Below are 60,673 nucleotides of genomic sequence, written 5' to 3' on the forward strand. Positions count from 1 at the left end.
ACATGGATGAAAAAAAAGTCACTTCTTAATGATGTTGTGTGTAACATAAATTTCTAGACCGTGCAGGTGCACGGGTTGATGACTAGTAGTGTATAGTTGGTACTGGCCGTCTTGATCGGTCTTTTGTCCTTCAACCCACCATTTCTACATCTAGTTCAATGGTGTGAGAAGTGTTTCTGCATGCTATAGCGGCAATGCTCCCCTTTATAAGGGCTAGTCATGCGCATATCTTGGAAGATTGGTGATAAAATTAGATATCATGCAATTAATTCGAACTAACATCTAATAGAAAAGAAATCTAAACATTAAGGTGGTTCAGTTTATAGTCTTTGTCTTATAATCAATACAGAAAATATGTTTTCTTATAGTGTCCACCCATGCCTTACCTTGGCAGGACCACACATTTTAAGCCACATCCTGACTCAACTGTCAACAACAAAAATGATTTCCTGCATCCAACTTAGTAGGATTGTTCTATGAATTTCCATCTACCTGCTTTGTAGTTCAAGTATGCAAAAAGCAATACTAGTACTAAAAATTCCAGATCAGGAATGGAATGTGTCCAACAAAAATGCTTAAGTTTGTTCACAAGAAAGTAGGATCCTTCTTGCAAATTCTTGAGGACAAATTGTCCAATACACGCTAAACCAAAAAAAATGCGAAGATCTGCAACATCACGGCAGGCAGATGCATCTTTTGAACTACAAATGAAACATTAGGGTGCTTTTATTAATGGTATGTGAATCTAATAAATATAAAAGGAGGTAGAATCAAACATTTGTAGCCCATATAATATATGTTCATTAAAAATGGATGTTACTGCGTGAGGTTGCCCCCCTCCTGTTGGGTAACGCAGTAATTTCAAAAAAATTCCTATGCACACGCAAGATCATGGTGATGCATAGCAACGAGAGGGGAGAGTGTTGTCTACGTACCCACGCAGACCGACTGCGGAAGCGTTGACACAACGTAGAGGAAGTAGTCGTACGTCTTCCCGATCCGACCGATCCAAGCACCGTTACTCCGGCACCTCCGAGTTCTTAGCACACGTACAGCTCGATGACGATCCCCGGGCTCCGATCCAGCAAAGCGTCGGGGAGGAGTTCCGTCAGCACGACGGCGTGGTAACGATCTTGATGTACTACCGACGCAGGGCTTTGCCTAAGCACTACAACGATATGATCGAGGTGGAATATAGTGGCAGGGGGCACCGCACACGGCTAAGGAACGACCACGTGGATCAACTTGTGTGTCTAGAGGTGCCCCCCTGCCCCTGTATATAAAGGATCCAAGGGAGGGGGTGCGGCCGGCCCTATGGTGGCGCGCAGGAGTCCTACTCCTACCGGGAGTAGGACTCCCCCCCCCCCAAACCTTGTCCAACTAGGAGAGGTGGAGGGAGAATAGGAAAGGGGGGCCGCCGCCCCTCCCTCCTTGTCCAATTCGGACTAGGGGGAGAGGGGGTGCGCGGCCTTCCCTGGCAGCCCCTTCCTCTTCTCCACATTAGGCCCATGAGGCCCATTAACCCCCCGGGGGGTTCCAGTAACCCCCCGGTGCTCCGGTTTTATCCGATACTTCTCCGGAACCCTTCCAGTGTCCGAATATAGCCATCCAATATATCAATCTTTATGTCTCGACCATTTCGAGACTCCTCGTCATGTCCGTGATCACATCTGGGACTCCGAACTAACTTCGGTACATCAAAATGCATAAACTCATAATAACTGTCATCGTAACGTTAAGCATGCGGACCCTACGGTTCGAGAACAATGTAGACATGACTGAGACAAATCTCTGGTCAATAACCAATAGCGGGACCTGGATGCCCATATTGGCTCCTACATATTCTAGGAAGATCTTTATCGGTCAGACCGCATAACAACATACGTTGTTCCCTTTGTCATCGGTATGTTACTTGCCCAAGATTCGATCGTCGGTATCCAATACCTAGTTCAATCTCGTTACCGGCAAGTCTCTTTACTTGTTCTGTAATACATCATCCCGCAACTAACTCATTAGTTGCAATGCTTGCAAGGCTTATGTGATGTGCATTACCGAGAGGGCCCAGAGATACCTCTCCGACAATCGGAGTGACAAATCCTAATCTTGAAATATGCCAACCCAACATCTACCTTTGGAGACACCTATAGAGCTCCTTTATAATCACCCAGTTACGTTGTGACGTTTGGTAGCACACAAAGTGTTCCTCCGGTAAACGGGAGTTGCATAATCTCATAGTCATAGGAACATGTATAAGTCATGAAGAAAGCAATAGCAACATACTAAACGATCGGGTGCTAAGCTAATGGAATGGGTCATGTCAATCAGATCATTCAACTAATGATGTGACCTCGTTAATCAAATAACAACACTTTGTTCATGGTTAGGAAACATAACCATCTTTGATTAACGAGCTAGTCAAGTAGAGGCATACTAGTGACACTAAGTTTGTCTATGTATTCACACATGTATTATGTTTCTGGTTAATACAATTCTAGCATGAATAATAAACATTTATCATGATATAAGGAAATAAATAATAACTTTATTATTGCCTCTAGGGCATATTTCCTTCAGTCTCCCACTTGCACTAGAGTCAATAATCTAGATTACACAGTAATGATTCTAACACCCATGGAGTCTTGGTGCTGATCATGTTTTGCTCGTGGAAGAGGCTTAGTCAACGGGTCTGCAACATTCAGATCCGTATGTATCTTGCAAATCTCTATGTCTCCCACCTGGACTAGATCCCAGATGGAATTGAAGCGTCTCTTGATGTGCTTGGTCCTCTTGTGAAATCTGGATTCCTTTGCCAAGGCAATTGCACCAGTATTGTCACAAAAGATTTTCATTGGACCCGATGCACTAGGTATGACACCTAGATCGGATATGAACTCCTTCATCCAGACTCCTTCATTCGCTGCTTCCGAAGCAGCTATGTACTCCGCTTCACATGTAGATCCCGCTACGACGCTTTGTTTAGAACTGCACCAACTGACAGCTCCACCGTTTAATGTAAACACGTATCCGGTTTGCGATTTAGAATCGTCCGGATCAGTGTCAAAGCTTGCATCAACGTAACCTTTTACGGTGAGCTCTTTGTCACCTCCATATACGAGAAACATATCCTTAGTCCTTTTCAGGTATTTCAGGATGTTCTTGACCGCTGTCTAGTGATCCACTCCTGGATTACTTTGGTACCTCCCTGCTAAGCTTATAGCAAGGCACACATCAGGTCTGGTACACAGCATTGCATACATGATAGAGCCTATGGCTGAAGCATAGGGAACATCTTTCATTTTCTCTCTATCTTCTGCAGTGGTCGGGCATTGAGTCTGACTCAACTTCACACCTTGTAACACAGGCAAGAACCCTTTCTTTGCTTGATCCATTTTGAACTTCTTCAAAATCTTGTCAAGGTATGTGCTTTGTGAAAGTCCAATTAGGCGTCTTGATCTATCTCTATAGATCTTTATGCCTAATATGTAAGCAGCTTCACCGAGGTCTTTCATTGAAAAACTCTTATTCAAGTATCCCTTTATGCTATCCAGAAATTCTATATCATTTCCAATCAGTAATATGTCATCCACATATAATATCAGAAATGCTACATAGCTCCCACTCACTTTCTTGTAAATACAGGCTTCTCCGAAAGTCTGTATAAAACCAAATGCTTTGATCACACTATCAAAGCGTTTATTCCAACTCCGAGAGGCTTGCACCAGTCCATAAATGGATCGCTGGAGCTTGCACACTTTGTTAGCCCCCTTTGGATCGACAAAACCTTCCGGTTGCATCATATACAACTCTTCTTCCAGAAATCCATTCAGGAATGCAGTTTTGACATCCATCTGCGAAATTTCATAATCATAAAATGCGGCAATTGCTAACATGATTTTGACAGACTTAAGCATCGCTACGGGTGAGAAGGTCTCATCGTAGTCAACCCCTTGAACTTGTCGAAAACCTTTTGCGACAAGTCGAGCTTTGTAGACAGTAATATTACCGTCAGCGTCAGTCTTCTTCTTAAAAATCTATTTATTCTCAATTGCTTGCCGATCATCGGGCAAGTCAACCAAAGTCCATACTTTGTTCTCATACATGGATCCCATCTCAGATTTCATGGCTTCAAGCCATTTTGCGGAATCTGGGCTCATCATCGCTTCTTCATAGTTCGTAGCTTCATCATGATCTAGTAGCATGATTTCCAGAACTGGATTACCGTACCACTCTGGCACGTATCTCACTCTGGTTGATCTACGAGGTTCGGTAGTATCTTGTTCCGAAGTTTCATGATCATTATCATTAACTTCCTCACTTATTGGTGTAGGTGTCGCAGAAACAGTTTTCTGTAATGTGCTACTTTCCAACAAGGGAGCAGGTACAGTTACCTCGTCAAGTTCTACTTTCCTCCCACTCACTTCTTTCGAGAGAAACTCCTTCTCCAGAAAGTTTCCGAATTTAGCAACAAAAGTCTTGCCTTTGGATTTGTGATAGAAGGTGTATTCAATAGTTTCCTTTGGATATCCTATGAAGACACATTTCTCTGATTTGGGTTCGAGCTTATCAGATTGAAGTTTTTTCACATAAGCATCGCAGCCCCAAACTTTCAGAAACGACAACTTTGGTTTCTTGCCAAACCACAGTTCATAAGGCGTCGTCTTAACGGATTTTGATGGTGCCCTATTTAACGTGAATGCGGCCGTCTCTAGAGCGTATCCCCAAAATGATAGCGGTAAATTAGTAAGAGACATCATAGATCGCAACATATCTAGTAAAGTACGATTACGACGTTCGGACACACCATTACGTTGTGGTGTTCCGGGTGGCGTGAGTTGCGAAACTATTCCACAATTTTTCAAATGTACACCAAACTCGTAACTCAAATATTCTCCTCCACGATCAGATCGTAGAAACTTTATTTTCTTGTTACGATGATTTTCAACTTCACTCTAAAATTCTTTGAACTTTTCAAATGTTTCAGACTTATGTTTCATTAAGTGGATATACCCATATCTGCTTAAGTCATCTATGAAAGTGAGAAAATAACGATATCCGCCTCGAGCCTCAATATTCATCGGACCACATACATCTGTATGTATGATTTCCAAAAAATCTGTTGCTCTCTCCATAGTACCGGAGAACGGTGTTTTAGTCATCTTACCCATGAGGCACGGTTCGTAAGTACCAAGTGATTCATAATCAAGTGGTTCCAAAAGTCCATCAGTATGGAGTTTCTTCATGCGCTTTACACCGATATGACCTAAACGGCAGTGCCACAAATAAGTTGCACTATCATTATCAACTCTGCATCTTTTGGCTTTTACATTATGAATATGTGTATCACTACTATCGAGATTCAACAAGAATAGACCACTCTTCAAGGGTGCACGACCATAAAAGATATTACTCATATAAATAGAACAACCATTATTCTCTGATTTAAATGAATAACCGTCTCGCATTAAACAAGATCCAGATATAATGTTCATGCTCAACGCTGGCACCAAATAACAATTATTTAGGTCTAATACTAATCCTGAAGGTAGATGTAGAGGTCGCGTGCCAACTGTGATCACATCGACTTTGGAACCGTTTCCCACGCGCATCGTCACCTCGTCCTTAGCCAATCTTCGCTTAATCCGTAGCCCCTATTTCGAGTTGCAAATATTAGCAACAGAACCAGTATCAAATACCCAGGTGCTACTGCGAGCATTAGTAAGGTACACATCAATAACATGTATATCACATATACCTTTGTTCACCTTGGCATCCTTCTTATCCGCCAAATCCTTGGGGCAGTTTCACTTCCAGTAATCACCAGCTTTGCTCTGCCAGACGTTCATAACATCCGGTGTTGCTCTAGCAGCAGGCCTGGCACCTAGCGGTGCTTCCAGGACGTAATTCTTCTGAGCAGCAATGAGGATAATCCTCAAGTTACGGACCCAGTCCGTGTAATTGCTACCATCATCTTTTAACTTTTCTTTCTCAAGGAACACATTAAAATTCAACGGAACAACAGCACGAGCCATCTATCTACAATCAAACATAAACAAGCAAGATACTATCAGGTACTAAGTTCATGATAAGTTTAAGTTCAATTAATCAAATTACTTAAGAACTCCCACTTAGATAGACATCCCTCTAATCCTCTAAGTGATCACGTGATCCAAATCAACTAAACCATGTCCGATCATCACGTGAGATGGAGTAGTTTCATTGGTGAACATCACTATGTTGATCATATCTACTATATGATTCACGCTCGACCTTTCGGTCTCTATGTTCCGAGGCCATATCTGTATATGCTAGGCTCGTCAAGTATAACCTGAGTATTCCGCGTGTGCAACTGTTTTGCACCCATTGTATTTGAACGTAGAGCCTATCACACCCGATCATCACGTGGTGTCTCAGCACGAAGAACTTTCGCAAGGTGCATACTCAGGGAGAACACTTCTTGATAATTTAGTGAGAGATCATCTTATAATGCTACCGTCAATCAAAGCAAGATAAGATGCATAAAAGATAAACATCACATGCAATCAATATAAGTGATATGATATGGCCATCATCATCTTGTGCTTGTGATCTCCATCTCCGAAGCACCGTCATGATCACCATCGTCACCGGCGCGACACCTTGATCTCCATCGTAGCATCGTTGTCGTCTCGCCAATCTTATGCTTCCACGACTATCGCTACCGCTTAGTGATAAAGTAAAGCATTACATCGCGATTGCATTGCATACAATAAAGCGACAACCATATGGCTCCTGCCAGTTGCCGATAACTCGGTTACAAAACATGATCATCTCATACAATAAAATTTAGTATCATGTCTTGGCCATATCACATCACAACATGCCCTGCAAAAACAAGTTAGACGTCCTCTACTTTGTTGTTGCAAGTTTTACGTGGCTGCTACGGGCTTAAGCAAGAACCAATCTCACCTACGTATCAAAACCACAACGATAGTTTGTCAAATAGACTCCGTTTTAACCTTCGCAAGGACCGGGCGTAGCCACACTTGGTTCAACTAAAGTTGGAGAAACAGTCACCCGCAAGCCACCTTTGTGCAAAGCACGTCGGGAGAACCGGTCTCGCGTAAGCGTATGCGTAATGTCGGTCCACGCCGCTTCATCCAACAATACCGCCGAACCAAAGTATGACATGCTGGTAGGCAGTATGACTTATATCGCCCACAACTCACTTGTGTTCTACTCGTGCATATAACATCAAACCATAAAACCTAGGCTCGGATGCCACTGTTGGGTAACGCAGTAATTTCAAAAAATTTCCTACGCACACGCAAGATCATGGTGATGCATAGCAACGAGAGGGGAGAGTGTTGTCTACGTACCCACGCAGACCGACTGCGGAAGCGTTGACACAACGTAGAGGAAGTAGTCGTACGTCTTCCCGATCCGACCGATCCAAGCACCGTTACTCCGGCACCTCCGAGTTCTTAGCACACGTACAGCTCGATGACGATCCCCGGACTCCGATCCAGCAAAGCGTCGGGGAGGAGTTCCGTCAGCACGACGGCGTGGTGACGATCTTGATGTACCATCGACGCAGGGCTTTGCCTAAGCACTACAACGATATGATCGAGGTGGAATATAGTGGCAGGGGGCACCGCACACGGCTAAGGAACGATCACGTGGATCAACTTGTGTGTCTAGAGGGGCGCCCCTGCCCCTGTATATAAAGGATCCAAGGGAGGGGCTGCGGCCGGCCCTATGGTGGCGCGCAGGAGGAGTCCTACTCCCTTTGTCATCGGTATGTTACTTGCCCGAGATTCGATCGTCGGTATCCAATACCTAGTTCAATCTCGTTACCGGCAAGTCTCTTTACTCGTTCTGTAATACATCATCCCGCAACTAACTCATTAGTTGCAATGCTTGCAAGGCTTATGTGATGTGCATTACCGAGAGGGCCCAGATACCTCTCCGACAATCGGAGTGACAAATCCTAATCTTGAAATACGCCAACCCAACATCTACCTTTGGAGACACCTGTAGAGCTCCTTTATAATCACCCAGTTACGTTGTGACGTTTGGTAGCACACAAAGTGTTCCTCCAGTAAACGGGAGTTGCATAATCTCATAGTCATAGGAACATGTATAAGTCATGAAGAAAGCAATAGCAACATACTAAACGATCGGGTGCTAAGCTAATGGAATGGGTCATGTCAATCAGATCATTCAACTAATGATGTGACCTCGTTAATCAAATAACAACACTTTGTTCATGGTTAGGAAACATAACCATCTTTGATTAACGAGCTAGTCAAGTAGAGGCATACTAGTGACACTAAGTTTGTCTATGTATTCACACATGTATTATGTTTCCGGTTAATACAATTCTAGCATGAATAATAAACATTTATCATGATATAAGGAAATAAATAATAACTTTATTATTGCCTCTAGGGCATATTTCCTTCACCTCCCCATTCGCATCCCATTTGCCCCATTTTCAAGCGCATAGAGTGAAACTCCCTTCCCCTTCCCCTCCCGGGTTGCACGCGCGGGGACCTCAGGGGGACGAAACCCTAACCAGCGAGCCACCTACCCCAGATCCACCCGGCCGCTGCCGCCGCCGGTCCTGGCGGCCCCCTGGCTGCCGAAGGCGGCGGGGAGGAGAGCGCGAAGGAGGGCTTCATCGGGCGGTGCACGGCGGTGGTGCTGAGAGGCGGCGGGCGGCGAGAGAAGGGTTGTGGCGGAGCTGCGTGAAGGCTGGCGGAGGACCCACAGCTCGGAGGGGTGCGCGGCCTTGGAAGCGGCGGCGCGGGCCTGGAGGCGGCGACGCAGAGGCTGCGGCGCGAGATCTACGTCCATGCGGCTTCCTCGGGCCATGGAGGCGGAGCTAGCAGCGTCGTGGCCGTCGGTGGTGCTTCCTGGAGGCGGCGAAAATCACAGTGGAGCATTCGCCGGTGGCCATGGAGAGGGTGCTGCGGGCTGGATCTGGGCCTGGCGAGGGCCCGATCTGGGTTGGGGGCCGGTCTGTACGACAGCTGTCAGGAGCGTGACAGCAGCGTGCGGCAGTTCCTCGACCAGATAGGAGGTGCTCGACGTGGGGGCTGCGGGTGCTCGGCCAGATCGGAGCTGGCAGAGAGGTGGGCTCTCGTCGTGCGGGTTCCGTGAAGCATGGGCCACGACATTGATTTCCTGCGGCGGCAGTGGTGTGAACAACGTGGACGGCTGCCCCATTCCGGTGGGCAAGGAGGATGGTGTGCGACGTCACCGACAAAAGTGTTTGTCCGTCTTCGGTCGGGCCGGCGACGATGGCGCCCGTGGGTGTTGTTTTCCTCCTTGGAGGTGTTGCCGAAGTATGCAACACCGTACTCGCTTCATTCCGGTTTGGTTGATGTCTCCGGGCGAAATCCTAGGTTCGGAGTTGGACCGGCACGATAGCGGCGTCCTCGACGCCGTCCCTCTCTTGGGAGTATCGTGTTTGGAGACACGGCTTGTAGGTCCTAGGCTGCTTTCCTTCGACGCTCGCTGCTATCCAAGATTGTTCTGTAGGGGCACTATGCACTTCATTGCTAGCGTGTCCAAGATGACGCCTTTCTCGGGACGGACCAAATTCCGCCATCCACCATCTTTAGGATGACGCGTCAACGAGGAATGTCAAGATGGAGATGTTCTTTTTGGAGGCGGCGGCATTGGTTGAGAGGCGGCCTTGCTGCTCAGTTTAGGATAGGCTTTTCTTGTTGTTGTTGTTGTTGTTGTTGTCATGTGTAGGGGTTGTCTTCGGACTAGCCGGTGTGGAGTGTTGTGACAGATTGTGCGCAACGGACTGTCATTTTCTTGTATTCAAACCTCTACCTTCTATGAAGCTAAGGTACGCAATTTGCGTACTCTCGAGAAAAAAAAATTGCGTGAGGTTAAGACAATATGCTACACCTTATTTTTGTTCATTGTGCACCCAAAGAGAAGAAAAAGAAAAGGTGTTGAATAATTTGGTTTGAACTTTGGCGACTTAATTAAATGGTAATTATGTCCTTTTTTGGGGGAAGGTAATTATGTACTCCCTCCAACTCAAAATGTACGACGTTTACATATCGGGACGGAGGGAGTGTGTTATAACAGAGGGGGTCAAGAAACTAGGAGGATGACCGGTCGAGCCAAAATTCCTCGGCCCCCTCAACAAAACCAAAGCGAGCAAGCTCATGAGCGGCTAAATATTGTTGAAAGACTTATTTTCCAGCAATCGTCAGTAACAACCGCTCTTGAGGCCTGATATTCAGATGGATTCTAGGACTATTTCCAGAAAACCACTCTCCCACTTACGATGGAATAACTGGACTGATGTTATGTGCTCTCCCACTTTACAAGACCGCCGGAAACATGCACAAGTCCATAAGGTTGGAGCCTCACGTTGTAGCTCATCATCATTATGTAACGCAGCATATATATTACATTAAAATATGGCAAAACGCAGGATGAAACTTACTCAAAATCGAAGTGAATCCATAGCGTCCTATGAACGCGACACCCGTGCGTCCAACGCACGCGCCACCTCTCCCTACAAAATCCAGAACCTCACGCCGCGACCCACACCACCATGTTACGGACCTCGATCTAGGATTGCAGGTAGCAGAGGAGGAAGAGGGAGGAAGGGGATCTGGTTAGGGGGAGAATGAAGAGCAGCTTCGTTTCGGTTTGCTATTACAATAATACTCGATGCCTTTTTCTTCCTTTCCTCTCACCTCTCTTAACCTCTCACGGCCGCAGGCCACACACGCGTGCGCTCGCCTGGATACTGGTCCCTCTGGCCAGCTGTTACACGTCTTCCTTGGCCGCCAAGGCTTCGCCTTCTCGCCCACGGTCGGTCTTGCCTTCGCTGACTGATGGGGCCCTCTGGCCAGCCGTGACATCTCCCCCGTCTTGCGTTTCGCCTTGTCCCCAAGGCGGAGAGGTAGGGAAGCGCCGTTGCAGCTGTTGTGGCTCTTCCCAGGTGGCCATGCATGGCGGCAGCCCGCTCCACTTGATGCGTAGGCGTAAGGCCGGCTCGCCGCCCACACGAATCATTTTGCTCTCCAGCACCGTTTCGGGTATATGTTCTGCCTGCAAGACAGAGTGGTCAGGTGGTAAAGTAGGACTCACTGGCACCACCGCCCCTTGAGCTTTCTTGAGCTGCGACACATGGACGACTGGGTGAATCTTGCTTGTAGGGGGAAGATCCAACGTGTAGGCCACTGCGCCAATCCGCGCCACCACTCTGTAGGGACCGAAGTAGCGAAACGTAAGCTTCTGATGCGGCCGTTGCGCGACTGACGACTGAACGGATGGTTGGAGCTTGAGCAGGACCGCATCGCCCACGGCGAACTCACGATCTGTGCGATGCTTGTCTGCCTGTCGCTTCATGCTGTCTTGGGCTTGTTTTAGTTGTTGCTGCAGCAGATCGATCATGACCTCTCGTTCCTGCAGCCAGGCCGCCAGGTCCGGCACTGTGCACTCATCAACCTGGGTAACTCCAAACTCTCTTGGCAGATGGCCATACACCACTTCAAACGGGGTCCTCCCCAATGCTGAATGAAAGGACATATTGTACCAGTACTCGGCAAGTGGTAGCCACTTTGACCAATTTGCAGGGCATGAATGTACCGCACACCTGAGATAAGTCTCGAGACATTGGTTCACGCGCTCCGTCTGGCCGTCCGTCTGTGGATGGTACGCAGAACTGAGTCGGATCTCTGTACGGCATAGTTTGAACAGTTCCTGCCACACCTAACTTGTGAACACCTTGTCGCGGTCAGAAATGAGAGCTAGCGGCAAGCCATGCAAGCGGAAGATCTCTTTCATGAATAGCTTCGCCACCTGAAGGGCCGTGAATGGATGCACCAAGGGAATGAAATGGGCATACTTGGAAAATTTATCCACAATCACCAAAACTGTATCAAAGCCTCCTGATCTAGGCAATCCTTCGATGAAGTCCAGCGACACGACTGCCCAAGGTTTCTTCGGGATCGGCAGGGGCTGAAGTAGTCCGGCCGGTGAAATCCTTTCTGTTTTTGCCTGTTGGTAGATCATGCAGTTGCGAACGAAGTCTTTTACTTGCTGTTTCATCCCATGACACGCAAAAAGCCTCTTGATCCTGTTGTAAGTGGCGTGGAAGCCGGAGTGGCCTCCTGCTGCACTTGCGTGTAGCGTCTGGACGAGGTGTTGCTGAGTTTCCGTGTCGTTACCAATCCACACACGCCCTTTGTATCTAAGTATTCCTTCCTGCATGGTGAAGTCAGGCTCGCTCTTGGGATCCAAAGCCAACTTGGTCAGACGCTGTCGTGTCGCTGCATCCTGCTGGTAACTGTTCTTGACTACCTCGAGCCAAACTGGCTTGCACACAGAGATTGCAGCGAGCTCTTCTTGATCAAGGTGCGCTCGCCGCGAGAGTGCGTCTGCGGCGCGGTTGGTCAGGCCAGCTTTGTACTGGATAGTGTATTGCAATCCAATCAATTTTGTAAATGCTCGCTGCTGGATGGGCGTGTTGAGTCTCTGGTCTGTCAAATGGAGAAGGCTTTTCTGATCCGTGCGCACGACGAACTCAGCATGTTGCAGATATGGGCGCCAATGGTCAATGGCTAGCAGTAGTGCCAGGCATTCCTTTTCATAAGCTGAAAGGCCAAGATTCCTGGGGGCTAATGCTTTGCTTAGATAAGCCACTGGGTGGTTGTCCTGCATCAGCACCGCTCCTATTCCTGTGGCACTTGCGTCTGTTTCCACCACAAACTGGCGACGAAAGTCAGGGAGTGCAAGCACTGGGGCTGCAATCAAGGCCTTTTTCAGTGCAGAGAAGGCTGCGTCTGCCGTAGGTGTCCATACAAACAGTGTGTTCTTCTTCAACAAATTGGTGAGTGGTTTGCTGATCACCCCAAAGAAGCGGACAAACTTTCTGTAGTAGCCAGCGAGGCCTAAGAACCCCCTCAGTTCCTTGGTATTGGTTGGCACTGGCCACTCCTGCACGGCTTGCACTTTCTTGTTGTCGGTGGCCACTCCTTTTTCACTGATAATGTGACCCAAGTAGCTGATTTTCTATTGCCCAAAGGTGCACTTGTTTCGTTTGGCTTTCAGACCATATTGGTTCAGCAGCTGCAGTACTTGGGTGAGCAACTGCTTGTGTGTGTCCAGATCTTCAGAATTGATCAGGATATCGTCCATGAACACCAAGACTCCTTTACGGTGAACTGGACGCAAGACCACATGCACCACTCCTTGGAATGTAGCTGGCGCATATGCCAATCCATACGGCATCACTCGGAATTGGTAGTGGCCCATGTGTGTTTTAAAGGCTGTTTTGTGCTCGTCTTCTTGGCGCAGCCTGATTTGATGGTATCCTGCTCGAAGATCCAGCTTGGAAAACCAGCGCGATCCTGCTATCTCGTCCAATAACTCGTCAATAACTGGCATTGGGTAGGTAGTCTTCAGCGTGATCGCATTGAGGTGCCTGAAGTCGATGCAGAATCGCCATGTTTGGCCTTTTTTCTTGACCAAGAGCACCGGGAACGAGAACGGACTATTACTTGGTACAATCAGCCCCAGTCTTAGCATTTCCTTCACCTGGGCTTCTATCTCATCTTTCTGTTCTGGTGTATACCGATACGGCCGGATGTTGATGGGGTTGGCCCCAGGTATCAACGGAATGGAGTGGTCCCAACTTCTGTGCTCTGGAAGTTCGGTTGGTTCAGCAAACACTTCAGGGAAGGCATCTACAATTTGTTGTAGTTCTGCTGGCATTGGGTCTTCTCCTTCACTTTGCTCAGCTGAGTACAACACCACAATATGGGCAATGGAGTTGTTGCTCTCCAAGGCTAACAGCTGTGCCATATCTACTTGTTGCACTTGAGACGTTTTTGCTTGTAATCCTTGCAGCACCACTTGACGTCCTTCGTGGTCAAACTGGAGTGTTTTGGCTGTCCAATCCACTAACATTGGCCCACATTGTTCCATCCAATCCATTCCCACAACCATGTCGTAGCATCCCAATGAGAGCACCCTGACATCTGTGACAAATTGTTGGCCTTGAGTCTTCCAGGAGCATCTAGGAATTATGCCCGAGCACTGCAGAATCCCTCCATTGGCAATCTTGACTGCTATAGATGGTATGGGCTGAATTCTGTCTTGCATGCGCGTCGCCACCGCTTCACTGATGAAACTATGGGAGCTCCCAGAATCCACCAGGATAAGCACTTCGATACCATCGAGCATCCCAAGCAACCGGACTGTACGCGGTGTTGTTTCTCCTGTGGTGGCCATCTTGGAGATGCACATCACCTGCTCTTCATCCGAGTCTGTCTGGTGCCCCTGTCTGTCCTGTTCCTCGGCTTGTAGCAGCTCCCACAGCTCTTCGACCACGTGAAGTTGGACCGTGGCCGCGCACTGGTGGCCTTGGCCCCAGTGCTCTCCGCACTTGAAGCAGAGCCCTCGGGCACGCCTGTAGTTGCGCAGCGCCGTGACTCTGTCTTCGCCTCGGCCTTGATCGTGACGACGATCTGGAGCCCGCGCCGCATCCAGGGCACGACGATCTTCGGCCGCTCCTTGGGGCGCCGGTAGTGCCGCTCGTGGTGGAGGAGCGCCTGCCGCCAGTAATGGGCATACTGGAGCGCGAGGCACCCCTTGTTCGTGGCGTTGATGATCACGCCGTGGCATGCTTGCCAACAGTTCCTCCTGTAACGTAGCAAGAGAAAAGGCAGAGTCCAAATCTTGGGGACGGTGTAAAGCTACACCGGCTTTGATTTCAATTTTTAAGCCATCTATGAATGCGTGGTAAAAAACAATGGATCGAAGGCGGCATTATGTGCTAGCAAATGATGCATAAGTTCCTCAAATTGTTCCATGTACTCTGCGACTGACCCAGCCTGCCTAAGGGAATTGAACTGGCGCAATTGAGCTTGGTATTGCTCGCGACCGAATTTTGCCCCCATGGCTGAACATAACTCTTCCCATGTGAAAGATGCATGCTGGGCTTCATAAATCTGTAGCCATCGTGCAGCATTGCCCAAAAAATGCAAAGTAGCTACTCGCACCCACATCTCCTTCTGAATGCCATACACATCAAAATACTTTTCACATCGGGCCTTCCAGAATTGCGGGTTATCCCCGTCGAATGGCGGAAATTCCAGCCGTGGAAGGGACCAATTGTGATGCGTCGAGTGCGGTGAGTACTGCCCACGCTCCCTAGTGAGATCTATTGATGTAGATGCAGGAATCTCAAGAGAAGGTATGAGCGATGCACCCTTGACCGGAGGAGGCGCTAGGGTGGTGACCACCCCGTGAGCCAATCCCCCGGAGTCGATCATATTGCCGTGGCCCTCTGGCCCGTGATGCGTCCTGTCCGGCGCCATGGGTGCCACCGGAGAGCGCGCCACCGGATCCGCTGCTGGATCCCCTTCTTGGCCGACCGGATCGGCCAGCGCGGAATGCAGCGCGATATGCCCCACTTGCGTACGCAGTTCGTCGAGATGGTGTTGGAGATTCGTCACCGCTGGTCGCCACAGCTCGAGGGAGGTCTGGATTTCCTCCAATCGGGCGTCGTTGGCCGCGCGACCCTCGTTGACGGACTTGATGAGTGCGGCGATCTGCTCCTCCATCGCCGCCGTCTTCTGCGCCTGCTTGGTCATGTAGCGCGGACGAGGGTAGGCCGTCTCCAGATCGTCTGACCTCTGATACCACTTGTTACGGACCTCGATCTAGGATTGCAGGTAGCAGAGGAGGAAGAGGGAGGAAGGGGATCTGGTTAGGGGGAGAACGAAGAGCAGCTTCGTTTCGGTTTGCTATTGCAATAATACTCGATGCCTTTTTCTTCCTTTCCTCTCGCCTCTCTTAACCTCTCACGGCCGCAGGCCACACACACGCGCGCGCTCGCCTGGATACCGGTCCCTCTCGCCAGCTGTTACACGTCTTCCTTGGCCGCCAAGGCTTCGCCTTCTCGCCCACGGTCGGTCTTGCCTTCGCTGACTGATGGGGCCTTCTGGCCAGCCGTGACACACCACCACCACCACTACCAAGAAACCGCGAGACCCACGCCCGTGGCAGGCAGGCAGCCAAGGAGCCGGACGTCGCAGAGGCAGCCCGTGGCGTGGCTGCATTCTCAATACGCGCGCTCCACTACCTCGCCCTCGCGGCCGGCGCGGGCGCCAGCAGCAAAAACATCGCCGTGTCCCCTGTCTCCATCCACGCCGCGGTGGTGCTCATCGGCGCGGCCGCCCGCGGCGCCACGCTCGACGAGATCGTCCCCTTCCTCGGCCCTGCCGGCAGCCGCGCCCACGCGCTGCTCGCGTCGGATGTCGCCTTACGCGTGCTCGCCCACATCACCGATGATCAAGGCGGGCCGAAGGTGCGGTTCGCCAACAGTGTCTGGGTCGACGACGCGTCAGCGCGCCTCAAGACCAATGTTTTAAATAGCGGGCTATGGCATTTAGCGGCAACCCTTAAAAACAGCTATAGCTGGGCTATAGCCCGCTATAGCCGGGCTATAGAGGCAAATTGTACATGAAATCATTTAGCGGCAATACCCTTAAACAGCTATAGTGGAGCTATAGCGAGGCTATAGCCGGCTATTTAAAACTATGCTCAAGACCGACTAACCCCTTCTCGTCGCCGAGCAGTTCCGCGCGCAAGCGTACGCGGCGTCCTTCACAACAAAGGTAAATTATCTTCTGTCTTCTCTCTCATGCCTATGAGCTCGCCTGAGTAAGTTCATTGATCGGTCTTTTTTTTTCAGCCGGAGGAAGCGAGGCGGGACATCAACCGGTGGGTCCAGGCTGCGACGGCGGGCCGGATCAAGGGCTTCCTGCCCCAGGGCTCCGTCGGCGCCGGCACGCGGGCCATCCTCGTGAACGCGCTCTACTTCAAGGGCGTCTGGGAGAGCAAGTTCGATGCCCGGCTCACGCAGCAGCACAGATTCTACCTGCTCAACGGCGGCCGTGTCCGCGTGCCGTTCATGTCGAGCCGCGAGAGCCAGCACATCGCCTGCTGCACCGAGTGGAAGGTCCTGAAAATCCTCTACGCGTCCGGCCGCCGCGGAGTCGAGCACCTGCGGCGGCACTTCGCCATCTACGTCTACGGTCTACCTCCCGAACGAGCTCCACGGCCTGCCGCCCGAGCATGCTGCAGAAGCTGGCCTCCAGCCCGGAGCTGCTCGAGGCGGGCTCCATGGACCTGAGAAACATGGTCCCCGTGCGCGACTTCCGGCCGCCAAAGTTCACCGTGTCGTACAAGACGGAGGCGACGGGGCTGCTGCAGGGCCTCGGGCTGCGCCTGCCGTTCGACGGCGACGCCACCGACTTCTCGGAGATGCTGGAGGAATCCACAGGGTCCCTCGTCGTGCCAAACGTCTACCACCAGTCCCTGGTGGAGGTGAACGAGGAAGGGACCGAAGCGGCTGCGACGACCGCGGTAACCAGTATGACTTTTACCTGTCCCGCGGTGATGAGCAGGCCGGTCAAATACGTGGACTTCGTCGCCGACCACCCTTTCATGTTCTTGATCAAGGAGGAGCTCACCGGCGTCGTCGTGTTCGCCGGGCAAGTTGTCGATCCTTCGTCGTGATTCCGATGCTGGCACGTATTAGCCTTCAGAGCGTGCTTTTGCCTTGTAACCGGTGACCACTTACCATGACCTGACCATGGTAACTAAGTATATTATCTTATCTTGGTTATTCATTAGAGTAAAACAATTGATTTGGTGAAACCTCTTTTGAGCGGAACTGGTCCGTGTGTTGAACATAGTTCTATTACTTTTGCTATAGATAGATTTACACGAGTTCATGAACAATGAAGGAGCTTTTTTGGGCTTACATGTATGTCCACGCGTAATAGACTTGAGCATGACGATGCAGGACGCGCCGGAGAAGGCGCACACTGGCCCACCCGTAGCATGAAGTCGCTCTAGATCCAACGTACAAACACGAATCCAGCAACCACCATTGTTCTGAGCTGCAACAAGAAACAATGAAACCTCGACCCTAGCTCCCGCCTTGGTGGCCCTTGTCCCGGCCAGGAGGCGGCGTACCCGTACGGTTGCCACGGCTCTCATTGGCCGCACGTGCATCTCAGACATACAGGGATCACTTGGTCCGGCGGCCACCCTAGAGTACATCGACATCTGGCGCAAGCTACAGCATGTGGCCCTTTCCTCCCAGCCTGATATCCTTCGTTGGAAATGGACTGAGAATGGTGTATACTCGGCTTCCTCCTGCTATACTGCCCTTTTCACCGGATCCACGACACCGAGCACTGGCGGCTTGTGTGGAAGTCCGGCGCGCCCCTATCGGTGAAGTTTTTTATATACCTGGCCTCCTTGAACCGCTGCTGGACCGCCGATAGGCTTGCTCGGCGTGGTCTACCGCACGAGCCGGCATGCGTCCTTTGTCTTCAGGAGCCAGAGACCTTGCAACACATCATAGTGGGATGCGTTTTCACTCGCTCTGTTTGGCATGAGATCCTTACTTGGTGCTGCCCCTCCACCCCCCCCCCCCCCCCCCGGGCGAATAGCTCCCATGCGACGTCGTTGGTGTGTATTGTCTCTCATGCGACGTCGTTGGTTGTAATAGCTCTCATGCAACATCTGCGTTGGAAAAAATAGCTCCCATGCGACACTGCTGCCTAATCCAGAGACACATGTTTAAAACTCGAATCAGGTGAGCGGGACCCACAGCGCGGGACCCACAGTGTGGGACCCACTAACTTATCCAACTCAGCATTGGTCAGGTGAGCGGGACCCACTGCGTGGGACCCACTAACTTATCCAGGTCAGCATTGGTACAAGAGGACACCGAGCCGTGGCCCGAGCCGTGCAGCACCCGAGCCCATCCTCGCCCCCCCCCCCACCCCCCCTCCCCGACCGTTGTTGTTCTTCTTCTCCGGCGACGACGCGCAACAACGCCGTTCCGGGCCGCGACCTAGCAATGTCGAGCTCCGCTTCAGCCTCCCGCCGCTCATGGCCGCGCTATGGCGCAGTGCCCATGACAAGGTGCCCTGCATGCCCACGTATCGCACCCCTGAAGCGGCTAGTCACAACGACCGACAAGAATGGCAACCTTGGGCGGGAATTCGTGAAATGCGAGAGCAAACCAGAGCAAGGAAAGGTGAGATTTTACTTCTCAATATGCCAATTTTGGTTTTTGTATCCCAATTTCATATTTGCACAATTTTTTCCCATTTTTCATCGGATTTGGGATTTAGGGTTCATCTTTCCAATTTTAGAAATTGAAGCAATGCACCCATTTTGAGTGGCTAGATGAGTACATAGAGCGGATTCAACTGGAGGGTGCATCAGGGGAGCTCGATTTACCGTTGGAGGCGGAGAAGTTGGGCAAGTTTGGATCGGGCGCTTCTGGATCTGGGGCCCGGGCCCCTGGATCTGCCCATTCCATTGGGGCTACTGTGGGGGATGCAGTAGTGACGGCAGAGCTGAAGAAGCTAAACAAGCAGATGAAGAAACTCATCGAATTGCAGAAGCAGGGCAATTTGATGGGGCTGATGGCCGGACTTTTTTATGTTTGTGTAATTGCTCTCGCATTTGTTTATGTGATGATAATTAGTCGTAAGTGAATAGAAGTGTTGCGTTGTACGAATTCAGAATGTCCTCTCCACTCTGTTTCAGCCCCGTTTTTTAGTTCTTCAGTTCGTCATCAGTTTCAGTTTCAGTGGTAGCGTGAGAAAAGGAAAAAAAGGTTCGTCCACAGTTACCCGAAAAGGCCAGGCCCATATAGAAGTTAGGCAGGGCCGAATAGAACATATCCAGGCCCATTGATAAAAGGAGTGCAAAAAAAGTGCACACGGTCATTAACATCGATATATCTTTTCGGCTTCAGATCATTTCACAAATTTTAAGTTTCCTGCAGTCACCTTTTTTGAGATAACTCATCTGATAATTATTTGAGATATTTTTATGCATAAGCTATTTGAGATAATTATTTGAGCAGTCTTTGTGAACCAAAAAAGTTGCAATTGTTTGGTTCTAGTTTATTTCAACCAAGCACCATTTCTTAATATATTTTTTTACTTGTGCTATGGTGTTTTCAAAGTTTTTACTCGTGTGTTTCAACCGGAAAAGGTTGTGCCCCTCTCAAAAAAGAACCAGGGGCGGATCCATACTTGGTCATGGGTTTACAGTTGTACACCCAAATCTTTTGGCTAGACATTTTTATATATGGTGTATACTTTAATACATTCAGTGCCCAAATGACCTTTCTCGCTAATGCCATGTTTGGCAGCAAAAAATGACATAGCAAGCATGATTTAAACATCAGACAACACTTACGCATGTCATCAGCACCAGATAATTAGCATTTTTCTTGCCCATTGTCTTCAAATGCATTGTATACCAACTATATGATTATGTAGTACAGTACATAATCTTTATTGTCAATTTCTTGGTAACGTACATTTTAGATACCAGATCAATTGTTTTTTAGTACACATGGCCACATATAGATAGATAAAGGGGCATCGGGTACCCTAGTAGCATAGATAGATAAAACATATAGAGGGGCATCCCCCCACTACATATAGTTCATAAAACATGAAAGTAAAATAATTAAAACTAGATATATAAAAGACACGGGCACACACGCCCGAACCAACACAAACACAAACTAGAGCCCCAAACTAGATAGATAGGGGCCCGATAGATAGAGGGCAAGACTCGCCCCTTGAACAACTCCTTGGCCCCTCCTCCTTGCCACTCCTTGGCCCCTCCTCCTTGGGCCCCTCACTCGTCGTCCTCCGGCATCTGGTAGGGGAGGGTGTGCATGCCGTTGGGGTGAGGGAAGATGTTGTGGAAGTTGGTGAAGATGTTGTAGGTCGTGAACGCGATAAACTCGCATCCACACCAGAACACCTCCCCGAGGAGGTGGTGAGCGTCGTAGGGGTTGGTGAAGGTGACGTAGAGGCCGATGACGAAGCCGTTGGGGCCGGCGTTGCCATCGTACTGCTCGTGGAGGTGGAACATGGGCGGAGTGCCCGGAGGGAGGTGGCGGTAGCCGACTTGGAGGAAGAAGCGAGCGAACTCTCTAGGGCCCCTCCACCTAGAGATGGCCCACACCCTCAGGCTGTTCTCGACGACGACTCCGGCCGGGTACTGCCTCTCCGGCACGGTGCAAGGGCGACGGTAGGTAGGGCCGTTGAACTGCATGGTGGCTCGAGTGGTGGATTTGGCTCGAAAAAAAGGGGAGGAGGCTTGAGAGATGAGTGTGAGAGGATGAGGAAATGGTGCCCTTTTATAGCCGCGTTGCAACCGTGGTCAATGTGTACACGGTGCCCCTTCACGATCTTTTTCTCTTCTCCGCTCGCACTGGCATAAGTAATTGCGGGCATTAAGTGAAAAAACGGCGGCCAGAGCATCCAAAGAGGCACGGGCACTTGCATCGGTGGTGACGCCGCGTGGGAAACAGGCATCACCGACGCGTGACACTGAAAAAGGAGCTGCACCACCGACGCGTCCGTCTCGTTCAAACATGCATTTGTTAAAATAGCTTAGATGCGACGTGCCTACGCTGCGCCCTTGCCGTACTCTGCGTCGATGCGTGCATGCAAGCCCGCATGCAAATGGCTAGGCGTTCACGAGCAAAGAATAGCTAGGCTGCGACGTTGCATGGCATGCATGGGATAGGGATGGCCCACATGTCATTGACCCTCTCGCATGTAGCCGATCCCCCCTCTCGACGGCCGTGCGCACGCACGCCAGGCTTTGCCGGGCCCGATCCGCTCGGCCCAACGGTCACTTAGATGCTCCCCCGCTCAACGTTATCTGTTCGTCAGAGAGAAAAAACGATGGCCAATCAGATTGGAGCCCACGGATCGCCCCCGCGGAATCCTTCTAGAAGTCCTATCCGACGGCCGCAGTTTGGCGTTAGGGTTAGATCGACGGTGGACGTTTGGCGCTAGGGTTACATGGGGTTTTGAGGCAGTCAACGGGGTTTTGAAAGGTTTGACCGAACATTCAAATGTGTATAACTAATTAAAAAAAATCTAAAAAATGAAAAACCTGCGCATATAGCCTTTTTATGTTACATAGTTATGATATAAAATGATAAACTTGATCTAATGATCTTTGCATGAAAAAACCTTCACAAATTGGACTATCTCGACTGAGGTTGCATAGATTTCAAAGGAGTGAGAAGAGGGTTTGAGGTTTTGAAAATGCAAAAAAATCAAAAAACATCAGCTTAGCTTCATTTTAGAGTGACTAAGGAGGATCTGAAGTTATTTTTGCATTTAAAATTTTTAAACTTGTTTTATTGCTGACTTTGTATTAAAGGGTGTTTTTTCAAAAATAAATTAAATAATATGAATACTTATTCAAAAAAAGGTGAGACTTCGTATTGATCCTATATAGGTATAATATAAGCTAAGAAAATCTTTTTGGGTGATTTTGAGAAGATCGAAAAGAACTTGCTTAGAAATGGGGCCGTTTTCCCTTACTTTGAAGCCTGTTTGTACAACATTTTCAGTGACTATGAGTTGGACTTCACAAAAAGGGTTGGATTTATGAACTAAAGTGCATAGTAGTACATAAAACGATGCAACATCACAGAACAAACAAATGAACTCAAAAAATATTGGAGATAGGTTCAAATTTGAATGTCGGTTCAAATTTGAATTTTATTTCAAGTCAAATCAACATCATAGCACATAAGTTTTCACATGAAAGAACATAAGTTTTCACATCAAATGACAACAAACATAAGTTTTCACATCAAATGACAACAAACTTAAGTTTTCACATCAAATTTGAATGATTTCGACTCTATTTCTTTTGCTTCTTTCTACCACTCGATTTCTTCTGCTTTTTTCCACCGTTTGGTTCCACGGCGCATAGTTTGTTGATGCTGATGCTCTTGCTTTTTGGCCCCTTGCAAACTCCACTAGGCCCCCTCAACTTTTTCACCTGACCATGTCCCACTTCTTCAGTTTGCACTTCTTCAGTTTGCACTTCTGCAGATTGAGTAGATGGCACAAATTGTTCAACTACTTCAGTTTGCAACTCAACACTTGGCAGCACAACCTCCAAACATGGCAACACAGTTGTCAAAGCAGATTCGCATGGCAGCACAACAGTTGCTTCATCTGCAACAGTTTCAGATTGCCCTAGCGTCTGCAAAACAGATTCAGTATGCATCACATCGTCCAAAACAGAAACACTTAGCTCATGTTCAGCAGTAACAGTTTCAGTTAGCTCCATATCTTTGTCACCAAACATTATCTGCTTAGTGCTCTTCCTTCTATAGCCATTGAGTCTTGCTTTTTTCACTGGCCAGCATTGTTCAACAACAAGAGGTGGGGCTTTTTCTGCACGCTTCCTCCTAAAAAATAAAGCATTTGACTTGGTTAGATACTAGAACAAGTAGCAAAATCAAAAACTTGCAAAAATAGTAACATGAACATACTTTGGCCTCTGAGGAGTGTAGATGCACTTGGATGAACCAATTCTGTGCCCAAGTACCTCACACAACTTGCACCTATTTTTGTTACCGTTTTGAGCCCTTTTGGGCTTATCATTCTTTTCCTTTTCCTTTTTCCCCTTCTTACTACAACCACCTTTCTCAAACCAAGCTTTGAATCTGCTCTGTTTAGGCCTCCCAGCCTTTCTTCTAGTGACAGGGGGACACAAGGTAAATTCTATTTCCACCTCAGGCCACTGAGATTGGTCAGTCAGTGCAGGAATTGGACTTGCATATGCAGCTTTGAATTTTTGTACTGAATAATACTCATGCAAATATGGGTGCATATTTAACCTGGGTTTAGATGCCAAAAAAAGTATGGCATGCTCACATGGTTTTCCAGTGTGTTGCCACTCTTGGCAAGTGCACTCATGCAACTCAGTATTTACCACATGCCTCTTGCCACTCTTTGTATCTCTAACTTCAGCACCCCACAAGGAAGATTTCTCAACAGATAGATGTGAAAGATTTCTACTCCTATTGACCACCTGTTGTACCACTGCTGGAAGCTTGTCCCCTTCCAAAATATTAGCAATTTTTCCTCTCAACTCCCACAAACGCATGATCATGATCCTTATTTGGTCCACCATGTCATGCACAGGCAAGTCTTTCAAATCCTTCACTTTGTTGTTAAAACTTTCTGCCAAGTTGTTATTGATATGATCACATTTTATGGCAGTATTAAAACCCGATCTATACCACAACAGAGAATGGTGGGTGTTCAACCATGAAGCAAATTCATTATCACTACATGATGACAATATCTTACCAAGGTGATAGGAATGTGTCTGTCTGGTGTAGGATCTTGCTGCTGGCCACATGCGCCCAAATTCATCTCCTCTGAATTTTTTTATCAGATTCATCCACATATGTCCAAAGCACTCCCTCTGCTCAGCATGGGGGAAAACATTTTTTACTGCATTTTCCAACCCTTTACATGCATCTGTGTGGATGGCCAAAGGAGAAACTGGCCCTATGCATCTTTTTAGTTGCATCATGAACCATATCCATGATGCCTCTGTCTCTGATTGAAACATTCCTATTGCAATTGGGAACATCCAGTTGTGTCCATCTAGAGCATTGCATGCAGCCAACTGACCATTCCACTTTCCAGTCAAAAAAGATGATTCTATGCTCAAATATGGACGACAACCTGCTTTGAATCCATCTATGCAAGGCTTCAAACACATAAAAAACTTGCTGAATAAAACCTTGCCATCCTCTGTTACCTCTGTATCTATCTCCACCACACTCCCAGGTGACCTCTTCTCCACCTCTGCTTTAAAACTATACAACATCCTAAATGTATTTGCCCAGTCACCATACAACGATTTCATGGCCCTTTGTTTTGCTTTCCACACTGTGGTATATTGCAGCTGGATGGGGTACAGCTTCTCCAAGTCAACTTTAAGCCTCTTTGCAGTAGTGTTTGGAGTCTTGGCTAAAATAGGAGTAATCTTGTCTGTAACCCAAAGCTGTGATGTCATCTTTGAAACTCTCTATGAAGTGGTCATACATGTATGCTGGTGTGGTATTTGATTTAACCTTACTGTACTTCCATCAGGTTGTAGTCTGGCAGACAAGTACCATTTGCAAGGATTGCCACCACCATCATAACCTTTGCACCGAGCATAAAATTTCTTTCGATCAGTCCACATAGTCTTGGCATCAAACTCTTTTTTCACTGCATAGGTCCTGAAAGACATCCTAAACTCCTTCATGCTTGGCCACAACTTTCCCACCTCAATAACTGGGTTCTCTTTGTCATACAAACAAACCAGCTCATTATCATCTGCATCATCCACATCATCTGCAGCCTCTCTCATCAGCTGTTCTTCATCCTCATTTGCATTTCTAGGGCCTGTGTTACCTTCAGCAGGCAAAGAACTGTCATCCTTCTCCTTATCTTTGTCATCAACTTGAATGCCAAACATTTCGGCCATATCAATGTCAGATATTGGTGTAATGACCAAATCTGTTTTTTCATTCAACTCTACTACATTCCAGTCAACAACAATCTTCCTAGCACCATGGGTTCCCTCCTCTCCATCTGCATCAATCCCTGTATCTTCAGCTACTACAGTCGGTTCAGTCAACAATGCCAACATCTTCTTTTGTGAAACCCACTCATCATCTTCCATCTGTGCAGCCCTCTTTGATTGCACATAACCAACTCTGGAATGAGTTTGCAGATCAATTAGCTCTGCATAAAATGTTACTTGTTTGCTTTCCCACCCTTCTTGCTGATCAATTTCAGCAACCATGGATTCTCCATCTTCAATTCTCACATATTCACCATTATAGTTATCGAAACGTTGCAGACATACCTCTTGTTCTGGACCCCAAACAATACTCTCCCCAATTCTCTCCACCAAATTGCCCACGGCCTTCTCCTTCATGCTCTCCAATTCCTGGGGATCAACATCTGCAAATTCGACATCCAACCTCACAGTGGTATCTCTATCAATGTTTTTGACACTGCCATCACTGAGCTTGGCTTTACAGGGAAAAAATTCCACTATAATTGCGAATGTGGTGGCAGAATTGAACCTCCCCTGTTTTGTCAAGGGCAGGCAGCGGCGGCAGTCACTACCAAATCGAGTTCGATTCTAAATCGCCAAGAAAAGAGGATGGCATTACCGATTTGAAGCACTGTCTCCTCGCTCCATCTCATCCAGCCCTCGCTCCATCTCCTATCCAATCGAGATTCTAAAATGCCAAGAAACAGGGGCAGCATGAGGCCACACATTTATCCAAAATTCAGTGGAATGGGAGTAGTGTTTGGAAAATACTCACTCGCAATAGTCGCTGCAGAGATAGGCGCCCCTCCACCACCGGGCCGCGGAGAAGAAACAACCCCCGGATCCAATGGAGCCCGATTCTAAATCGCCAAGAAACAGAGGGCAGCATGAGGCCACAGATCCCCCAAAATTCTGGGTAGTGGGACTAGGGTTTCGGGCTCACCTCGCAATAGCTCTGCCACTGCCGAGAAATGAGCTCCACCACCGCGGAGAAGAAACCGCTGCCGGAGAAGATGCTTACGGCGGCGCCGCTCGCTCAGTCCAGCACGGGCGAGTCGAGCACGGTCACACAGTCCCAGGTCGAGTCGTGGACGGTTGACTCTTGTCTACGTGGCCATAGGTGGACCCCACCAGTCAGAGCACATAACCCCCAGTGTCCTAACCAAATCTCAGCCTAACTAACAGCCAACTAGCCGCGTAAATGGTGTGTCGCATGGGAGCTATTTTTTCCAACGCAGATGTCGCATGAGAGCTATTACAGCCAACAACGTCGCATGAGAGACAGTTCACATCAACGACGTCGCATGGGAGCTATTCGCCCCCCCCCCCCCCCCCCGCCCGACGGATCTTCCGGCTTCTTCGACTGGCTTTCCACGGCCCTCCCCAGGCTACCTCCGACCACTCGCCGCGGCCTCACTACCATGGCCGGCCTTGTGGCCTGGACGCTATGGCGCCACCGCAATGCGGTCATCTTCGACAAGATCACCCCGTCTACCTCCATCCTGGTCACCACTATTAAAGACGACGCTCGCTCCTGGGCCACTGCCGGAGCCAAAGGGCTTAACGCTTTTATCCCTGTAACCTGATCTTGTATGAGGGGCTGAGCATCCCCAATACTCCATGCTCACACGATCGCCACGGACACGCCTTCTTGCGTACGTGAACGTGGCGTCGACCTGTTGTTTTCTTCTCCCTCTATCAATGCAAAGATATGCTCCAAAGCGTATTCGAGAAAAAAAAACAATGAAACCATTGAAAACATATCCATTACCCATATGAAAGACAGAAGAAGGAAAAAAAGTTTGCTTGCTTTTTGCTCTTGGATCGAATGAATCCGCGCACCAGCTAGCTAGGAGCGCAAAAAACAAAGTGATCCTTGTGGAAAGAAACCCTTGGGTAGATGAACCTGACTGAGCGTTAGGAAAAATATTGATTTCTTCATTTTCTTAACCACTGGCTGGTTTTCCTTTTTAGTGGGAGGGGGTAGGGGTTGGGGGACATATGCCCTCCCTACTGCCTCGCTTCCACTCACCGCCCTCGTCTCTTGTCCGTGGTTACCTGACTATCAGGCAAAGGTTGGAGAAGGCCGACGTGGCCTGCAGGAACCACGCCACAAAGCCGAGGATGATGTTGCCTTGGAATCGGCTGCAAGCCAGCTCAGGGAAGGACCCACTGAACTCAATGTCCTTGACAAAGAGGACCCTGACAAAGGCGGCGGAGGAGGCCGCCGGCAAGAAAAGAAGAGCCACGAACTATACATTGACACATCGTGCATGCACGCATGCCAGGCATACATATATGGCTAGCATAGCTATGTTCGAGAAAGAAACAAACATGTAAGGAAGAAAAATGATGATGTTGTACGTACCACGTCACCCAGTGCAAGAAGGAAGGCGTTGTCGGGCCGGTGAATACCGTCCTCGGCCAACAGAGTGATCAGGTAGACTACACCTAGGGCGAAAAGTCGAGAGGGTATGCAACAACATCACAGAAATAAGATGGCTATGTACGCTGGAGCAGATTGAGTAGCACATGCATCTATATGCATCATGACTAGCTAGATAGATTAACACGAGTAGGTAACTGTGTCGATCGACTTGACCGGCTCGGCCACTAACTAAAATGTGCATGCATGGCGCGAGTCTGGTTTTGTGTATTTTATTGTGCTTTGAGTAATGAAAGAAGGCCGTGAGGGCTCGAGCCAAGATGTAGCCTCCGTTTGACCAAGAAGAAAAGCCTTTTGGCAAAGGCTACTGGTTTTCTTTTTGGCGAAGTGTGTGTGCATCTGTGGTTTTCTTCCTGGTTTGTCCTTGTGTTATTGAGAGAGAAAAGAGTGGAACTCAAGAGAGAGTTGAGAGGATAAGAAGAAGAAGCGGTGCTGCGAGGAAGCGTCACCAATAGGAAGAAAATAAGACTGCTTGTTTTTGCTTTGGATCAAATGAAATCGTGAACTAGCTAGTCAGGAGCTCAAAAAACAAAGTGACCCCTTGTGAAAAGAAACCCTGGGCTGGGGTCATATGCCCCTCTCCCACTCCCCTACTACATACTGCTTCACTTCCATTCACTACCCTCGTCTCTTGTCGCCGACCCTCGTCTCCTCCTCAGCACCCGAGCTGAGCAGGAGGAAGATCGATCGAAGATGAGCTTTTTTCTTTGGGCGAGCTTCATCAATCAGGGTTGCTAACAAGCTTTTCCCCCGTTTCCTACTGATTACTGATACTAGTATCCGGAGGGAGATCTTAGGAAGATCTTTCCTACTGATCGACCTATGAGGCCAATCTTTGTTTTTTTTCATTTTTCCTATTGATCAATCAGGTTCATCAATCTTAGGGTTTCAACCTCTAGCAAACATGCATGTGCGTTTTAACGGGAGATGAAAAAAATAGCACATGTCTCTTATGTGATAATCATTCTCAAGACTCTTCACAGGTGCAATGACCATTCAGCATGAATGATGAGCCTAAAAAACAATGACAACATGCCGAACAATGGACCGACTGAGGGTAGGATTTTTCAGGATGCAAATTTGAAACATGAGATGTTTCCTTGAGTCAGGCTAGTTCAGCTTATTATTTCATTCAGAAATTTAATGGTAAAATTGAAATAAATTATATTGTTAATAGTTTTGGACATGATGTCTTGAGCCAAATTTAGAAGCAAAATGGAAAGAAATAATATTATGAACAAATTTTAAGGTGATAATAGCATCAAGCAGATTAATCTGGAGTAACAGTGGCCGCAAGAAAAACTTGCATGTTTGTGAGGTGAGAGTTGGTACCTTGTCTAGACCTCCTCCCCTTCGAATCGCTGCCTGATGTGGCTACTATTGTGAACTCCAAACCCTAGTTCCCTTGCCCCCGGACTATAACACTGCTCCTTCTATGTCCTGAACTCCTGATCTAGTGCGCCTTGCTGCTCCTAAGCGTATATATCATACATTCTTAAGAAATTGATCCTCATTACTAGCATTCTTTGCATGCACACTATCCACGTGATGATGGCATGATGCCACATGAGCGATCAGTTTCCAAACAACCTGTCCACCTATGCAATTCATTATTCACTATTTCACATCTCCACATCAAATCTGCAGCGTCATTGATTTTTCTTTTATACTTATTCATGCCTGGTCGCTGAACCGAGCGACTCTTTTCCGCTTCCGTAACCAACAAATGAGCCAGTCTAGTAGTTTCCGCTTCCGTAAAAACGCCCCACTGGCCGCATGTAAGCCATTGGGGTCACCGGCTCACCACATCCTTATCCTGTCTGCACTCCTCCTCTCCCGATCCCTCTCTTTCTCTGCTCAGGTTTTCTCGCGGCGCACAGCACCTCTGCCCTCACCTCAAGCCTTGCGCCCTTGCCACCGGGTTAGTGGTTAACCATGACCTACACTGCGCCGTCGACCTACCATTGCAGAGAAGTTGCAGATTCTGGGAGAGCGACCACGCTCTGCCTAGAGAAGTCACCGGTCATGCCATCTTCTCGCATTGGCCATGTGAAAGGTGGGAGGATACAGACTGGACCTTCTTTCTTGCCCTCGTGAGTTAAAAAATTAGGACGACGATAACTGCCACACGTGTGGGCATTAAGGGGTCTGCCCACACATTTTATGTGGTGTTTAAGAGGACCAACTCATACGCCTACATGTGGGCAAAACAATTAGCGTTCACACTTCCCTTTTTTTCCTTACGGTCCTTCTCACACGCCTACGTGTGGGCAAAATGCATAACGCCCACACGACCTCTCTCAGCCACCTACCTTACGGTCCCGCACGCCCCACATGACAGTCACCACGCGTCCCCGCAGTTGCCATGGTCCGGACCCTCTTCAATGTCCGTTTACTTGCAGTTGCCATGTCGTCGAACTACCGTTGCCATGATTGCTCAACTGCAGTTGCCATCTCAGGTCAAGTGCCAGATGCTATTTTGGACAACTGCAGTTGTTGCCATGTATGGTCTGGTTTGCTATAGTTGCCATGATTTGAGAACTTTAGAGGTTGCCACCTACTAACACTAAGCAGTTGCCATGTATGGTCTGGTTTACTACAGTTGCCATGATTTGAAAAGATTAAGAGTTGTCACCTACTAACACTAGGCAGTTGTCGTGTAGCGCTACAAAGAGACATGGCAAAACAACATGTTCGGGTAAAAGAGAGAGTTGCCATCTGCTTACAAGCATACTAGGGCAGTTGCCGTGTACCCTGCAAAACACATGTCAACTAACATGTTCGGGTAAAAAAAGAGAGAGTTGCCATCTGCTTACAAGCACACTAGGGCAGTTGCCATGTACGCTGCAAAACGCATGGCAACTGGCAGCTTGGGTGTGGGAGAGAAGACGGGCGTGTGGGCGAGATGGCAAATGCACACACACTAGCCCTTATGCATGAGTGAAAACTGGCGTGTGGGCGAACTGCTAAACGCCCACACACCGGCCCCTCCATGTGTTGAAACGGACGTGTGGGCGACCGGATGAATGCCCACACTCCAGCCCAGTCCTACGTGACACCATAAACATGCCAAGATTTGTGCACCCACAAACGGATGCCCGGCTCACGCAGCAGCACAGATTCTACCTGCTCAACGGCGGCCATGTCCGCGTGCCGTTCATGTCCAGCCGCGAGAGCCAGCACATCGGCTGCTGCCCCGAGTGGAAGGTCCTGAAACTCCTCTACGCGTCCGGCCGCGGCGGCGAGCACCTGCGGCGGCACTTCGCCATCTACGTCTACGGTCTACCTCCCGAACGAGCTCCACGGCCTGCCGCCCGAGCATGCTGCAGAAGCTGGCCTCGAGCCCGGAGCTGCTCGAGGCGGGCTCCATGGACCTGAGAAACATGGTCCCCGTGCGCGACTTCCGGCCGCCAAAGTTCACCGTGTCGTACAAGACGGAGGCGACGGGGCTGCTGCAGGGCCTCGGGCTGCGCCTGCCGTTTGACCATAGCGCCGCCCACTTCTCGGAGATGCTGGAGGAATCCACGGGGTCCCGCGTCGTGTCCAACGTCTACCACCAGTCCCTGGTGGAGGTAAACGAGGAAGGGACCGAAGCTGCGCGACGAGCGCGGTAACCTGTTTTTCTTTTACCCGTCCCGCGGTGATGAGCACGCCGGTCAAATACGTGGACTTCGTCGCCGACCACCCTTTCATGTTCTTGATCAAGGAGGAGCTCACCGGCGTCGTCGTGTTCGCCGGGCAAGTTGTCGATCCTTCGTCGTAATTCCCATGCTGGCTCGTATTAGCCTTCACACCGTGCCTTTGCCTTGTAACCGCGGTGACTTGCACAATATATGTACTAATGGTGACCTGACCATGGTAGCTAAGTATATTACCTTATCTTGATTATTCTTTTGAGAAAGAAATTGATTTGGTGAAATCTCTTTTGAGCGGAACTGTGTGTTGAAAATAATTTCGAAAACATTTTAAATAAGTCGGAAGATTTCTTGTCTTTATCAACCGCATCCGGCGTGGTCCGATCCCACACGATCGTGTGGCACGAGCGCTGTCTCCCACAAGGCGAGCGCTCTGTCTCCCACAAGCGAAGGTAGCCAAGTTCAGGAGGGAGTAAGAGGATCTCAGCCCTTAGGCGAGCACCGGCATTAGGGTGAAGGGCGGCAAAGTGAAAGAGGTTTTCATCAAACACCACATCCCTGGAGATGTATACACGTCCTGTGGCGATATCAAGGCACTTGTAGCCTTTATGCAAATTACTGTAACCAAGGAAAGCACACTGCTTTGATCAAAATTGAAGTTTATGAGTGTTATAAGGACGTAGATTAGGCCAACAAGAACATCCAAAAATCCTAAGAGAGGACTAGTTGGGAGTTCCACCAAATAATCTAGTAAGAGGAGTTTCATGATTTATGACTTTACTTGGCACCCTATTGATCAAGTAGGTTGCAGCAAGAAAGGCCTCATCCCAAAATTTCAAGGGCATAGAGGCTTGGGCTAGCAAGGATAGGCCAACCTCAACAATGTCAATGTTTGCGCTCAGCTGACCCATTCTGCTGATGAGCATGAGGGCATGGGACATGGTGTGAAATACCAATTTTTGTGAAGAAAGAGTTCAATTTTTCGTACTCCCCTCCCCAATCTGTTTGAAGAGCAAGAATCTTTCGATCAAAACGTCGTTCAACAAAGTTTTGGAAGTCATGAAATTTCTAGAAAAACTTCAATTTTGTGCTTGATGAGATAGATCCATGTGAATTTACTAAAATCATCGATAAAACTCACATAATATTTTTTTCCTACTGTTTCAATAGCAGGCCTCCATACATCAGAGAAAACAAGTTCCAAAGGAGGTTTTGATTCACTCAAGGATTGAGGATAAGGTAACTGGTGACTTTTGCCTTTTTGACAGGCGTCACATACATGCTTATTGCTAGTCAAGTAGAGGCATACTAGTGACACTAAGTTTGTCTATGTATTCACACATGTATTATGTTTCTGGTTAATACAATTCTAGCATGAATAATAAACATTTATCATGATATAAGGAAATAAATAATAACTTTATTATTGCCTCTAGGGCATATTTCCTTCAGTCTCCCACTTGCACTAGAGTCAATAATCTAGATTACACAGTAATGATTCTAACACCCATGGAGTCTTGGTGCTGATCATGTTTTGCTCGTGGAAGAGGCTTAGTCAACGGGTCTGCAACATTCAGATCCGTATGTATCTTGCAAATCTCTATGTCTCCCACCTGGACTAGATCCCAGATGGAATTGAAGCGTCTCTTGATGTGCTTGGTCCTCTTGTGAAATCTGGATTCCTTTGCCAAGGCAATTGCACCAGTATTGTCACAAAAGATTTTCATTGGACCCGATGCACTAGGTATGACACCTAGATCGGATATGAACTCCTTCATCCAGACTCCTTCATTCGCTGCTTCCGAAGCAGCTATGTACTCCGCTTCACATGTAGATCCCGCTACGACGCTTTGTTTAGAACTGCACCAACTGACAGCTCCACCGTTTAATGTAAACACGTATCCGGTTTGCGATTTAGAATCGTCCGGATCAGTGTCAAAGCTTGCATCAACGTAACCTTTTACGGTGAGCTCTTTGTCACCTCCATATACGAGAAACATATCCTTAGTCCTTTTCAGGTATTTCAGGATGTTCTTGACCGCTGTCTAGTGATCCACTCCTGGATTACTTTGGTACCTCCCTGCTAAGCTTATAGCAAGGCACACATCAGGTCTGGTACACAGCATTGCATACATGATAGAGCCTATGGCTGAAGCATAGGGAACATCTTTCATTTTCTCTCTATCTTCTGCAGTGGTCGGGCATTGAGTCTGACTCAACTTCACACCTTGTAACACAGGCAAGAACCCTTTCTTTGCTTGATCCATTTTGAACTTCTTCAAAATCTTGTCAAGGTATGTGCTTTGTGAAAGTCCAATTAGGCGTCTTGATCTATCTCTATAGATCTTTATGCCTAATATGTAAGCAGCTTCACCGAGGTCTTTCATTGAAAAACTCTTATTCAAGTATCCCTTTATGCTATCCAGAAATTCTATATCATTTCCAATCAGTAATATGTCATCCACATATAATATCAGAAATGCTACATAGCTCCCACTCACTTTCTTGTAAATACAGGCTTCTCCGAAAGTCTGTATAAAACCAAATGCTTTGATCACACTATCAAAGCGTTTATTCCAACTCCGAGAGGCTTGCACCAGTCCATAAATGGATCGCTGGAGCTTGCACACTTTGTTAGCCCCCTTTGGATCGACAAAACCTTCCGGTTGCATCATATACAACTCTTCTTCCAGAAATCCATTCAGGAATGCAGTTTTGACATCCATCTGCGAAATTTCATAATCATAAAATGCGGCAATTGCTAACATGATTTTGACAGACTTAAGCATCGCTACGGGTGAGAAGGTCTCATCGTAGTCAACCCCTTGAACTTGTCGAAAACCTTTTGCGACAAGTCGAGCTTTGTAGACAGTAATATTACCGTCAGCGTCAGTCTTCTTCTTAAAAATCTATTTATTCTCAATTGCTTGCCGATCATCGGGCAAGTCAACCAAAGTCCATACTTTGTTCTCATACATGGATCCCATCTCAGATTTCATGGCTTCAAGCCATTTTGCGGAATCTGGGCTCATCATCGCTTCTTCATAGTTCGTAGCTTCATCATGATCTAGTAGCATGATTTCCAGAACTGGATTACCGTACCACTCTGGCACGTATCTCACTCTGGTTGATCTACGAGGTTCGGTAGTATCTTGTTCCGAAGTTTCATGATCATTATCATTAACTTCCTCACTTATTGGTGTAGGTGTCGCAGAAACAGTTTTCTGTAATGTGCTACTTTCCAACAAGGGAGCAGGTACAGTTACCTCGTCAAGTTCTACTTTCCTCCCACTCACTTCTTTCGAGAGAAACTCCTTCTCCAGAAAGTTTCCGAATTTAGCAACAAAAGTCTTGCCTTTGGATTTGTGATAGAAGGTGTATTCAATAGTTTCCTTTGGATATCCTATGAAGACACATTTCTCTGATTTGGGTTCGAGCTTATCAGATTGAAGTTTTTTCACATAAGCATCGCAGCCCCAAACTTTCAGAAACGACAACTTTGGTTTCTTGCCAAACCACAGTTCATAAGGCGTCGTCTTAACGGATTTTGATGGTGCCCTATTTAACGTGAATGCGGCCGTCTCTAGAGCGTATCCCCAAAATGATAGCGGTAAATTAGTAAGAGACATCATAGATCGCAACATATCTAGTAAAGTACGATTACGACGTTCGGACACACCATTACGTTGTGGTGTTCCGGGTGGCGTGAGTTGCGAAACTATTCCACAATTTTTCAAATGTACACCAAACTCGTAACTCAAATATTCTCCTCCACGATCAGATCGTAGAAACTTTATTTTCTTGTTACGATGATTTTCAACTTCACTCTAAAATTCTTTGAACTTTTCAAATGTTTCAGACTTATGTTTCATTAAGTGGATATACCCATATCTGCTTAAGTCATCTATGAAAGTGAGAAAATAACGATATCCGCCTCGAGCCTCAATATTCATCGGACCACATACATCTGTATGTATGATTTCCAAAAAATCTGTTGCTCTCTCCATAGTACCGGAGAACGGTGTTTTAGTCATCTTACCCATGAGGCACGGTTCGTAAGTACCAAGTGATTCATAATCAAGTGGTTCCAAAAGTCCATCAGTATGGAGTTTCTTCATGCGCTTTACACCGATATGACCTAAACGGCAGTGCCACAAATAAGTTGCACTATCATTATCAACTCTGCATCTTTTGGCTTTTACATTATGAATATGTGTATCACTACTATCGAGATTCAACAAGAATAGACCACTCTTCAAGGGTGCACGACCATAAAAGATATTACTCATATAAATAGAACAACCATTATTCTCTGATTTAAATGAATAACCGTCTCGCATTAAACAAGATCCAGATATAATGTTCATGCTCAACGCTGGCACCAAATAACAATTATTTAGGTCTAATACTAATCCTGAAGGTAGATGTAGAGGTCGCGTGCCAACTGTGATCACATCGACTTTGGAACCGTTTCCCACGCGCATCGTCACCTCGTCCTTAGCCAATCTTCGCTTAATCCGTAGCCCCTATTTCGAGTTGCAAATATTAGCAACAGAACCAGTATCAAATACCCAGGTGCTACTGCGAGCATTAGTAAGGTACACATCAATAACATGTATATCACATATACCTTTGTTCACCTTGGCATCCTTCTTATCCGCCAAATCCTTGGGGCAGTTTCACTTCCAGTAATCACCAGCTTTGCTCTGCCAGACGTTCATAACATCCGGTGTTGCTCTAGCAGCAGGCCTGGCACCTAGCGGTGCTTCCAGGACGTAATTCTTCTGAGCAGCAATGAGGATAATCCTCAAGTTACGGACCCAGTCCGTGTAATTGCTACCATCATCTTTTAACTTTTCTTTCTCAAGGAACACATTAAAATTCAACGGAACAACAGCACGAGCCATCTATCTACAATCAAACATAAACAAGCAAGATACTATCAGGTACTAAGTTCATGATAAGTTTAAGTTCAATTAATCAAATTACTTAAGAACTCCCACTTAGATAGACATCCCTCTAATCCTCTAAGTGATCACGTGATCCAAATCAACTAAACCATGTCCGATCATCACGTGAGATGGAGTAGTTTCATTGGTGAACATCACTATGTTGATCATATCTACTATATGATTCACGCTCGACCTTTCGGTCTCTATGTTCCGAGGCCATATCTGTATATGCTAGGCTCGTCAAGTATAACCTGAGTATTCCGCGTGTGCAACTGTTTTGCACCCATTGTATTTGAACGTAGAGCCTATCACACCCGATCATCACGTGGTGTCTCAGCACGAAGAACTTTCGCAAGGTGCATACTCAGGGAGAACACTTCTTGATAATTTAGTGAGAGATCATCTTATAATGCTACCGTCAATCAAAGCAAGATAAGATGCATAAAAGATAAACATCACATGCAATCAATATAAGTGATATGATATGGCCATCATCATCTTGTGCTTGTGATCTCCATCTCCGAAGCACCGTCATGATCACCATCGTCACCGGCGCGACACCTTGATCTCCATCGTAGCATCGTTGTCGTCTCGCCAATCTTATGCTTCCACGACTATCGCTACCGCTTAGTGATAAAGTAAAGCATTACATCGCGATTGCATTGCATACAATAAAGCGACAACCATATGGCTCCTGCCAGTTGCCGATAACTCGGTTACAAAACATGATCATCTCATACAATAAAATTTAGTATCATGTCTTGGCCATATCACATCACAACATGCCCTGCAAAAACAAGTTAGACGTCCTCTACTTTGTTGTTGCAAGTTTTACGTGGCTGCTACGGGCTTAAGCAAGAACCAATCTCACCTACGTATCAAAACCACAACGATAGTTTGTCAAATAGACTCCGTTTTAACCTTCGCAAGGACCGGGCGTAGCCACACTTGGTTCAACTAAAGTTGGAGAAACAGTCACCCGCAAGCCACCTTTGTGCAAAGCACGTCGGGAGAACCGGTCTCGCGTAAGCGTATGCGTAATGTCGGTCCACGCCGCTTCATCCAACAATACCGCCGAACCAAAGTATGACATGCTGGTAGGCAGTATGACTTATATCGCCCACAACTCACTTGTGTTCTACTCGTGCATATAACATCAAACCATAAAACCTAGGCTCGGATGCCACTGTTGGGTAACGCAGTAATTTCAAAAAATTTCCTACGCACACGCAAGATCATGGTGATGCATAGCAACGAGAGGGGAGAGTGTTGTCTACGTACCCACGCAGACCGACTGCGGAAGCGTTGACACAACGTAGAGGAAGTAGTCGTACGTCTTCCCGATCCGACCGATCCAAGCACCGTTACTCCGGCACCTCCGAGTTCTTAGCACACGTACAGCTCGATGACGATCCCCGGACTCCGATCCAGCAAAGCGTCGGGGAGGAGTTCCGTCAGCACGACGGCGTGGTGACGATCTTGATGTACCATCGACGCAGGGCTTTGCCTAAGCACTACAACGATATGATCGAGGTGGAATATAGTGGCAGGGGGCACCGCACACGGCTAAGGAACGATCACGTGGATCAACTTGTGTGTCTAGAGGGGCGCCCCTGCCCCTGTATATAAAGGATCCAAGGGAGGGGCTGCGGCCGGCCCTATGGTGGCGCGCAGGAGGAGTCCTACTCCCTTTGTCATCGGTATGTTACTTGCCCGAGATTCGATCGTCGGTATCCAATACCTAGTTCAATCTCGTTACCGGCAAGTCTCTTTACTCGTTCTGTAATACATCATCCCGCAACTAACTCATTAGTTGCAATGCTTGCAAGGCTTATGTGATGTGCATTACCGAGAGGGCCCAGATACCTCTCCGACAATCGGAGTGACAAATCCTAATCTTGAAATACGCCAACCCAACATCTACCTTTGGAGACACCTGTAGAGCTCCTTTATAATCACCCAGTTACGTTGTGACGTTTGGTAGCACACAAAGTGTTCCTCCAGTAAACGGGAGTTGCATAATCTCATAGTCATAGGAACATGTATAAGTCATGAAGAAAGCAATAGCAACATACTAAACGATCGGGTGCTAAGCTAATGGAATGGGTCATGTCAATCAGATCATTCAACTAATGATGTGACCTCGTTAATCAATAACAACACTTTGTTCATGGTTAGGAAACATAACCATCTTTGATTAACGAGCTAGTCAAGTAGAGGCATACTAGTGACACTAAGTTTGTCTATGTATTCACACATGTATTATGTTTCCGGTTAATACAATTCTAGCATGAATAATAAACATTTATCATGATATAAGGAAATAAATAATAACTTTATTATTGCCTCTAGGGCATATTTCCTTCACCTCCCCATTCGCATCCCATTTGCCCCATTTTCAAGCGCATAGAGTGAAACTCCCTTCCCCTTCCCCTCCCGGGTTGCACGCGCGGGGACCTCAGGGGGACGAAACCCTAACCAGCGAGCCACCTACCCCAGATCCACCCGGCCGCTGCCGCCGCCGGTCCTGGCGGCCCCCTGGCTGCCGAAGGCGGCGGGGAGGAGAGCGCGAAGGAGGGCTTCATCGGGCGGTGCACGGCGGTGGTGCTGAGAGGCGGCGGGCGGCGAGAGAAGGGTTGTGGCGGAGCTGCGTGAAGGCTGGCGGAGGACCCACAGCTCGGAGGGGTGCGCGGCCTTGGAAGCGGCGGCGCGGGCCTGGAGGCGGCGACGCAGAGGCTGCGGCGCGAGATCTACGTCCATGCGGCTTCCTCGGGCCATGGAGGCGGAGCTAGCAGCGTCGTGGCCGTCGGTGGTGCTTCCTGGAGGCGGCGAAAATCACAGTGGAGCATTCGCCGGTGGCCATGGAGAGGGTGCTGCGGGCTGGATCTGGGCCTGGCGAGGGCCCGATCTGGGTTGGGGGCCGGTCTGTACGACAACTGTCAGGAGCGTGACAGCAGCGTGCGGCAGTTCCTCGACCAGATAGGAGGTGCTCGACGTGGGGGCTGCGGGTGCTCGGCCAGATCGGAGCTGGCAGAGAGGTGGGCTCTCGTCGTGCGGGTTCCGTGAAGCATGGGCCACGACATTGATTTCCTGCGGCGGCAGTGGTGTGAACAACGTGGACGGCTGCCCCATTCCGGTGGGCAAGGAGGATGGTGTGCGACGTCACCGACAAAAGTGTTTGTCCGTCTTCGGTCGGGCCGGCGACGATGGCGCCCGTGGGTGTTGTTTTCCTCCTTGGAGGTGTTGCCGAAGTATGCAACACCGTACTCGCTTCATTCCGGTTTGGTTGATGTCTCCGGGCGAAATCCTAGGTTCGGAGTTGGACCGGCACGATAGCGGCGTCCTCGACGCCGTCCCTCTCTTGGGAGTATCGTGTTTGGAGACACGGCTTGTAGGTCCTAGGCTGCTTTCCTTCGACGCTCGCTGCTATCCAAGATTGTTCTGTAGGGGCACTATGCACTTCATTGCTAGCGTGTCCAAGATGACGCCTTTCTCGGGACGGACCAAATTCCGCCATCCACCATCTTTAGGATGACGCGTCAACGAGGAATGTCAAGATGGAGATGTTCTTTTTGGAGGCGGCGGCATTGGTTGAGAGGCGGCCTTGCTGCTCAGTTTAGGATAGGCTTTTCTTGTTGTTGTTGTTGTTGTTGTTGTCATGTGTAGGGGTTGTCTTCGGACTAGCCGGTGTGGAGTGTTGTGACAGATTGTGCGCAACGGACTGTCATTTTCTTGTATTCAAACCTCTACCTTCTATGAAGCTAAGGTACGCAATTTGCGTACTCTCGAGAAAAAAAAATTGCGTGAGGTTAAGACAATATGCTACACCTTATTTTTGTTCATTGTGCACCCAAAGAGAAGAAAAAGAAAAGGTGTTGAATAATTTGGTTTGAACTTTGGCGACTTAATTAAATGGTAATTATGTCCTTTTTTGGGGGAAGGTAATTATGTACTCCCTCCAACTCAAAATGTACGACGTTTACATATCGGGACGGAGGGAGTGTGTTATAACAGAGGGGGTCAAGAAACTAGGAGGATGACCGGTCGAGCCAAAATTCCTCGGCCCCCTCAACAAAACCAAAGCGAGCAAGCTCATGAGCGGCTAAATATTGTTGAAAGACTTATTTTCCAGCAATCGTCAGTAACAACCGCTCTTGAGGCCTGATATTCAGATGGATTCTAGGACTATTTCCAGAAAACCACTCTCCCACTTACGATGGAATAACTGGACTGATGTTATGTGCTCTCCCACTTTACAAGACCGCCGGAAACATGCACAAGTCCATAAGGTTGGAGCCTCACGTTGTAGCTCATCATCATTATGTAACGCAGCATATATATTACATTAAAATATGGCAAAACGCAGGATGAAACTTACTCAAAATCGAAGTGAATCCATAGCGTCCTATGAACGCGACACCCGTGCGTCCAACGCACGCGCCACCTCTCCCTACAAAATCCAGAACCTCACGCCGCGACCCACACCACCATGTTACGGACCTCGATCTAGGATTGCAGGTAGCAGAGGAGGAAGAGGGAGGAAGGGGATCTGGTTAGGGGGAGAATGAAGAGCAGCTTCGTTTCGGTTTGCTATTACAATAATACTCGATGCCTTTTTCTTCCTTTCCTCTCACCTCTCTTAACCTCTCACGGCCGCAGGCCACACACGCGTGCGCTCGCCTGGATACTGGTCCCTCTGGCCAGCTGTTACACGTCTTCCTTGGCCGCCAAGGCTTCGCCTTCTCGCCCACGGTCGGTCTTGCCTTCGCTGACTGATGGGGCCCTCTGGCCAGCCGTGACATCTCCCCCGTCTTGCGTTTCGCCTTGTCCCCAAGGCGGAGAGGTAGGGAAGCGCCGTTGCAGCTGTTGTGGCTCTTCCCAGGTGGCCATGCATGGCGGCAGCCCGCTCCACTTGATGCGTAGGCGTAAGGCCGGCTCGCCGCCCACACGAATCATTTTGCTCTCCAGCACCGTTTCGGGTATATGTTCTGCCTGCAAGACAGAGTGGTCAGGTGGTAAAGTAGGACTCACTGGCACCACCGCCCCTTGAGCTTTCTTGAGCTGCGACACATGGACGACTGGGTGAATCTTGCTTGTAGGGGGAAGATCCAACGTGTAGGCCACTGCGCCAATCCGCGCCACCACTCTGTAGGGACCGAAGTAGCGAAACGTAAGCTTCTGATGCGGCCGTTGCGCGACTGACGACTGAACGGATGGTTGGAGCTTGAGCAGGACCGCATCGCCCACGGCGAACTCACGATCTGTGCGATGCTTGTCTGCCTGTCGCTTCATGCTGTCTTGGGCTTGTTTTAGTTGTTGCTGCAGCAGATCGATCATGACCTCTCGTTCCTGCAGCCAGGCCGCCAGGTCCGGCACTGTGCACTCATCAACCTGGGTAACTCCAAACTCTCTTGGCAGATGGCCATACACCACTTCAAACGGGGTCCTCCCCAATGCTGAATGAAAGGACATATTGTACCAGTACTCGGCAAGTGGTAGCCACTTTGACCAATTTGCAGGGCATGAATGTACCGCACACCTGAGATAAGTCTCGAGACATTGGTTCACGCGCTCCGTCTGGCCGTCCGTCTGTGGATGGTACGCAGAACTGAGTCGGATCTCTGTACGGCATAGTTTGAACAGTTCCTGCCACACCTAACTTGTGAACACCTTGTCGCGGTCAGAAATGAGAGCTAGCGGCAAGCCATGCAAGCGGAAGATCTCTTTCATGAATAGCTTCGCCACCTGAAGGGCCGTGAATGGATGCACCAAGGGAATGAAATGGGCATACTTGGAAAATTTATCCACAATCACCAAAACTGTATCAAAGCCTCCTGATCTAGGCAATCCTTCGATGAAGTCCAGCGACACGACTGCCCAAGGTTTCTTCGGGATCGGCAGGGGCTGAAGTAGTCCGGCCGGTGAAATCCTTTCTGTTTTTGCCTGTTGGTAGATCATGCAGTTGCGAACGAAGTCTTTTACTTGCTGTTTCATCCCATGACACGCAAAAAGCCTCTTGATCCTGTTGTAAGTGGCGTGGAAGCCGGAGTGGCCTCCTGCTGCACTTGCGTGTAGCGTCTGGACGAGGTGTTGCTGAGTTTCCGTGTCGTTACCAATCCACACACGCCCTTTGTATCTAAGTATTCCTTCCTGCATGGTGAAGTCAGGCTCGCTCTTGGGATCCAAAGCCAACTTGGTCAGACGCTGTCGTGTCGCTGCATCCTGCTGGTAACTGTTCTTGACTACCTCGAGCCAAACTGGCTTGCACACAGAGATTGCAGCGAGCTCTTCTTGATCAAGGTGCGCTCGCCGCGAGAGTGCGTCTGCGGCGCGGTTGGTCAGGCCAGCTTTGTACTGGATAGTGTATTGCAATCCAATCAATTTTGTAAATGCTCGCTGCTGGATGGGCGTGTTGAGTCTCTGGTCTGTCAAATGGAGAAGGCTTTTCTGATCCGTGCGCACGACGAACTCAGCATGTTGCAGATATGGGCGCCAATGGTCAATGGCTAGCAGTAGTGCCAGGCATTCCTTTTCATAAGCTGAAAGGCCAAGATTCCTGGGGGCTAATGCTTTGCTTAGATAAGCCACTGGGTGGTTGTCCTGCATCAGCACCGCTCCTATTCCTGTGGCACTTGCGTCTGTTTCCACCACAAACTGGCGACGAAAGTCAGGGAGTGCAAGCACTGGGGCTGCAATCAAGGCCTTTTTCAGTGCAGAGAAGGCTGCGTCTGCCGTAGGTGTCCATACAAACAGTGTGTTCTTCTTCAACAAATTGGTGAGTGGTTTGCTGATCACCCCAAAGAAGCGGACAAACTTTCTGTAGTAGCCAGCGAGGCCTAAGAACCCCCTCAGTTCCTTGGTATTGGTTGGCACTGGCCACTCCTGCACGGCTTGCACTTTCTTGTTGTCGGTGGCCACTCCTTTTTCACTGATAATGTGACCCAAGTAGCTGATTTTCTATTGCCCAAAGGTGCACTTGTTTCGTTTGGCTTTCAGACCATATTGGTTCAGCAGCTGCAGTACTTGGGTGAGCAACTGCTTGTGTGTGTCCAGATCTTCAGAATTGATCAGGATATCGTCCATGAACACCAAGACTCCTTTACGGTGAACTGGACGCAAGACCACATGCACCACTCCTTGGAATGTAGCTGGCGCATATGCCAATCCATACGGCATCACTCGGAATTGGTAGTGGCCCATGTGTGTTTTAAAGGCTGTTTTGTGCTCGTCTTCTTGGCGCAGCCTGATTTGATGGTATCCTGCTCGAAGATCCAGCTTGGAAAACCAGCGCGATCCTGCTATCTCGTCCAATAACTCGTCAATAACTGGCATTGGGTAGGTAGTCTTCAGCGTGATCGCATTGAGGTGCCTGAAGTCGATGCAGAATCGCCATGTTTGGCCTTTTTTCTTGACCAAGAGCACCGGGAACGAGAACGGACTATTACTTGGTACAATCAGCCCCAGTCTTAGCATTTCCTTCACCTGGGCTTCTATCTCATCTTTCTGTTCTGGTGTATACCGATACGGCCGGATGTTGATGGGGTTGGCCCCAGGTATCAACGGAATGGAGTGGTCCCAACTTCTGTGCTCTGGAAGTTCGGTTGGTTCAGCAAACACTTCAGGGAAGGCATCTACAATTTGTTGTAGTTCTGCTGGCATTGGGTCTTCTCCTTCACTTTGCTCAGCTGAGTACAACACCACAATATGGGCAATGGAGTTGTTGCTCTCCAAGGCTAACAGCTGTGCCATATCTACTTGTTGCACTTGAGACGTTTTTGCTTGTAATCCTTGCAGCACCACTTGACGTCCTTCGTGGTCAAACTGGAGTGTTTTGGCTGTCCAATCCACTAACATTGGCCCACATTGTTCCATCCAATCCATTCCCACAACCATGTCGTAGCATCCCAATGAGAGCACCCTGACATCTGTGACAAATTGTTGGCCTTGAGTCTTCCAGGAGCATCTAGGAATTATGCCCGAGCACTGCAGAATCCCTCCATTGGCAATCTTGACTGCTATAGATGGTATGGGCTGAATTCTGTCTTGCATGCGCGTCGCCACCGCTTCACTGATGAAACTATGGGAGCTCCCAGAATCCACCAGGATAAGCACTTCGATACCATCGAGCATCCCAAGCAACCGGACTGTACGCGGTGTTGTTTCTCCTGTGGTGGCCATCTTGGAGATGCACATCACCTGCTCTTCATCCGAGTCTGTCTGGTGCCCCTGTCTGTCCTGTTCCTCGGCTTGTAGCAGCTCCCACAGCTCTTCGACCACGTGAAGTTGGACCGTGGCCGCGCACTGGTGGCCTTGGCCCCAGTGCTCTCCGCACTTGAAGCAGAGCCCTCGGGCACGCCTGTAGTTGCGCAGCGCCGTGACTCTGTCTTCGCCTCGGCCTTGATCGTGACGACGATCTGGAGCCCGCGCCGCATCCAGGGCACGACGATCTTCGGCCGCTCCTTGGGGCGCCGGTAGTGCCGCTCGTGGTGGAGGAGCGCCTGCCGCCAGTAATGGGCATACTGGAGCGCGAGGCACCCCTTGTTCGTGGCGTTGATGATCACGCCGTGGCATGCTTGCCAACAGTTCCTCCTGTAACGTAGCAAGAGAAAAGGCAGAGTCCAAATCTTGGGGACGGTGTAAAGCTACACCGGCTTTGATTTCAATTTTTAAGCCATCTATGAATGCGTGGTAAAAAACAATGGATCGAAGGCGGCATTATGTGCTAGCAAATGATGCATAAGTTCCTCAAATTGTTCCATGTACTCTGCGACTGACCCAGCCTGCCTAAGGGAATTGAACTGGCGCAATTGAGCTTGGTATTGCTCGCGACCGAATTTTGCCCCCATGGCTGAACATAACTCTTCCCATGTGAAAGATGCATGCTGGGCTTCATAAATCTGTAGCCATCGTGCAGCATTGCCCAAAAAATGCAAAGTAGCTACTCGCACCCACATCTCCTTCTGAATGCCATACACATCAAAATACTTTTCACATCGGGCCTTCCAGAATTGCGGGTTATCCCCGTCGAATGGCGGAAATTCCAGCCGTGGAAGGGACCAATTGTGATGCGTCGAGTGCGGTGAGTACTGCCCACGCTCCCTAGTGAGATCTATTGATGTAGATGCAGGAATCTCAAGAGAAGGTATGAGCGATGCACCCTTGACCGGAGGAGGCGCTAGGGTGGTGACCACCCCGTGAGCCAATCCCCCGGAGTCGATCATATTGCCGTGGCCCTCTGGCCCGTGATGCGTCCTGTCCGGCGCCATGGGTGCCACCGGAGAGCGCGCCACCGGATCCGCTGCTGGATCCCCTTCTTGGCCGACCGGATCGGCCAGCGCGGAATGCAGCGCGATATGCCCCACTTGCGTACGCAGTTCGTCGAGATGGTGTTGGAGATTCGTCACCGCTGGTCGCCACAGCTCGAGGGAGGTCTGGATTTCCTCCAATCGGGCGTCGTTGGCCGCGCGACCCTCGTTGACGGACTTGATGAGTGCGGCGATCTGCTCCTCCATCGCCGCCGTCTTCTGCGCCTGCTTGGTCATGTAGCGCGGACGAGGGTAGGCCGTCTCCAGATCGTCTGACCTCTGATACCACTTGTTACGGACCTCGATCTAGGATTGCAGGTAGCAGAGGAGGAAGAGGGAGGAAGGGGATCTGGTTAGGGGGAGAACGAAGAGCAGCTTCGTTTCGGTTTGCTATTGCAATAATACTCGATGCCTTTTTCTTCCTTTCCTCTCGCCTCTCTTAACCTCTCACGGCCGCAGGCCACACACACGCGCGCGCTCGCCTGGATACCGGTCCCTCTCGCCAGCTGTTACACGTCTTCCTTGGCCGCCAAGGCTTCGCCTTCTCGCCCACGGTCGGTCTTGCCTTCGCTGACTGATGGGGCCTTCTGGCCAGCCGTGACACACCACCACCACCACTACCAAGAAACCGCGAGACCCACGCCCGTGGCAGGCAGGCAGCCAAGGAGCCGGACGTCGCAGAGGCAGCCCGTGGCGTGGCTGCATTCTCAATACGCGCGCTCCACTACCTCGCCCTCGCGGCCGGCGCGGGCGCCAGCAGCAAAAACATCGCCGTGTCCCCTGTCTCCATCCACGCCGCGGTGGTGCTCATCGGCGCGGCCGCCCGCGGCGCCACGCTCGACGAGATCGTCCCCTTCCTCGGCCCTGCCGGCAGCCGCGCCCACGCGCTGCTCGCGTCGGATGTCGCCTTACGCGTGCTCGCCCACATCACCGATGATCAAGGCGGGCCGAAGGTGCGGTTCGCCAACAGTGTCTGGGTCGACGACGCGTCAGCGCGCCTCAAGACCAATGTTTTAAATAGCGGGCTATGGCATTTAGCGGCAACCCTTAAAAACAGCTATAGCTGGGCTATAGCCCGCTATAGCCGGGCTATAGAGGCAAATTGTACATGAAATCATTTAGCGGCAATACCCTTAAACAGCTATAGTGGAGCTATAGCGAGGCTATAGCCGGCTATTTAAAACTATGCTCAAGACCGACTAACCCCTTCTCGTCGCCGAGCAGTTCCGCGCGCAAGCGTACGCGGCGTCCTTCACAACAAAGGTAAATTATCTTCTGTCTTCTCTCTCATGCCTATGAGCTCGCCTGAGTAAGTTCATTGATCGGTCTTTTTTTTTCAGCCGGAGGAAGCGAGGCGGGACATCAACCGGTGGGTCCAGGCTGCGACGGCGGGCCGGATCAAGGGCTTCCTGCCCCAGGGCTCCGTCGGCGCCGGCACGCGGGCCATCCTCGTGAACGCGCTCTACTTCAAGGGCGTCTGGGAGAGCAAGTTCGATGCCCGGCTCACGCAGCAGCACAGATTCTACCTGCTCAACGGCGGCCGTGTCCGCGTGCCGTTCATGTCGAGCCGCGAGAGCCAGCACATCGCCTGCTGCACCGAGTGGAAGGTCCTGAAAATCCTCTACGCGTCCGGCCGCCGCGGAGTCGAGCACCTGCGGCGGCACTTCGCCATCTACGTCTACGGTCTACCTCCCGAACGAGCTCCACGGCCTGCCGCCCGAGCATGCTGCAGAAGCTGGCCTCCAGCCCGGAGCTGCTCGAGGCGGGCTCCATGGACCTGAGAAACATGGTCCCCGTGCGCGACTTCCGGCCGCCAAAGTTCACCGTGTCGTACAAGACGGAGGCGACGGGGCTGCTGCAGGGCCTCGGGCTGCGCCTGCCGTTCGACGGCGACGCCACCGACTTCTCGGAGATGCTGGAGGAATCCACAGGGTCCCTCGTCGTGCCAAACGTCTACCACCAGTCCCTGGTGGAGGTGAACGAGGAAGGGACCGAAGCGGCTGCGACGACCGCGGTAACCAGTATGACTTTTACCTGTCCCGCGGTGATGAGCAGGCCGGTCAAATACGTGGACTTCGTCGCCGACCACCCTTTCATGTTCTTGATCAAGGAGGAGCTCACCGGCGTCGTCGTGTTCGCCGGGCAAGTTGTCGATCCTTCGTCGTGATTCCGATGCTGGCACGTATTAGCCTTCAGAGCGTGCTTTTGCCTTGTAACCGGTGACCACTTACCATGACCTGACCATGGTAACTAAGTATATTATCTTATCTTGGTTATTCATTAGAGTAAAACAATTGATTTGGTGAAACCTCTTTTGAGCGGAACTGGTCCGTGTGTTGAACATAGTTCTATTACTTTTGCTATAGATAGATTTACACGAGTTCATGAACAATGAAGGAGCTTTTTTGGGCTTACATGTATGTCCACGCGTAATAGACTTGAGCATGACGATGCAGGACGCGCCGGAGAAGGCGCACACTGGCCCACCCGTAGCATGAAGTCGCTCTAGATCCAACGTACAAACACGAATCCAGCAACCACCATTGTTCTGAGCTGCAACAAGAAACAATGAAACCTCGACCCTAGCTCCCGCCTTGGTGGCCCTTGTCCCGGCCAGGAGGCGGCGTACCCGTACGGTTGCCACGGCTCTCATTGGCCGCACGTGCATCTCAGACATACAGGGATCACTTGGTCCGGCGGCCACCCTAGAGTACATCGACATCTGGCGCAAGCTACAGCATGTGGCCCTTTCCTCCCAGCCTGATATCCTTCGTTGGAAATGGACTGAGAATGGTGTATACTCGGCTTCCTCCTGCTATACTGCCCTTTTCACCGGATCCACGACACCGAGCACTGGCGGCTTGTGTGGAAGTCCGGCGCGCCCCTATCGGTGAAGTTTTTTATATACCTGGCCTCCTTGAACCGCTGCTGGACCGCCGATAGGCTTGCTCGGCGTGGTCTACCGCACGAGCCGGCATGCGTCCTTTGTCTTCAGGAGCCAGAGACCTTGCAACACATCATAGTGGGATGCGTTTTCACTCGCTCTGTTTGGCATGAGATCCTTACTTGGTGCTGCCCCTCCACCCCCCCCCCCCCCCCCCGGGCGAATAGCTCCCATGCGACGTCGTTGGTGTGTATTGTCTCTCATGCGACGTCGTTGGTTGTAATAGCTCTCATGCAACATCTGCGTTGGAAAAAATAGCTCCCATGCGACACTGCTGCCTAATCCAGAGACACATGTTTAAAACTCGAATCAGGTGAGCGGGACCCACAGCGCGGGACCCACAGTGTGGGACCCACTAACTTATCCAACTCAGCATTGGTCAGGTGAGCGGGACCCACTGCGTGGGACCCACTAACTTATCCAGGTCAGCATTGGTACAAGAGGACACCGAGCCGTGGCCCGAGCCGTGCAGCACCCGAGCCCATCCTCGCCCCCCCCCCCACCCCCCCTCCCCGACCGTTGTTGTTCTTCTTCTCCGGCGACGACGCGCAACAACGCCGTTCCGGGCCGCGACCTAGCAATGTCGAGCTCCGCTTCAGCCTCCCGCCGCTCATGGCCGCGCTATGGCGCAGTGCCCATGACAAGGTGCCCTGCATGCCCACGTATCGCACCCCTGAAGCGGCTAGTCACAACGACCGACAAGAATGGCAACCTTGGGCGGGAATTCGTGAAATGCGAGAGCAAACCAGAGCAAGGAAAGGTGAGATTTTACTTCTCAATATGCCAATTTTGGTTTTTGTATCCCAATTTCATATTTGCACAATTTTTTCCCATTTTTCATCGGATTTGGGATTTAGGGTTCATCTTTCCAATTTTAGAAATTGAAGCAATGCACCCATTTTGAGTGGCTAGATGAGTACATAGAGCGGATTCAACTGGAGGGTGCATCAGGGGAGCTCGATTTACCGTTGGAGGCGGAGAAGTTGGGCAAGTTTGGATCGGGCGCTTCTGGATCTGGGGCCCGGGCCCCTGGATCTGCCCATTCCATTGGGGCTACTGTGGGGGATGCAGTAGTGACGGCAGAGCTGAAGAAGCTAAACAAGCAGATGAAGAAACTCATCGAATTGCAGAAGCAGGGCAATTTGATGGGGCTGATGGCCGGACTTTTTTATGTTTGTGTAATTGCTCTCGCATTTGTTTATGTGATGATAATTAGTCGTAAGTGAATAGAAGTGTTGCGTTGTACGAATTCAGAATGTCCTCTCCACTCTGTTTCAGCCCCGTTTTTTAGTTCTTCAGTTCGTCATCAGTTTCAGTTTCAGTGGTAGCGTGAGAAAAGGAAAAAAAGGTTCGTCCACAGTTACCCGAAAAGGCCAGGCCCATATAGAAGTTAGGCAGGGCCGAATAGAACATATCCAGGCCCATTGATAAAAGGAGTGCAAAAAAAGTGCACACGGTCATTAACATCGATATATCTTTTCGGCTTCAGATCATTTCACAAATTTTAAGTTTCCTGCAGTCACCTTTTTTGAGATAACTCATCTGATAATTATTTGAGATATTTTTATGCATAAGCTATTTGAGATAATTATTTGAGCAGTCTTTGTGAACCAAAAAAGTTGCAATTGTTTGGTTCTAGTTTATTTCAACCAAGCACCATTTCTTAATATATTTTTTTACTTGTGCTATGGTGTTTTCAAAGTTTTTACTCGTGTGTTTCAACCGGAAAAGGTTGTGCCCCTCTCAAAAAAGAACCAGGGGCGGATCCATACTTGGTCATGGGTTTACAGTTGTACACCCAAATCTTTTGGCTAGACATTTTTATATATGGTGTATACTTTAATACATTCAGTGCCCAAATGACCTTTCTCGCTAATGCCATGTTTGGCAGCAAAAAATGACATAGCAAGCATGATTTAAACATCAGACAACACTTACGCATGTCATCAGCACCAGATAATTAGCATTTTTCTTGCCCATTGTCTTCAAATGCATTGTATACCAACTATATGATTATGTAGTACAGTACATAATCTTTATTGTCAATTTCTTGGTAACGTACATTTTAGATACCAGATCAATTGTTTTTTAGTACACATGGCCACATATAGATAGATAAAGGGGCATCGGGTACCCTAGTAGCATAGATAGATAAAACATATAGAGGGGCATCCCCCCACTACATATAGTTCATAAAACATGAAAGTAAAATAATTAAAACTAGATATATAAAAGACACGGGCACACACGCCCGAACCAACACAAACACAAACTAGAGCCCCAAACTAGATAGATAGGGGCCCGATAGATAGAGGGCAAGACTCGCCCCTTGAACAACTCCTTGGCCCCTCCTCCTTGCCACTCCTTGGCCCCTCCTCCTTGGGCCCCTCACTCGTCGTCCTCCGGCATCTGGTAGGGGAGGGTGTGCATGCCGTTGGGGTGAGGGAAGATGTTGTGGAAGTTGGTGAAGATGTTGTAGGTCGTGAACGCGATAAACTCGCATCCACACCAGAACACCTCCCCGAGGAGGTGGTGAGCGTCGTAGGGGTTGGTGAAGGTGACGTAGAGGCCGATGACGAAGCCGTTGGGGCCGGCGTTGCCATCGTACTGCTCGTGGAGGTGGAACATGGGCGGAGTGCCCGGAGGGAGGTGGCGGTAGCCGACTTGGAGGAAGAAGCGAGCGAACTCTCTAGGGCCCCTCCACCTAGAGATGGCCCACACCCTCAGGCTGTTCTCGACGACGACTCCGGCCGGGTACTGCCTCTCCGGCACGGTGCAAGGGCGACGGTAGGTAGGGCCGTTGAACTGCATGGTGGCTCGAGTGGTGGATTTGGCTCGAAAAAAAGGGGAGGAGGCTTGAGAGATGAGTGTGAGAGGATGAGGAAATGGTGCCCTTTTATAGCCGCGTTGCAACCGTGGTCAATGTGTACACGGTGCCCCTTCACGATCTTTTTCTCTTCTCCGCTCGCACTGGCATAAGTAATTGCGGGCATTAAGTGAAAAAACGGCGGCCAGAGCATCCAAAGAGGCACGGGCACTTGCATCGGTGGTGACGCCGCGTGGGAAACAGGCATCACCGACGCGTGACACTGAAAAAGGAGCTGCACCACCGACGCGTCCGTCTCGTTCAAACATGCATTTGTTAAAATAGCTTAGATGCGACGTGCCTACGCTGCGCCCTTGCCGTACTCTGCGTCGATGCGTGCATGCAAGCCCGCATGCAAATGGCTAGGCGTTCACGAGCAAAGAATAGCTAGGCTGCGACGTTGCATGGCATGCATGGGATAGGGATGGCCCACATGTCATTGACCCTCTCGCATGTAGCCGATCCCCCCTCTCGACGGCCGTGCGCACGCACGCCAGGCTTTGCCGGGCCCGATCCGCTCGGCCCAACGGTCACTTAGATGCTCCCCCGCTCAACGTTATCTGTTCGTCAGAGAGAAAAAACGATGGCCAATCAGATTGGAGCCCACGGATCGCCCCCGCGGAATCCTTCTAGAAGTCCTATCCGACGGCCGCAGTTTGGCGTTAGGGTTAGATCGACGGTGGACGTTTGGCGCTAGGGTTACATGGGGTTTTGAGGCAGTCAACGGGGTTTTGAAAGGTTTGACCGAACATTCAAATGTGTATAACTAATTAAAAAAAATCTAAAAAATGAAAAACCTGCGCATATAGCCTTTTTATGTTACATAGTTATGATATAAAATGATAAACTTGATCTAATGATCTTTGCATGAAAAAACCTTCACAAATTGGACTATCTCGACTGAGGTTGCATAGATTTCAAAGGAGTGAGAAGAGGGTTTGAGGTTTTGAAAATGCAAAAAAATCAAAAAACATCAGCTTAGCTTCATTTTAGAGTGACTAAGGAGGATCTGAAGTTATTTTTGCATTTAAAATTTTTAAACTTGTTTTATTGCTGACTTTGTATTAAAGGGTGTTTTTTCAAAAATAAATTAAATAATATGAATACTTATTCAAAAAAAGGTGAGACTTCGTATTGATCCTATATAGGTATAATATAAGCTAAGAAAATCTTTTTGGGTGATTTTGAGAAGATCGAAAAGAACTTGCTTAGAAATGGGGCCGTTTTCCCTTACTTTGAAGCCTGTTTGTACAACATTTTCAGTGACTATGAGTTGGACTTCACAAAAAGGGTTGGATTTATGAACTAAAGTGCATAGTAGTACATAAAACGATGCAACATCACAGAACAAACAAATGAACTCAAAAAATATTGGAGATAGGTTCAAATTTGAATGTCGGTTCAAATTTGAATTTTATTTCAAGTCAAATCAACATCATAGCACATAAGTTTTCACATGAAAGAACATAAGTTTTCACATCAAATGACAACAAACATAAGTTTTCACATCAAATGACAACAAACTTAAGTTTTCACATCAAATTTGAATGATTTCGACTCTATTTCTTTTGCTTCTTTCTACCACTCGATTTCTTCTGCTTTTTTCCACCGTTTGGTTCCACGGCGCATAGTTTGTTGATGCTGATGCTCTTGCTTTTTGGCCCCTTGCAAACTCCACTAGGCCCCCTCAACTTTTTCACCTGACCATGTCCCACTTCTTCAGTTTGCACTTCTTCAGTTTGCACTTCTGCAGATTGAGTAGATGGCACAAATTGTTCAACTACTTCAGTTTGCAACTCAACACTTGGCAGCACAACCTCCAAACATGGCAACACAGTTGTCAAAGCAGATTCGCATGGCAGCACAACAGTTGCTTCATCTGCAACAGTTTCAGATTGCCCTAGCGTCTGCAAAACAGATTCAGTATGCATCACATCGTCCAAAACAGAAACACTTAGCTCATGTTCAGCAGTAACAGTTTCAGTTAGCTCCATATCTTTGTCACCAAACATTATCTGCTTAGTGCTCTTCCTTCTATAGCCATTGAGTCTTGCTTTTTTCACTGGCCAGCATTGTTCAACAACAAGAGGTGGGGCTTTTTCTGCACGCTTCCTCCTAAAAAATAAAGCATTTGACTTGGTTAGATACTAGAACAAGTAGCAAAATCAAAAACTTGCAAAAATAGTAACATGAACATACTTTGGCCTCTGAGGAGTGTAGATGCACTTGGATGAACCAATTCTGTGCCCAAGTACCTCACACAACTTGCACCTATTTTTGTTACCGTTTTGAGCCCTTTTGGGCTTATCATTCTTTTCCTTTTCCTTTTTCCCCTTCTTACTACAACCACCTTTCTCAAACCAAGCTTTGAATCTGCTCTGTTTAGGCCTCCCAGCCTTTCTTCTAGTGACAGGGGGACACAAGGTAAATTCTATTTCCACCTCAGGCCACTGAGATTGGTCAGTCAGTGCAGGAATTGGACTTGCATATGCAGCTTTGAATTTTTGTACTGAATAATACTCATGCAAATATGGGTGCATATTTAACCTGGGTTTAGATGCCAAAAAAAGTATGGCATGCTCACATGGTTTTCCAGTGTGTTGCCACTCTTGGCAAGTGCACTCATGCAACTCAGTATTTACCACATGCCTCTTGCCACTCTTTGTATCTCTAACTTCAGCACCCCACAAGGAAGATTTCTCAACAGATAGATGTGAAAGATTTCTACTCCTATTGACCACCTGTTGTACCACTGCTGGAAGCTTGTCCCCTTCCAAAATATTAGCAATTTTTCCTCTCAACTCCCACAAACGCATGATCATGATCCTTATTTGGTCCACCATGTCATGCACAGGCAAGTCTTTCAAATCCTTCACTTTGTTGTTAAAACTTTCTGCCAAGTTGTTATTGATATGATCACATTTTATGGCAGTATTAAAACCCGATCTATACCACAACAGAGAATGGTGGGTGTTCAACCATGAAGCAAATTCATTATCACTACATGATGACAATATCTTACCAAGGTGATAGGAATGTGTCTGTCTGGTGTAGGATCTTGCTGCTGGCCACATGCGCCCAAATTCATCTCCTCTGAATTTTTTTATCAGATTCATCCACATATGTCCAAAGCACTCCCTCTGCTCAGCATGGGGGAAAACATTTTTTACTGCATTTTCCAACCCTTTACATGCATCTGTGTGGATGGCCAAAGGAGAAACTGGCCCTATGCATCTTTTTAGTTGCATCATGAACCATATCCATGATGCCTCTGTCTCTGATTGAAACATTCCTATTGCAATTGGGAACATCCAGTTGTGTCCATCTAGAGCATTGCATGCAGCCAACTGACCATTCCACTTTCCAGTCAAAAAAGATGATTCTATGCTCAAATATGGACGACAACCTGCTTTGAATCCATCTATGCAAGGCTTCAAACACATAAAAAACTTGCTGAATAAAACCTTGCCATCCTCTGTTACCTCTGTATCTATCTCCACCACACTCCCAGGTGACCTCTTCTCCACCTCTGCTTTAAAACTATACAACATCCTAAATGTATTTGCCCAGTCACCATACAACGATTTCATGGCCCTTTGTTTTGCTTTCCACACTGTGGTATATTGCAGCTGGATGGGGTACAGCTTCTCCAAGTCAACTTTAAGCCTCTTTGCAGTAGTGTTTGGAGTCTTGGCTAAAATAGGAGTAATCTTGTCTGTAACCCAAAGCTGTGATGTCATCTTTGAAACTCTCTATGAAGTGGTCATACATGTATGCTGGTGTGGTATTTGATTTAACCTTACTGTACTTCCATCAGGTTGTAGTCTGGCAGACAAGTACCATTTGCAAGGATTGCCACCACCATCATAACCTTTGCACCGAGCATAAAATTTCTTTCGATCAGTCCACATAGTCTTGGCATCAAACTCTTTTTTCACTGCATAGGTCCTGAAAGACATCCTAAACTCCTTCATGCTTGGCCACAACTTTCCCACCTCAATAACTGGGTTCTCTTTGTCATACAAACAAACCAGCTCATTATCATCTGCATCATCCACATCATCTGCAGCCTCTCTCATCAGCTGTTCTTCATCCTCATTTGCATTTCTAGGGCCTGTGTTACCTTCAGCAGGCAAAGAACTGTCATCCTTCTCCTTATCTTTGTCATCAACTTGAATGCCAAACATTTCGGCCATATCAATGTCAGATATTGGTGTAATGACCAAATCTGTTTTTTCATTCAACTCTACTACATTCCAGTCAACAACAATCTTCCTAGCACCATGGGTTCCCTCCTCTCCATCTGCATCAATCCCTGTATCTTCAGCTACTACAGTCGGTTCAGTCAACAATGCCAACATCTTCTTTTGTGAAACCCACTCATCATCTTCCATCTGTGCAGCCCTCTTTGATTGCACATAACCAACTCTGGAATGAGTTTGCAGATCAATTAGCTCTGCATAAAATGTTACTTGTTTGCTTTCCCACCCTTCTTGCTGATCAATTTCAGCAACCATGGATTCTCCATCTTCAATTCTCACATATTCACCATTATAGTTATCGAAACGTTGCAGACATACCTCTTGTTCTGGACCCCAAACAATACTCTCCCCAATTCTCTCCACCAAATTGCCCACGGCCTTCTCCTTCATGCTCTCCAATTCCTGGGGATCAACATCTGCAAATTCGACATCCAACCTCACAGTGGTATCTCTATCAATGTTTTTGACACTGCCATCACTGAGCTTGGCTTTACAGGGAAAAAATTCCACTATAATTGCGAATGTGGTGGCAGAATTGAACCTCCCCTGTTTTGTCAAGGGCAGGCAGCGGCGGCAGTCACTACCAAATCGAGTTCGATTCTAAATCGCCAAGAAAAGAGGATGGCATTACCGATTTGAAGCACTGTCTCCTCGCTCCATCTCATCCAGCCCTCGCTCCATCTCCTATCCAATCGAGATTCTAAAATGCCAAGAAACAGGGGCAGCATGAGGCCACACATTTATCCAAAATTCAGTGGAATGGGAGTAGTGTTTGGAAAATACTCACTCGCAATAGTCGCTGCAGAGATAGGCGCCCCTCCACCACCGGGCCGCGGAGAAGAAACAACCCCCGGATCCAATGGAGCCCGATTCTAAATCGCCAAGAAACAGAGGGCAGCATGAGGCCACAGATCCCCCAAAATTCTGGGTAGTGGGACTAGGGTTTCGGGCTCACCTCGCAATAGCTCTGCCACTGCCGAGAAATGAGCTCCACCACCGCGGAGAAGAAACCGCTGCCGGAGAAGATGCTTACGGCGGCGCCGCTCGCTCAGTCCAGCACGGGCGAGTCGAGCACGGTCACACAGTCCCAGGTCGAGTCGTGGACGGTTGACTCTTGTCTACGTGGCCATAGGTGGACCCCACCAGTCAGAGCACATAACCCCCAGTGTCCTAACCAAATCTCAGCCTAACTAACAGCCAACTAGCCGCGTAAATGGTGTGTCGCATGGGAGCTATTTTTTCCAACGCAGATGTCGCATGAGAGCTATTACAGCCAACAACGTCGCATGAGAGACAGTTCACATCAACGACGTCGCATGGGAGCTATTCGCCCCCCCCCCCCCCCGCCCGACGGATCTTCCGGCTTCTTCGACTGGCTTTCCACGGCCCTCCCCAGGCTACCTCCGACCACTCGCCGCGGCCTCACTACCATGGCCGGCCTTGTGGCCTGGACGCTATGGCGCCACCGCAATGCGGTCATCTTCGACAAGATCACCCCGTCTACCTCCATCCTGGTCACCACTATTAAAGACGACGCTCGCTCCTGGGCCACTGCCGGAGCCAAAGGGCTTAACGCTTTTATCCCTGTAACCTGATCTTGTATGAGGGGCTGAGCATCCCCAATACTCCATGCTCACACGATCGCCACGGACACGCCTTCTTGCGTACGTGAACGTGGCGTCGACCTGTTGTTTTCTTCTCCCTCTATCAATGCAAAGATATGCTCCAAAGCGTATTCGAGAAAAAAAAACAATGAAACCATTGAAAACATATCCATTACCCATATGAAAGACAGAAGAAGGAAAAAAAGTTTGCTTGCTTTTTGCTCTTGGATCGAATGAATCCGCGCACCAGCTAGCTAGGAGCGCAAAAAACAAAGTGATCCTTGTGGAAAGAAACCCTTGGGTAGATGAACCTGACTGAGCGTTAGGAAAAATATTGATTTCTTCATTTTCTTAACCACTGGCTGGTTTTCCTTTTTAGTGGGAGGGGGTAGGGGTTGGGGGACATATGCCCTCCCTACTGCCTCGCTTCCACTCACCGCCCTCGTCTCTTGTCCGTGGTTACCTGACTATCAGGCAAAGGTTGGAGAAGGCCGACGTGGCCTGCAGGAACCACGCCACAAAGCCGAGGATGATGTTGCCTTGGAATCGGCTGCAAGCCAGCTCAGGGAAGGACCCACTGAACTCAATGTCCTTGACAAAGAGGACCCTGACAAAGGCGGCGGAGGAGGCCGCCGGCAAGAAAAGAAGAGCCACGAACTATACATTGACACATCGTGCATGCACGCATGCCAGGCATACATATATGGCTAGCATAGCTATGTTCGAGAAAGAAACAAACATGTAAGGAAGAAAAATGATGATGTTGTACGTACCACGTCACCCAGTGCAAGAAGGAAGGCGTTGTCGGGCCGGTGAATACCGTCCTCGGCCAACAGAGTGATCAGGTAGACTACACCTAGGGCGAAAAGTCGAGAGGGTATGCAACAACATCACAGAAATAAGATGGCTATGTACGCTGGAGCAGATTGAGTAGCACATGCATCTATATGCATCATGACTAGCTAGATAGATTAACACGAGTAGGTAACTGTGTCGATCGACTTGACCGGCTCGGCCACTAACTAAAATGTGCATGCATGGCGCGAGTCTGGTTTTGTGTATTTTATTGTGCTTTGAGTAATGAAAGAAGGCCGTGAGGGCTCGAGCCAAGATGTAGCCTCCGTTTGACCAAGAAGAAAAGCCTTTTGGCAAAGGCTACTGGTTTTCTTTTTGGCGAAGTGTGTGTGCATCTGTGGTTTTCTTCCTGGTTTGTCCTTGTGTTATTGAGAGAGAAAAGAGTGGAACTCAAGAGAGAGTTGAGAGGATAAGAAGAAGAAGCGGTGCTGCGAGGAAGCGTCACCAATAGGAAGAAAATAAGACTGCTTGTTTTTGCTTTGGATCAAATGAAATCGTGAACTAGCTAGTCAGGAGCTCAAAAAACAAAGTGACCCCTTGTGAAAAGAAACCCTGGGCTGGGGTCATATGCCCCTCTCCCACTCCCCTACTACATACTGCTTCACTTCCATTCACTACCCTCGTCTCTTGTCGCCGACCCTCGTCTCCTCCTCAGCACCCGAGCTGAGCAGGAGGAAGATCGATCGAAGATGAGCTTTTTTCTTTGGGCGAGCTTCATCAATCAGGGTTGCTAACAAGCTTTTCCCCCGTTTCCTACTGATTACTGATACTAGTATCCGGAGGGAGATCTTAGGAAGATCTTTCCTACTGATCGACCTATGAGGCCAATCTTTGTTTTTTTTCATTTTTCCTATTGATCAATCAGGTTCATCAATCTTAGGGTTTCAACCTCTAGCAAACATGCATGTGCGTTTTAACGGGAGATGAAAAAAATAGCACATGTCTCTTATGTGATAATCATTCTCAAGACTCTTCACAGGTGCAATGACCATTCAGCATGAATGATGAGCCTAAAAAACAATGACAACATGCCGAACAATGGACCGACTGAGGGTAGGATTTTTCAGGATGCAAATTTGAAACATGAGATGTTTCCTTGAGTCAGGCTAGTTCAGCTTATTATTTCATTCAGAAATTTAATGGTAAAATTGAAATAAATTATATTGTTAATAGTTTTGGACATGATGTCTTGAGCCAAATTTAGAAGCAAAATGGAAAGAAATAATATTATGAACAAATTTTAAGGTGATAATAGCATCAAGCAGATTAATCTGGAGTAACAGTGGCCGCAAGAAAAACTTGCATGTTTGTGAGGTGAGAGTTGGTACCTTGTCTAGACCTCCTCCCCTTCGAATCGCTGCCTGATGTGGCTACTATTGTGAACTCCAAACCCTAGTTCCCTTGCCCCCGGACTATAACACTGCTCCTTCTATGTCCTGAACTCCTGATCTAGTGCGCCTTGCTGCTCCTAAGCGTATATATCATACATTCTTAAGAAATTGATCCTCATTACTAGCATTCTTTGCATGCACACTATCCACGTGATGATGGCATGATGCCACATGAGCGATCAGTTTCCAAACAACCTGTCCACCTATGCAATTCATTATTCACTATTTCACATCTCCACATCAAATCTGCAGCGTCATTGATTTTTCTTTTATACTTATTCATGCCTGGTCGCTGAACCGAGCGACTCTTTTCCGCTTCCGTAACCAACAAATGAGCCAGTCTAGTAGTTTCCGCTTCCGTAAAAACGCCCCACTGGCCGCATGTAAGCCATTGGGGTCACCGGCTCACCACATCCTTATCCTGTCTGCACTCCTCCTCTCCCGATCCCTCTCTTTCTCTGCTCAGGTTTTCTCGCGGCGCACAGCACCTCTGCCCTCACCTCAAGCCTTGCGCCCTTGCCACCGGGTTAGTGGTTAACCATGACCTACACTGCGCCGTCGACCTACCATTGCAGAGAAGTTGCAGATTCTGGGAGAGCGACCACGCTCTGCCTAGAGAAGTCACCGGTCATGCCATCTTCTCGCATTGGCCATGTGAAAGGTGGGAGGATACAGACTGGACCTTCTTTCTTGCCCTCGTGAGTTAAAAAATTAGGACGACGATAACTGCCACACGTGTGGGCATTAAGGGGTCTGCCCACACATTTTATGTGGTGTTTAAGAGGACCAACTCATACGCCTACATGTGGGCAAAACAATTAGCGTTCACACTTCCCTTTTTTTCCTTACGGTCCTTCTCACACGCCTACGTGTGGGCAAAATGCATAACGCCCACACGACCTCTCTCAGCCACCTACCTTACGGTCCCGCACGCCCCACATGACAGTCA

General features: G+C 48.7%; 4 protein-coding genes and 5 pseudogenes across 4 annotated transcripts; 5 read left to right on the forward strand and 4 right to left on the reverse strand.

Moving 5' to 3' along the window:
• Positions 1–8,533: 8,533 nt before the first annotated feature.
• LOC147981645 (uncharacterized) lies at positions 8,534–9,207 on the reverse strand (annotated as a pseudogene).
• A 6,581-nt stretch (positions 9,208–15,788) lies between these two features.
• On the forward strand, positions 15,789–17,547 carry LOC147981646 (serpin-Z1-like; annotated as a pseudogene).
• Positions 17,548–18,886: 1,339 nt separating this feature from the next.
• On the forward strand, positions 18,887–19,550 carry LOC147981647 (uncharacterized). Its single transcript, XM_087514028.1, has 2 exons — positions 18,887–19,084; positions 19,203–19,550. The coding sequence occupies exons 1-2, from the start codon at positions 18,905–18,907 to the stop codon at positions 19,548–19,550; spliced, it is 528 nt and encodes a 175-aa protein (XP_087370154.1). The 5' UTR covers positions 18,887–18,904.
• A 3,199-nt stretch (positions 19,551–22,749) lies between these two features.
• Positions 22,750–24,741, reverse strand: LOC147981648 (uncharacterized). Its single transcript, XM_087516032.1, has 2 exons — positions 23,390–24,741; positions 22,750–23,305 (listed from the first exon to the last, which is right to left on the reverse strand). The coding sequence occupies exons 1-2, from the start codon at positions 24,739–24,741 to the stop codon at positions 22,750–22,752; spliced, it is 1,908 nt and encodes a 635-aa protein (XP_087372158.1).
• Positions 24,742–30,806: 6,065 nt separating this feature from the next.
• Positions 30,807–31,673, forward strand: LOC147981649 (serpin-Z1 pseudogene; annotated as a pseudogene).
• A 7,282-nt stretch (positions 31,674–38,955) lies between these two features.
• LOC147981650 (uncharacterized) lies at positions 38,956–39,629 on the reverse strand (annotated as a pseudogene).
• Positions 39,630–46,210: 6,581 nt separating this feature from the next.
• On the forward strand, positions 46,211–47,969 carry LOC147981651 (serpin-Z1-like; annotated as a pseudogene).
• Positions 47,970–49,308: 1,339 nt separating this feature from the next.
• Positions 49,309–49,972, forward strand: LOC147981652 (uncharacterized). Its single transcript, XM_087514029.1, has 2 exons — positions 49,309–49,506; positions 49,625–49,972. The coding sequence occupies exons 1-2, from the start codon at positions 49,327–49,329 to the stop codon at positions 49,970–49,972; spliced, it is 528 nt and encodes a 175-aa protein (XP_087370155.1). The 5' UTR covers positions 49,309–49,326.
• A 3,199-nt stretch (positions 49,973–53,171) lies between these two features.
• On the reverse strand, positions 53,172–55,163 carry LOC147981653 (uncharacterized). The gene is made up of 2 exons (XM_087516034.1): positions 53,812–55,163; positions 53,172–53,727 (listed from the first exon to the last, which is right to left on the reverse strand). Exons 1-2 carry the CDS (start codon positions 55,161–55,163, stop codon positions 53,172–53,174), a joined length of 1,908 nt encoding a protein of 635 aa, XP_087372160.1.
• Between the last annotated feature and the right edge of the window lie 5,510 nt (positions 55,164–60,673).

This window comes from Triticum urartu, chromosome 3A (assembly GCF_056163025.1).
Source record: "Triticum urartu cultivar PI428250 chromosome 3A, HENAU_Tu73, whole genome shotgun sequence".
In the NCBI taxonomy this organism is placed as follows: domain Eukaryota; kingdom Viridiplantae; phylum Streptophyta; class Magnoliopsida; order Poales; family Poaceae; genus Triticum; species Triticum urartu.

What these genes read in the sequence shown, in the direction of transcription:
- LOC147981648 (XM_087516032.1), bottom strand. Translation starts at nt 24,741, where the DNA reads ATGTTGTATAGTTTTAAAGCAGAGGTGGAGAAGAGGTCACCTGGGAGT. An exon ending in TACACTCCTCAGAGGCCAAA is followed by an intron (nt 23,306 to 23,389) that starts GTATGTTCATGT and finishes TTTATTTTTTAG; the next exon opens with GAGGAAGCGTGCAGAAAAAG.
- LOC147981653 (XM_087516034.1), bottom strand. Translation starts at nt 55,163, where the DNA reads ATGTTGTATAGTTTTAAAGCAGAGGTGGAGAAGAGGTCACCTGGGAGT. An exon ending in TACACTCCTCAGAGGCCAAA is followed by an intron (nt 53,728 to 53,811) that starts GTATGTTCATGT and finishes TTTATTTTTTAG; the next exon opens with GAGGAAGCGTGCAGAAAAAG.
- LOC147981652 (XM_087514029.1), top strand. Translation starts at nt 49,327, where the DNA reads ATGTCGAGCTCCGCTTCAGCCTCCCGCCGCTCATGGCCGCGCTATGGC. An exon ending in GCAAACCAGAGCAAGGAAAG is followed by an intron (nt 49,507 to 49,624) that starts GTGAGATTTTAC and finishes TTCCAATTTTAG; the next exon opens with AAATTGAAGCAATGCACCCA.
- LOC147981647 (XM_087514028.1), top strand. Translation starts at nt 18,905, where the DNA reads ATGTCGAGCTCCGCTTCAGCCTCCCGCCGCTCATGGCCGCGCTATGGC. An exon ending in GCAAACCAGAGCAAGGAAAG is followed by an intron (nt 19,085 to 19,202) that starts GTGAGATTTTAC and finishes TTCCAATTTTAG; the next exon opens with AAATTGAAGCAATGCACCCA.